Source organism: Emys orbicularis, chromosome 13 (assembly GCF_028017835.1).
Source record: "Emys orbicularis isolate rEmyOrb1 chromosome 13, rEmyOrb1.hap1, whole genome shotgun sequence".
In the NCBI taxonomy this organism is placed as follows: Eukaryota; Metazoa; Chordata; order Testudines; family Emydidae; genus Emys; species Emys orbicularis.
In genome coordinates, this window is record NC_088695.1 from 8,209,405 (window position 1) to 8,280,979 (window position 71,575).

At 49.7% G+C, this 71,575-nt stretch overlaps 1 protein-coding gene across 1 annotated transcript; it reads right to left on the reverse strand.

The window, feature by feature from the left end:
• Positions 1–37,165: 37,165 nt before the first annotated feature.
• LOC135887367 (butyrophilin subfamily 1 member A1-like) lies at positions 37,166–54,285 on the reverse strand. Its single transcript, XM_065415140.1, has 12 exons — positions 54,210–54,285; positions 53,266–53,382; positions 49,425–49,772; positions 47,039–47,320; positions 45,485–45,589; positions 44,816–44,836; positions 44,009–44,029; positions 42,259–42,279; positions 40,487–40,507; positions 39,997–40,055; positions 39,275–39,386; positions 37,166–37,680 (listed from the first exon to the last, which is right to left on the reverse strand). The coding sequence occupies exons 1-12, from the start codon at positions 54,283–54,285 to the stop codon at positions 37,166–37,168; spliced, it is 1,698 nt and encodes a 565-aa protein (XP_065271212.1).
• Positions 54,286–71,575: the final 17,290 nt, after the last annotated feature.

The window sequence follows — 71,575 nt, forward strand, 5'->3', positions numbered from 1 at the left end:
TTCATTTGATTTTGAACTAGGCTGTCCTGTAGAAAAATTAAACACAATAATTGTAGCCACATGACAAAGAACACAAAACACATTTTCTATTGTGCCAGTAAATTCATGGTATGTTGGATTGCTCTGGCATCAGCTTTCTCTCTTTTTTTGAAAGACAAAAAGAACATATAAATAAAATAATAAATAAAATAAATAAATTAATGGAGATAGCCTATCTCCTAGAACTGGAAGGGACCTTGAAAGGTCATCGAGTCCAGCCCCCTGCCTTCACTAGCAGGACCTAGTCTACCCCTTCACTATGTCTACCCCTTTTGGGGCGATCGGTCATTGCTTAAAATATTTTTTTATACAAATACCCTTGCTGATTGCAGGCAAAACAGAAGAATTACCCCCATATTTTTCTGTGTTTTGTTTTATAGGCAGGCCAGGTTTTAGTGGCTTTTACCTTGATCAATTAGGTAATTTGCATTAACACAAATGTTTTCTGGTTTGCTTTTGGATCCAAAGCCATTCACAACTTAAAACTCTTACTTAAAAGGGACACAATTAACCTTTACCAGAGTTCTGATTTCCTTTTAACTTCTGCTTTCAAAATGCACAGTGATCTGAAAAGGAAAACACCACCTCTTGTATTCCCTTAGAGCCTAATAGGATTTTAATTAAGTAGCACTGTATATTTACTTTCCTTTTTTACAATATACACTGCACATGTTTGGTTTTTTTCTTAACATCCCTTTTATACATTTGGGGTGGTTAAGTTCCAATAAAAACCCCTTATGTTCTTTTAGCTAATTTGACTAAATTGTTTATAGCCAAATGATTTCAATCGCATAGTCTTTTTGCCTGGATTTATTTACAGACATTTCTTTGGAAAAGGGCCCACTTTTCGTTCAGAATGGCTGCAAAGAAACAAAATATTTTTTTTTAGCATTTTACAAAGTTCATCTGCTAAATTTTCTCCAGCGACTAGAGTTAACTTTACTTTTGTTTTTAAATCACTTGCTTATTTCCCAAAACAACAACCAATTATATTTTCCATGCCTGTAATTACTGCTTTCCTTACTTCTATCACATTTTATTTTGTATCTGTTGTCTAACTGCTTGTCTGGGCCCGATCCTGCTTTTCTCACTGAACCGTCTCTTTCCATGGGCACAAGCTTTGTTCCACTATCAGTTTAGCAAGGAGGGTGGGCTTTTCAACTAGCCCCCACCCCTCCTGGTCTCTTTCCTTAAACATTCTCACTCACTATGGCTACCTGAGTCCTCCCCCCATGAGGCTTGCCACCTGGGCAGAACGCACGGCCAATTCGCGTTTTAACTGTTTGATTTCCTTTTTATGGCAGACACACTGCCGTTGCGGTGTATGCTGAGCACACATGGTTAATTTATTTATTTTTTGATAAGTCCCTGAAGGACCAGTATTTGCTTAGCCAGTGCTTCCAGGCAGGTGCGTTCTGCTTTTTTCTGCCTGGAAGTTCTGTCTCAAGGCTTGCAACTTGTCCATTTTTTATCTTAAGGCAAGGCTAAAACAGCATCCCTTGCAGTTTCCCACTTGCACAAGTCCTGCTGTTACAAGTCTTGCGTGGTTAGGGTTAGCCTGACTTTTGTTCTATCTTTAACAAAACTAAGATGGCTGCACTTAAATCTCCTTTTTTCCTTTTTCCTCTTTCACAGATCCTCATATAGAAACTTTGTATTGAACCTTGATATAATGTTATAGCCCCTAAAATAGTATAATTAAGGTAGAAGAAAAATGTCTTTTTGCTAGGAGTAGAATAAAATCTCTCCCCCCCCCCCCCCACTTTGTAATCAATTGCCCTGTTGAATGAACGAGGTGTGAATGAGTAAAGGGTGGAAGGCAGCACCTCCAGACAGCCGCAACCCTTGGAGAGGGGATGGAAGCCAGACCCAAGAACAATAAAACTTGTCAAGTGGGCTCACTAAAAAAGATCAGACATATTGATGGCCTTGGGGGTTAGAAGCCAACACCTTCTTTTGGGAACACCCTCTTTGCAGCATTGGGACAACACCCAGAGAGAAACAGCACAAAGGACCAAGGGACACAGACCCAGATTTTGAATCTGGTATAGATTTGCATGAGAGGGAAGCTACTGTAAATGTGAGGTGTCTTGCAGAGGACCCCAGGTCTCGTCTTGTCAACATCGGAGCATCGATCTGGATCCGCAGAAACCTGGCTCCACCCCTCCCTATCTAACTCACCTGGCCAGTGAAGTTTAAGGGGAGCAACTAGTTGGTAACAACAACAAGACGGAGTGTGCTTGTGTGTATGTGAGTGTGTGAGTGTAATATAGATCATAGGCATTTGATACAGTGTTGATACATGTATTACTAATAAATGTGGTGTTTTGCCTTATTCCCCCTGAAAAGATCCTGTGCAGTACTTTAAGTACAACATCGTCCCCCCACATGCATGAGAACGAGTGAGATCAGAGCTCCTCCCCTTGCTGTAAATACCCATCCTCACCCCGCGGACTGCAAACACACGACTCCCCTTGGTGCTAGCGAGTCGTTGGAGGGGGAGGTGCGTGAAGCCGTTTTCTGTGAAAATGGACTGACTTTATTGCTGTTGGCATCTGGGGGCTTGGTTTGTTTCCTTTCCATTGTTTTATTTTTTTTGTCTCTCCCTGAGACATGGACTGTCCTCCCCTCACCCCACCCCCCCAATGGTGCAGCCTCCCTCTTTTGTTTTGTATATTTTGCATATTAGTAATAAACATGGTGATTAAAAAATGGATCATCTAATTTAACCTTGGTGTCTGCACTGGCTGTGTGGGGAAGGGACCATCTGTGCATCTGTACAGCGTCTGGCATGGCAGGGTCAAGGTCTGTGGCTGGAGCCCGTGGGCACTACCAAGTTAGGTGCCCTGCTGAAGCTTTTGTCTCTGAGGCCTGGTCTACACTAGGAGTTTATGTCGAATTTAGCGCCGTTACATCGAATTAACCCTGCACCCGTCCACACCACGAAGCTATTTAGTTCGACATAGAGCTCTCTTAAATTCGACTTCTGTACTCCTCGAAAACGAGAGGAGTAGCGCTAAATTCGAAATGGCAATATCGAATTAGGCTAGGTGTGGATGGAAATCGACGGTAATAGCTCCGGGAGCTATCCCACAGTGCACCACTCTGTTGACGCTCTGGACAGCACTTCGAGCTCGGATGCTCTGACCAGCCACACAGGAAAAGCCCCAGGAAAATTTGAATTCCTTTTCCTGTCTGGGCAGTTTGAATCTCATTTTCTGTTTGGACAGCGTGGAGAGCTCAGCAGCACTGGCAACGATGCAGAGCTCTCCAGCAGAGATGGCCGTGCAATCTAATAGAAAGAGGGCCCCAGCATGGACTGATCGGGAAGTCTTGGATCTCATCGCTGTGTGGGGCGATGAGTCTGTGCTTTCAGAGCTGCGCTCCAAAAGAAGGAATGCAAAGATCTACGAGAAGATCTCTAAAGCCATGACAGAAAGAGGATACAGCCGGGATGCAACGCAGTGCCGCGTGAAAATCAAGGAGCTGAGACAAGGCTACCAAAAAACCAAAGAGGCAAACCGACGCTCCGGATCCCAGCCCCACACATCACGTTTCTACGAGGCACTGCATTCCATCCTAGGTGCGGCCGCCACCACTACCCCACCAGTGACCGTGGACTCTGAGGATGGGATATTGTCCACGGCCGGTTCCTCGTCGGAAATGTTAGCGGACGGGGAAGATGAGGAAGGAGATGAGGAAGACGAGGCAGTCGACAGCGCTTGCACCGCTGATTTCCCCGACAGCCAGGAGCTCTTCATCACCCTTACCGAGATCCCCTACCAACCGTCCACAGCCGTTACCCCGGACACCGAATCAGGGGAAGGATCAAGCAGTGAGTGCTTTAAACATCTAAACATTTAATTTTAACATAACTGGAATATTTATATTGTTAAGAATGGGCTTTTCATTCACTCATTTAAACATAGAAACTTTTATTTATAACAAAACAGGAATATTAACTATATCAGCAATTGGGTGTTCATGATTTCTTTGGCTTAGTCAACTATTTAGTCCCAACTATGTATAAAAAATCAAATAATGTCCGGATTTTCATGATTAGGCCACCACAGGACGCTCCACTCCGTAGTCCCTTCTAGTGCAGTTAAACGAAAAGACGGTCAATATGCCCGGGAATTGACAGAGAGTCCTCCTGGGATAGCTCAGCATAGCTCTCCTGGAGGTACCGCTCAAGCATGCGCATCAGGTTCCGTGGCAGGGCGATCTTGTTCGGTCCACCGTGGTAACACACGTTCCCACGCCATGAGTCTATTAAGTAGTCCGGGATCATGGCACGGCAGAGCATGGCGGCATACGGCCCTGGCCTCTGCATGCTCTCCCGAAGCATCCGTCCCCTCTCGCTCTCCGAGATCCTCATCAGCGTTATGTCGCACATGACGCCCTGCTTTAAATTAGGGAGGGGAATGTTAGTATTGGGACTGCTTTACAGCCACGCGGTGGAGGCGGCAGAGGGGCAGCATACAGGGATCTTTCCCTGGGACAGCCGCGAGGTGGTGGGACAGGGGCAGAGCTCATGCTTCCCTGATTGCTGCCAGCAGAGAGTGGCCTTGCTTTCAGTGCGAAAGGAGCCCAGTGCTACTATTACATTTTTAAGCTGCCACAAGTCTACGGCTTACCATGTTTTCCTGCAACAAAAGTAGAGGTGTCCTGCCACGCTTCTCTGATCGCAACTGCAAGACCCCAGGCACTGAAGGCGAGGGCCGAAAATTCGACCTTGTCCTGAGTGCGCATGTGAAAGGTGCAGTGCATGGTGTTGTTCACAGAGAAAGACTATGTTCTTTGTTAGCAACTTCATTTATCTGTCTCAGGAATTCACTCCCTTTTTCCCATTCCCACAGACACATCTGCGACTGTCTCCCAACCCAGCCTGGCATCACACTCCCAGAGGCTAGCGCAGATTAGGAGAAGGAAGAAGAAGACGCGTGAGGACATGTTTTATGAACTTATGGACTGCTCACGAGAGCAGGCAGCCCAGACGACACAGTGGAGGGAGAACTTGTCACAAATGCACAGAGCAGTCATGGAACGGGAGGAGAGGTGGCGCCAGGAGGACCAGCAGGCTACTCAAACCCTGCTTGGACTAATGAGGGAGCAAACGGAGACGCTCCGGCGCCTAGTGGATGTTCTGCAAGACCGGAGGCAGGAGGACAGAGCCCTGCTGCTGTCTATCTCTAACCGCCCTCCCCCGCCACCAAGTCCCACACCCCCCTCACCAAAAGTCCAAAGAAGGAGGGGCGGCAAGGGCCGTTAAAACTTTCAGTCAGCCCCTGCACAGTGCTGCAGCAATAGAAGGCTCTCGTTCCACAAAGTTTGAAAAGTCCTTTCCTACCCATCTCACACAAGCCCCCGTCCAAGTTTCCTCCCCCCCCTTTTCATGTGCGGTTCATAATAAAACATCTGTTTCTGTTAAGTACTGTTTCCGAGAGTGTCTTTTAGAGGGGATTCTGTCTGAAGGGGGGGAAGGGGTTTGTTACTTGGACAGGACAGTCACCTTACGAGGCTACAGAGGCGGGGGCAGGTCCAGCATCAGGACACATACACAGTGCAGTCAACAGTTACCCTGGTCAGTCTGGGAGGCGGTTTTCATGTTCTGGGGTGCGGGGGGGTTGATCTGTGACTTTGTGGCGGGGGAGGGCAGTTAGAGATCTTATGCCGCGGTCCTTATCCTGGATCACAGAGCCACGCAGCAGGGGGTCTGTAACCCTCCGCCCCCTGCCAGAAAGTCACTTGGCCGACACATACACGCAGTCCCGCCCAGGACTGCTGGCAGGCTCCGTTGAAACAACCAATCCAGCACTGCGGAGCCTGTCATTCCAGGAGTTTAGAAGCATCATTTGCATCAAAACACTAAACCCGCCCCCCGCCACAGTCTGCGTCCCCGGTTTAAAACATTCCCGCGAAAACAGTAAGAAAGAGAACCTTGTTCATTAACAAAACGGAACAGATTTTATTTGTTGGGAAGGTGGGGAAGGGGGTATGTAACTTGGAAGGATAGTCAACAGTAACTGGGTAAAGAAACGGGGGCAGGTTCAGCATCTGTGTCCACAAACTAAACAGTCACTGGAGACCCTGCTCAGTCAGGAACCTGGCTTTCAAAGCCTCCCTGATGCATAGCGCGTCCCGCTGGGCTCTTCTCATAGACTCATAGACTTTAAGGTCAGAAGGGACCAATATGGTCATCTAGTCTGACCTCCCGCATGATGCAGGCCACAAAAGCTGACCCACCCACAACAGAATCTTCCAGCCTGCGACTCCTGCCCTATGCTGCGGAGGAAGGCGAAAAACCTCCAGGGCCTCTGGCTGGGTTTTTCTAATCGCCCGGCTGTCTGGCTGGGCGTAATCAGAAGCCAGGCTATTTGCCTCAACCTCCCACCCCGCCATAAAGGTCTCCCCCTTGCTCTCACACAGATTGTGGAGCACACAGCAAGCAGCTATCACAATGGGGATATTGGTTTCGCTGAGATCACAGCGAGTGAGTAAGCTTCTCCATCTCCCCTTGAGACGGCCAAAAGCACACTCCACCACCATTCTGCACTTGCTGAGCCGGTAGTTGAAGAGTTCTTTCCCTGAGTCCAGTGCGCCAGTGTAGGGCTTCATGAGCCAGGGCATTAGCGGGTATGCAGGGTCCCCGAGGATCACTGTAGGCATCTCCACATCCCCAACAGTTACTTTGTGGTCCGGGAAGTAAAGACCTACCTGCAGCCGTCTAAACAGACCAGAGTTCCTGAAAACCCGAGCGTCATGAACCTTGCCAGGCCATCCAACGTTGATATTTGTAAAACGTCCCCGATGGTCCACCAGTGCTTGCAGCACCATGGAAAAGTATCCCTTTCTGTTTATGTACTGGCTGGCCTGGTGGTCCGGTCCCAGGATAGGGATGTGAGTCCCATCTATAGCCCCACCGCAGTTTGGGAATCCCATCTCGGCAAAGCCATCTATGATGAGCTCCACGTTTCCCAGGGTCACTACCTTTGATAGCAGTACCTTGACGATTGCCTTGGCTACTTGCATGACAGCAACCCCCACGGTAGACTTGCCCACACCAAAGTGGTTAGCGACTGACCGGTAGCTGTCTGGCGTTGCAAGCTTCCAGAGGGCTATGGCCACTCGCTTCTCGACAGTCAGGGCTGCTCGCATCCGGGTGTCCTTTCGCTTCAGGGCAGGGGACAGCAACTCACACAGTTCGAGGAAAGTCCCCTTCCGCATGCGAAAGTTGCGCAGCCACTGGGATTCATCCCAGACCTGCAGCACTATGCGGTCCCACCAGTCCGTGCTTGTTTCCAGGGCCCAGAATCGCCGTTCCACAGTATCCACAAGACCCAGTGACACCGAGATGTCCTGGGCGCTGGGTCTCATGTTTTCTGAGAGGTCGGAGCTAGTGTCCGACTTCATGCCGTCACGGTGGTGCCGTAGCCTCCTCTCCTGATTTCTCTGCAGCTGCCTCTGGTAAAGGTGGATGAGAAGCTGCGAGGCGTTGAGAACTGCCACAACTGCAGCGATGGTCACAGCGTGATCCATGCTCGCACTGCTGTGGCGTCCGCGCTGTCAGTAATCAGAAAAGTGCGCGAACTGATTTCCCGCCTGCGCTTTCAGGGAGGGAGGGAGGACGGGAGTGACGGACGGATGACGACAGGCACCCAAAAGCACCCTCGACACATTTTTTTACCCAGAAGGCATTTGGGGCTCGACCCAGAATTCCAATGGGCAGCGGGGACTGCGGGAACTGTGGGATAGCTGCCCACAGTGCACCGCTTCCAATGTCGACGCTTGCCCCGTTAGTGTGGACTTACAAAGTCTCACAAAGTCGAATTACTGTCCTTAGTGTGGACACACACGTTCGACTTTGTAATATCAATTCCACATAGTCGAATTAACTAAAATCGAAGTACTCTCGTAGTGTAGACATACCCTGATTGTTTCATTTTGCCACTGAAATAGGAATGAGCTGGATGCACAGGGGAGACATTTCCTCGTTCTTAAAGTCCTGCTGGTGGCTGGGATGCAGCAGGGTCCTGGGAGTTGGACTCTGATTCCCACTGGCTGGGATCCCTCAATGCACTCTGACTTGGTACAGTGCTTGGAATGCTGGGATACCTACCCAGGGTGCAATGCAAGCAAAACTGGTAAAGTTGCCCAACGCTTCCCTTTACAAGCCTTGTGTTCAGTTGCTTATAACTTTGCCGCGCATCATCCATTTGGGCTGAAACTTTCCATGTTGCGTGTCTGCCTCGGATTGAATATTTGGGAGAAATTTCAGCCAAAACAGTTCAGCCAATTCCAAAAAATGAGGCTAAGGGTAAGCACCTTATTTTGCTCAAGTTAAAAATGTTATGACCCTTTCTTTGAGAAGCTCTAGTCTCCCCATATTTCAGAGCAGGGACTCAAAACTGGGCGAGGGCATAGTCTGTGTGTCAAGGCTAATGTGCTTTTAGCCAGCCCCGGGAAAAGTTTGCCTAAATTTGGCCACATCATAAGCCTTTGAAAAATTGTGGTCTGCACACGCTCAATGGAGATGCTTTAGATTTTAGCTGCTAAGTTCTCCAAACATCCTGTGTGTGCGCTCCAGCCTCGGGCTGAGCTACGCTTCCCCTGTGCTTGCAGCTCTGGGCAGCCTGTGCTGGGCTCAGACCTGGGAGTGGAGAGCAGGCAGCCTCTCTCCTGTGCTCTCAGTGCCTCTCCGCTGGGCCCAGGCTGTGTGAAGAGAAACCTGCCTGATTCACATGTGGATGGACCCTGGGGCTGAGAACCAGTCTGAAGGAGGAGGGCAGATGGGTGCTTATGTGTGGAGAGGGAGAAAGGGACAGGCATGAGGGTGGAGGGCATGCTGACTGGAGGCCAGGGTGAGGGGAGGAGACAGGGACAATAGAAGAAGGGGCAGAAGGTGTCATGCTGAGGGATTGCTGGCGGTGGGGTGAGGAGGGTGAGAATATGCAACGGAGTCTGTGCCTGCTAAGACACTTCCCTCCAGGCCTGGAATGGGGCCAAGATCCTGAGTCCTACTATACAGTCAGCAGCTAGCTTTGAAACCCACCTGCAAAGCATCTCCTGGCCCTCCGGTGCTAGGCTATAGAGACGATGACAACCTCCTACTGCAGTCAGTTACTCTGGTAAGCTCAAGTGGCAGAGGGCTGGGTGGTGGAGCTAAAGGCTCCAACCTTGCTGAGTGTTAGTATGATGCCACAGCATGGAATTTGTTTTTTTCAGTTTGCTTTTTAAAAAGGGGCCCTGTGAAGCAATTGCTGTGAGGGGAGGGGTGGTGAGCACCTCCTGCTGCATTGGTTGCTCTAAGAAATGGGGGAGGGAAGTGTCAGAGTCTGAGGTTTAATCCCCTCCCTCCTGGGCAGCAGGATTCTGTGTAGCTGCTTCCCCACACCAACCTAGAGGCCAGGGTAGAGGGGCTGGCATTAAGTGATCAGAACCAGCACCACACCATGTTGGTGGAATAGTGCACCTGATTGTCCCCTGCCACTCCTTTTATGGCTGCAGAGAAGCTTCCAGAGGTGCCTTGAGCCACAACAGCTGCTTGTACAATGGCCAACAGCCTCACGCTGTGGTGTCCCCCTCTCCAATCATCTCAGTGATGTGTTAACTCTGAAACCTACTGATGGCTGTTGGACATTCACAGGTGGTCTAAGTAGGACAGCTGCACAGTGCTCAATGAGCCAATCTACTATACTGGCCATTCAACTTTCCAGCCGTTAACTCTGAAACCTACTGTTGAGAGTGCAAGTGGTAAACAGGACTTGGGCCGCAGGGGGCTGTAAGATGAACAGCTCAACCTCCTCACCTTGTTTACATCACGGGAGGGGGAGGGGTTTGAGTCTGAAACTGACCAATGATGACTTGGCCATCATTAACTACTTCACACTGAATCACGTTCACTGACACGGCCTCGATTGTGTCAAGGGGAAACAGACCCAAATACAAGGTCACTTCCAGCCTTGACTCACCCTTGCCATATCTAGCACCTACAGGCCCTGCTGCAGTCACCTTCAGCTCAGTTTTTCCCCACCCCTACTGCCGTTGCTGATTCATGGAGCATTTAACAGCTAATGCTGAGCCCCACCCCATGCAGCATCAGCTCAATGGGGTGTATTAGAATCAAGTGCCCACCACAGCCCCAAAGGGCCATGGCCCAGCCTGTGCTAAAGGAGAGCAGCTGAAGGAACAGACACGCTCCCAACAAACAGAAGTATGCATAAAGGGAGGGCTGAATAGGCCTGGCAGAGCTGAACACGGGGGCTATGGCTCCGAGGGCACCAGGCTAATGTGCTGGCAGGGGGAAGCAGCTGAGGGACAAGGGGGGTGTCTACACTTGTCCCAGCCTGGGCTCAGCTCCCAGGGACTGGTTCGCTTAAGGCAGTGGTTCTCAACCAGGGGGACACCCCCCCCCCTTTGGGTACACACACGTCTTCCAGGAGGTACATCAACTCATCTAGACATTGACCTAGTTTTACAACAGGCTACATCGAAATGCACTAGCCAAGTCAGTACAAACTAACATTTCATACAATGACTTGTTTATACTGCTCTATATACTGATATGTAAGAACAATATTTATATTCCAGTCAGTTATTTTATAATTATATGGCAAAAATGAGAAAGCAATTTTTCAGTACTAGTGGCTGTAACACGTCTGATTTTGTGAGCAAGTCATTTTTAAGTGAGATGAAACTTAGGGTACACAAAACAAATCAGCCTCCTGCAAGGGGTACAGGAGCCTGGAAAGGTGGAGAGACACTGATTTAGGGAGAAAGACACAGGGGCCTTTCCACACTGCTAGGCTGGGCTCCGATCCAGCCAGTTGTGAGAATTGAGCCTTTGACTTTACCCTAATTGAGGCTGTCAGGGTTCCCTCCCCACTCTGAAGTCTAGGGTACAGACATGGTAACCCGCATGAAAGACCCCCCCCCCAAGCCTATTTCTACCAGCTTAGGTTAAAAACTCCCCAAGGCACAAATTCTTCCTTGTACCTTGGATTAGGTAACGCTGCCACCACCAAGTGATTAGACAAAACTCAGGGAAAGGACCACTTGAAGTTCCTACTCCTCCCTAATATCTCCCCAAGCCCTACACCCCTTTTCCTGGGGAGGCTTGAGAATAAACAAGATGAGCTCAGACCAACCTTGGTTTTTTTTAGGGCACTAAAAAAAACCAATCAGATTCTTAAAAAAACAGAACTTTATTAGAAAGAAAAAAGGGAAAAGAAGTGCCTCTGTGAAATTAGAATGGAAGATAATCTCACAGGGCAATCAGATTCAAAACACAGAGGGTTTCCCTCTGGGCAAAACTTTAAAGTTACAAAAAGAAAACCAGGAATACACCTCCCTCTCAGCACAGAGAAAATCACAAGCCAAAATAAAAGTAAGCTAACGCATTCCCTTGCTAGTACTTACAAATTCTAATGGAGTTGGATTGCTTGCTTTCTTGATCAATCACTGGCAAGCACACAGAACAGACAACAGACAAAAAAAAAAAAAAAAAGGCCTCTCCCCCCCCCCCCCCATTTGAAAGTATCTTGTCCCCTTATTGGTCCTTTTGGTCAGGTGACAGCTAGGTTACCTGAGCTTCTTAACCCTTTACAGGTAAAAGAATTTTGTGCTTCTGGCCAGGAGGGATTTTATAGTACTGTATACAGGAAGGTTGTTACCCTTCCCTTTATATTTATGACAGAGCCCCCTGTGAGTAACAAGTTCATTAGTTGACACCATACCAACCCTGTGGACTGGAAAAGGTCTGAAAAGGTGAGAACCCCCCCGGCTTAGCCCAAACACACAGGCCTGGTATTCTAGTAGGAGGCCTGGGCTAAGCTCAGGTCTGGTTAGAAACAGCATCAAGCCAGAGCTCCATGACCTCATAACAGTGTGTCAGAAACTAGGCCAAAGGGGGGGGGGTACAAAATGAGGGGGATGGGCTAGCCTCCCCCTCCCCCCACATTCCTTTTGAGGGTTCTTAAAGAGACTCAAGGGAGAAAAATTGGCAACTGGAGTGGAATTGGCTACTGTCTGGCAGCCTCTCCCAGTGGTTTCTGGGACCCCGGGCCCACTTTCAGCTGAATGGACAGAGATGGCCTGAGCAGGGTGGGTCAAAGAGGGACCCAGAGACCCCACTGCTTGCTGCAGTGAAATCCCAACCCCCACCTGGGACATGACTTTATCCCCCGCCCCTCATGTGTCCTTTTCCTTCTTCAACTCTGCTGTGAGCCTACCACCAGAGAGGTGGTCTGAACCGCCCGCGGCTGGCACACAGGTCATGGAGCAGTTGATCAGCCCCCCCAGGCTGGGCTCATGCTTCTCCATTGCAAGCGCGCCAGAGAGAAGCTGCATTGTCCCTCAGTGCTGTGCTTTCATGTCCCCTCTGGTGAGCGGTCAGCTCGGCCTGTCTCCCAGCAAACGGGATGGGAGCTCAGCTAAACTCCTCCAGCCTTGCTCCCATCTCAAGGCCCACTCTCTCCTGCTCAAGGGAAAGGGACGCCGTTCACACGACAGCCTTAGTGGAAGTGTAAAGAGTCAAGGTTTTGCCTGGTTTTCCTCCTCCGCTGTGTCTTTAGTCAAAAGGCTGGTGAATGGTGCGAGTGCCAAACCCTGCACCCTGTTCGACATGGTTTAGCCTTTCCCTCTCCATGGCAGTAACACAGATGGGTCCATCCCATGGTCAACCATTGGCCCCATGTGTGTCACAAGTTGTGGGGGCTCAGCCCAGACTCCCAACGCCCCCTCCCCACCGGCCATGTTGGCAGAAATGGCCCCAGCTCCCCTCTGCCCCCTTGAAGGAGTGAGTGGGCTGGACAGACACCCTCTGCTCCCAACCTCGCCGGCCATGATGAATCCACCCCCCCCCCCCGCACAATCAAAGCCACCACCAGCCACTTTTTCCCTTCCTGTTTTAATTGAATCCTGTCAAACAGAAGCAGAACGAGGCTCGATGCATCCTCAGAGCAGCTGGGGGTGGTGGTGAGAAAAGTCCAGCAATGGGGCACAGGCCCCTCCCCACCTGGCCCAGAATAGACCATTCTAATACAAACTCACAAACACACACACGCCCTTCCTATAAATAACCGGTGGCCCTTCCCAGAAAGGAAGCAGGTGGCAAAAAAACCACCCCACCTTCACAGGTTTAGCCCCACCCCATCATTATAGCCACGCCTCCTCCGCTATCCCGCTGCACAAAAGTCCTGCTGCAAAGGTGCAGGTGGGTGAATGCGGAGTCCATGATGGGGGGAGCTTTGGGAGGTCCCGCCCCTGCCTCACTCGCAGGGCCGGTTGATGATGACCTCGCCCAGGGCCTCCAGCACCTCGCGCTTGTAGTCATCGAAGTCGCCGTCAATCTGCTCGACACTCTGCTCCTCCACCACCCACAGCTGGCAATTGGTCTCCGTGATCAGCCAGGTCTCCTAGCTCACAATGATGACGGCTGCAGGGAGGGAGAGGGGGTTAGAGGAGCAGGAGGAGCCCCCATTCCAACAGACCCTTCTGGGCCAGAATTCCCTCCCCCAACCCTTGGATCAGACCAATGGGCCATTCCAACCTGGAATTCTCCCCTCCCCCCGCCCCAGCAGCAATGGGCCCTTCCAGCCCAGAATTCCCCCCACCCTCCCATCCCAATGGGCAATTCCAACATGGAATGCCCTCCCCCCGACCTGGACCAAACTAATGGGCCAATCCAGCCTGGTCTAAGTGCCCCCTGGCATCACTCACCCCCTTTGTACTCATTGATGGCATCAGCCAGGGCATCGATTGACTTGATGTCCAAGTTATTGGTAGGTTCATCCTGGGGAAGAGACAAGGGGCTGAGATGCCAAAGGGGCAGATCCCAGAGAGAACCCAGGAGTCCTGACTCCCAGCTCCCCTTTGCTCTAACCCACTGGACCCACCCACCGCTCTAACCCACCAGGCCTGGTGCTCACCAGGGCCCTGTCCCACCTCTCGCCCCAAGACACTCACCAGAATGAGGACATTGGGCTGCCTGCAGGCCAGCTCGGCAAACACCACGCAAGCCTTCTGGCCCCCTGGGGGGAAGGGAGAAGTGGGGCGGGGTGAGGGATGAGACAGGGGAGCCCCCTCCCCACTTGTCTGCATCATCCCCCACCCACCCCTGACAGCCAAGTCCTTCCCACCTCCAACTTAAGCTGCTGGGTGCCCTCCCCCATCCCGTGCCCCCAACCTCTTCTGGTTGCCCAGACCCCGACCCTCTCCCCTCCCCCAACATAAGCCCCACCCCCAACCCCCACCTCCCCTGGGTGCCCCCCACTTCTCCAGACCCTGCTGCTTACTCTGTATACTCAACCCCAAGCCTTCCCTAGAGCCCCTTCCAAGGCCCCACCCCCTGAGGCTCCGCCCCCAGTACCGGAGAGCTTGCAGATCTGGATGGTGTGAGCATGGCTCTCGAGGCTATCCCAACCCTGGGCTCCCCCTCCCTCCACTCAGCTTGCCAGTGCCCCCAATCCCAACCTGCAGCCCCCCTGTTATCCCACCCTGTGCTGCCCCCCAGTTCTGCAGGTGCCCCCCTATCCTGACCCATAGTGCCATTAATCCAGCCCTGGGCAGCCCCCCAGCTCTGCCAGTGCCCCCCTGGACCAGACCGGCTTACTTTCACCTCTCCCAGTGGTCTAAACTATTTTGCCACCCCCACATCTGCTCTCTTTCCTTTTCCTTCTCTCTCAACCCTACAAATCTGGCCCAGCCAGCTGAGACAACCAGATGTTTTGCACCAGTGCCGATAGCCTGTGACCAGAGAGCAGGGCCGGCTCCAGGGTTTTTTCGACAATTCGGCGGGAGGTCCTTCGCTCCGAGTGGGAGTGAGGGACCGTCCGCCGAATTGCCGCCAAATAGCTGGACATGCCGCCCCTCTCCAGAGTGGCTGCCCCAAGCACCTGCTTGGCAAGCTGGTGCCTGGAGCCGGCCCTGCCAGAGAGGCAGGTTAGAGCAAGGCCTTAGCCAGCCCGATGTGGAGAGAAGTTTGCCACAGACAGGCTGATCAGCCAGCGGCCCTAGCCCGAGTTTGTCCTGCAGGGAGCTGCAAGCGAGACTAAATGCTGACAGGAGAAGGTTCTACAGAGCACTGGGAGAAGCTGCCTGAGCCCAAGGATGGTGGGGTTTCACGGAGTGTGGGGGGACACAAGGCCCTGCACCCCCGGCTTCCTGCAATTCACCATGACTCTCAGCCAGCCAGTAAAGCAGAAGGTTTATTTAGAAGACAGGAATACAGTCCAAGACAAGTCTTGCAGGTACAGCCAACAGGACCCCCCACAAGTTAGGTCCATCTTGGGGTCCCAGGGGCACCACAGCCCAGTTGGGGGGTCAGAGCCCCGTCCGGGCTCCTCTCCATTACCAGCCAGCTCCTGAAACGCTAACTCCCTCCGGCGTCTCTCATCCAGCCTCCCCCGGCTCCTCCCCCAGCCTTTGTCCAGTTTTCTGGGCAGAGGTGTCACCTGGCCTCCAACCCCCCCTCCTGGGTTCTCACGTTACATGCTCAGGTATCTTCCCTCAAGGCCAGTCTCCCATCCGCCAATGCAGACCGTCCCAGCCAACCTCCCCACTCAGCATTCAAAGACCACATTAAGAACAGTCCAAGTTGGTCACAGGGGTCCCCAGGGGGGCGGGGTCTGGGGCAGGGGGGCTGCAGCACGATGGGTTTATCGCTAGGACCCAGGAGCAGCTGGGATGCGGCTGGGAGCGAGCGCTGGGGTCAGTCCCGGTGTAGTGTATTAAACTGCTCTGCGTAGCAATGTGCTACTAGTAGTGGTTACTGGATTGTAAGAAACTGCTATTGTAGTAAACTGCTACCTGATGTAGCAAATGCCTACAGGTAGCAGTTTCTTGCACTATAGTGTATGTGAAATTGCTACGTGTAGAAATGTGCTATCTGTAGCCGTTATTTATACTTATAGATTGTAAGAAAGAGCTTTTGTAAAAAGATGCTACTTCCCTCATAGGTCATGTTTTCTAGACCTTAAAGTTTTTTTTCTCTTCTCTGGACTCTCTCCAATTTGTCCACATCTTTCCTGAAATGTGGTGCCCAGAACTGGACACAATACTCCAGTTGAGGCCTAATCAGCACAGAGTAGAGCGGATATCCCAGAGTGATGTTCTGGTTTTTTGCATAGATCCCTTTCCAGAGTACTCGTATTCAGCTTGTGGTCCAGATCCCTTTCTGCAGTACTCCTTCCTAGGCAGTTATTTCCCATTTTGTACGTGTGCAGCTTGTTATCATTCACAAACTTTATAATTGTGCTCTGTATGCCATTAGCTCAATCACTGATTAACATTTGGAATAGAAACTTATCGAGAACTGATCCCTGGAGAATCCCACTTGTTCTGCCCTTTCAGCCTGACTCAGCCCTTTCAGCCTGTGAAGCACTGATAACTACTGTCGGAACTATTTTCTAACTAGTTTTGCACCCGTCTTATTTTAGCTCCATCTAGGTTGCATTTCCATAGTTTGTTTATGAGAAGGTCATGGGAGACAGTATCAGAAGCCTTACTAAAGGCAAGATAGACTGATCCCACAGATAGCATTTTCACACACACACATGTATAAGAAATTGCAATCTGTAGGGCTGTGCTACCTGTAACACTGCAATTGGATGAAGCTAATTCCTACAGATAGCAGTTTCTCACACCATAGGGATGTGAGACTGCTCTCTGCTTGAATTAGCTACATCAGATGGCCTTTTTTAGAAAAGTAGGACCAGGGCCGGATTAACTTTTTGTGGGCCCGGCGCCAAACATATTTGTGGGCTCCCCTGGGGAATAATTGTAAAAGGGGCCGGGGGTAAAAGCACAGTGGGGCAGAAGCTAGGGTTGGTCTCTGGAGCAAGGGAGGGGTCAGGGGTAATCTGCAAGCGCAGCATGGCTGGGGAGGGGGTAAACAGGATCCCCCCCGCCCCTGCCCACATAGAGCAGGTATAGGGTGACCAGATGTCCCAATTTTATCGTGAGAGTCCCGATTTTAGGGGACTTGTCCCGCGTCCCGACCTTACATTGGTCGGGACGCACTTTGTCCTGATATCGGGGGGACCGCGGCAAGCTGGTGCCGCCGGTGCCATCACCTCTCCTCCTGGGGGGCCCTGGGGCAGCGCAGCTGAGCTCCCGGTGCGGCGGCTCCAGCCCGCCGACAGGCAGGAACCTGCAGAATACAGCCCTGCCCCAGGCACACAGAGGTGGCAAGGAGGTCTCCGCTCCGCTGCGTGCTGCAGCGGGGCGGGGCTTGTAGACGCCGGCAGCGGGCACCGGGCAGAGAGCCCCCCCGCCCCTGCCCCCCTCGACCCGACCCGCATGAGCGACGCGACAAGACCCTAGGAGCCAGAGGGAGGGACCTGCCTTCTGGATGCTTCCTGGGAGCCGCTCCAGCAGGTAAGCACTGCTGGGACTCATCTGGCCCCCTGGCAGGTCCCTCTGGGGGGGTTCCTGGCCAAGCAGGTGTGAAACCTGGTGGCCAAAGGCGGGGACTCCCAGCGAGGGTTCGGGGCGAAGCGGCGGAGAAGGGAGCAAGGCGGGCTCGGGGAGGGGAGACCAGCACCAAGCCACTTGCCTTTCTCCCTGTCTGCACTGCAACAGATTTGGGTTTATCTTTATATTAAGGGGTGAATTCACATGCAAAATTCTCATTGAATTCAATGTGTCTTCCATGCATATAATGACGCCTGGAGATGGCCCATAATTTACACACTGACAGAGGCAGACATGAGGCTTTATTACACTGCTGAAGAAGAAAGTTTATCTAATATTTGTGCATATCTCAGACACTTGAATGTGTGCCCATGTTTGTTGCAATAGATGACAATCTAGATAGGTTGTAATCTCTGCTCCTTTGTTTTCTTTCAGTTTATTTCAACTATAACACTTTATTGTGCTCACACCTGGAAAAAATATTGTAAATTTGATTTACAGCCTTATTAATGCTCCCTGTTGGAATTTGGTAAGCTGTTGTTGCCGGCACAGAGTGCCCGAGGACAGCAACAGCGGGGTTCGTTGCCCGGCGTGCTTCGCGCCAATAAACACACCAGGGGTGGAGAAACAAACAAAGTTTATTTGGGATCCCAAAGTGGTGCTAGGAGACAGGCACGTCTCAGATCAAGCACACTAACAGAAACAGTTTTTCTTCTTTTATACATTTTGCAGTTAAGCTTCACCCCCCCCCCTTCCCCTCCCTTCCTCCCCCTCTACCCCTCCCTTCCCTGGTAACAGTTACTAAGCAAATAACGATTACATTTAAGCAGTTAAGTCATTCTTGGCAGCTATAAGCCTAGCTTGTTAGTAACTTCTTTAAACCGTTATCTTGTCCTTTTCCCCTTCAGCCAGAAACATGCAGGCCTCATTATTACCGCTTGATACCGGTGTGAGCAGGAGGTTGCACACAGATAACTGGTTGCTTACATATTCCAAATTGCACCTGGCTTTTGAGGTTGATTAGAGTTTAAACATGGAAGAAGTTTGGTTAATATAGGCCTAGTGCAGGAAGGGTTCATTGACACTTAGTGGCCTTCCACCCTCCCGAGTTACCTAGGGTGATGCCTAGTGATGTCAACACTGTCATGGGTATTTTTAGGACCGTCATTACTGTGGTATCTGTGCACCTCACAATCATAGAATCATAGAACTGGAAGGGACCTCGAGAGGTCATCTAGTCCAGTCGCCTGAACTCAAGGCAGGACTAAGTATTATCTAGACCATCCCTGACAGGTGTTTGTCCAACCTGCTCTTAAAAATTCCCAGTGATGGAGATTCCACAACCTCCCTGGGCAATTTATTCCAGTGCTTAACCACTCTGACAGTTAGGAAGTTTTTCCTAATGTCCAACCTAAACCGCCCTGGTTGCAATTTAAGCCCGTTGCTTCTTGTCCTCTCCTCAGAGGTTAAGAAGAACAATTCTTCTCCCTCCTCCTTGTAACAATGTTTTATGTACTTGAAAACTGTTATCATGTCCCCTCTCAGTCTTCTCTTCTCCAGACTAAACAAGCCCATTGTTTTCAATCTTCCCTCATAGGTCATGTTTTCTAGACCTTTAATCATTTTTTTGCTCTTCTCTGGACTTTCTCCACAATCTTTAACATATTTATCCTCACAACTCCCCTCTGAGGCAGGGAAGTGCTAATATCCCCATTTTACAGATAGCCTCTGTCAAGGCTGTATCCCCACTTTGAACTTTAGGGTACAAATGTAGGGGCCTGCATGAAAACTTCTAAGCTTATCTACCAGCTTAGCTCTGGTCCGCTGCCACCATCTTAAGAATTCCCTCCCTGGGAAGCCTTGAGAGACCTTCACCAATTCCCTGGTGAATACAGATCCAAACTCCTTGGATCTTAAATAAGGAGAAATTGACCCTTCCCCCCCACAATGGCGTAGCATTCCTTTTCGCTGATTGACCAGTGGCTTTCCCTCTCAGACAGTTTCTTGCTGAGAAACACGACAGGATGGAATTCTTGATCCGGTCCTTCCTGCATTAAAACTGCTCCCACGCCTCGCTCGGACGCATCTGTGGTTACTAGGAACGGTTTGTCAAAGTCTGGGGCCCTTAGCACAGGGTCAGACATGAGTGTTGCCTTAAGCTGGTTAAAGGCCTTTTGACACTTATCAGTCCACTGAACTGCATTTGGCTGTTTCTTTCTGGTTAGGTCTGTTAGCGGGGCGGCGATTTGGCTGTAGTGTGGTACAAATCGCCTATAATATCCAGCCAAGCCTAAGAAGGATTGGACCTGTTTCTTTGACTTTGGAACCGGCCACTTTTGGATAGCATCCACTTTGGCCTGTAGGGGATTTATAGTTCCTTGACCCACCTGGTGTCCCAGGTACGCCACTCTGTTTTGGCCTATTTGACACTTTTTAGCCTTAACAGTTAGTCCTGCCTGCCGGATGCGCTCGAAGACTTTTTTCAGGTGCTCCAGGTGTTCTGTCCATGAATCAGAAAAAATGGCCACATCATCGAGATAGGCAACGGCAGATTCTCCCAATCCCGCTAAGAGACCATCTACAAGTCTTTGGAAGGTGGCGGGTGCATTTCGCAACCCGAAAGGGAGTACATTGAATTCATACACCCCTGCCTGGGTGACGAAGGCTGACCTTTCCTTAGCGGGTTCATCTAGTGGTACTTGCCAGTACCCTTTGGTTAAGTCTAAAGTAGAGATGAATTGGGCATGTCCCAATTTTTCCAATAGCTCATCTGTGCGTGGCATTGGATAGTTGTCAGGACGAGTTACAGCATTTAGCTTACGGTAGTCCACGCAAAAGCGTATTTCCCCATCTGGTTTGGGAACTAGAACCACTGGAGATGCCCATGCACTGGTAGAGGGGCGGATTATACCCATCTGTAGCATGTCCTGGATCTCCCTTTGTATAGCAGCTTGGGCATGAGGTGACTCCCGGTAGGGTGGGGTTCTAATTGGGTGAGCATTACCTGTGTCAATGGAGTGGTATGCCCGTTCGGTCCGTCTTGGAGTGGCTTGTGCACAGCTCCTTGATCTGCTGTCGCTGCAGACATCCCAGGGTCGTGGAGAGGTTCACCTCTTCCACGCCACCATTCCTTTTTCCTTCGTAGTAGACACCTGCAGGCCACTCCGCGTCATCAGTTTCCTGGGCTGTAAACTGGCAAACGTTTAATTCTCTAGAATAAAAGGGCTTAAGAGAATTAACATGGTATACCTTAGGCTTTATGTTGGAGGTGGGGGAGGCTATGAGATAGTTAACAGCTCCTAGGCGCTCCTGGACCGTGAATGGTCCTTCCCACGACGCTTCCATTTTATGGGCCTGGAGCGCCTTTAAGACCATGACTTGGTCTCCTACTTTGAAGGACCGTTCTCTGGAATGTTTATCATACCAGGCCTTTTGCTCTTCCTGAGCATCCTTTAGGTTTTCTTTAGCAAGGGCTAAAGAGTGTCGGAGGGTGTTTTGTAGGTTGCTTACAAAGTCTAGAATGTTAGTTCCTGGAGAAGGCGTAAACCCCTCCCATTGCTGCTTCACCAACTGTAATGGCCCCTTAACCTCGCGGCCATACACAAGTTCAAATGGTGAAAACCCTAAACTGGGATGTGGTACAGCCCTCTAGGCAAAAAGCAACTGCTGCAACACTAGGTCCCAATCATTGGAGTGTTCCTTTACGAATTTACGTATCATGGCCCCCAAAGTTCCATTAAACCTCTCCACCAGACCATTGGTTTGATGGTGATGAGGGGTGGCAACCAAGTGATTCACCCCATGAGCTTCCCACAGGTTTTTCATGTTCCCTGCCAGGAAATTAGTTCCCGAATCTGTAAGGATGTCGGAGGGCCAACCTACCCTGGCAAAAATGTCTGCTAATGCCTGGCACACACTTTTAGCCTTGGTGTTGCTTAAGGGTACAGCTTCCGGCCATCAGGTAGCAAAATCCATGAAAGTCAGTACGTACTGCTTTCCTCTGGGTGTCTTCTTTGGGAAAGGACCCAGAATATCCACAGCTACTTGCTGAAATGGGACCTCAATTATGGGTAGTGGCTGGAGAGGGGCTTTAACCTGGTCTTGGGGCTTTCCCACTCGTTGGCACACCTCACAAGACCGGACATAATTAGCAACGTCCTTGCCCATTCCCTCCCAGTGGAAGGACTTCCCCAACCGGTCTTTGGTTCTGTTCACCCCAGAATGGCCACTGGGATGATCATGGGCTAAGCTCAAGAGCTTTACCCGATACTTAGTGGGAACTACCAACTGTCTTTGAGGATGCCAGTCTTCCTGGTGCCCACCAGAAAGAGTCTCCTTGTATAAAAGTCCTTTTTCTACAACAAACCGGGATCGGTTAGAAGAGCTGAGAGGCGGTGGGGTGCTCCGTGCCGCTGCCCAAGCTTTTTGAAGGCTGTCATCTGCTTCCTGCTCGGCCTGGAACTGTTCCCTTGATGCTGGAGACATCAGTTCCTCCTTGGACTGTGGACTGGGGCTTGGTCCCTCTGGAAGCGATGCAGGTGCTGGGGCTTTTTCCATTGACTGTGAACCGCTGTCCGCTGGTGCACTATGTGGTATTTCAGGCTCTGGCTGAGCCTCTTGGGTAGGGTTATCTGCTGCTTCCGCCAGTTTAGGCTCGCTGGTGCCCTCTGGCATTGGAGTTGTAGACGGGGTTGCAAGCGCTGGACTCAGTGCTGGCAATGGTTCTGGTGCTGGTTGCGTTGCCAGTTCCGGTTCTGGGACTGGCTTTGGCTGGGTCTCTGGGATTGGATCCACTACGGCTGTTGCAGTCGTTGGCAGGGGATCCGGTTCCACCACCTGTGTTTGGGTCTCCGGTAACACAGACGGGGCCCTGGTGGACTTAGCCTGGCTGCGGGTGACTATTCCCACCCTCTTGGCTAGCTTCACATGGTTGGCCAAGTCTTCCCCCAGCAGCATGGGAATGGGATAATTGTCATAGACTGCAAAAGTCCACATTCCTGACCAGCCCTTGTACTGGACATGCAACTGGGCTGTAGGCAAGGTTACAGACTGTGACACGAAGGGTTGAATTGTCACTGTAGCCTCCGGGTTGATGAGTTTGGGGTCCACTAGGGATTGGTGAATAGTTGACACTTGTGCCCCAGTGTCCCTCCAAGCGATAACCTTCTTTCCGCCCACTCTCAAGGTTTCCCTTCGCTCCGAGGGTATGAGAGAGGCATCTGGGTCTGGGGTTCTTTGGTGTGATTGGGGTGTAATGAACTGTAATCGGTTGGGGTTCTTGGGGCAGTGAGCCTTTATATGCCCCAGTTCATTACATTTAAAACATCGCCCTGCTAAGGTATCACCGGGGCGATGTTGGTTGATGGAGACTGGTGTGGTGGGGTGAGAAGGCGTCTGGGGTTTCCCTTGGGATGTGGGTGGGGCCTTGGGTTGTCCCCGGTGATAAGGTTTTGTTTCGGCTTGCCCCTTCTGATATTCACTCCAACTGCTACTAGTTTTTTTCTTTTCTGTCACCTCCACCCATTTGGCTCCAATCTCCCCCGCCTCGGTTACAGTTTTGGGCTTCCCATCTAGGATGTACCTTTCTATTTCCTCAGGAACACCCTCTAAAAACTGCTCCATTTTTACTAGGGAAAGCAGATCTTCCAGAGATTTAACATTTGCTCCTGATACCCAGGCATCACAATTTTTGTCAATGTGGTAGGCATGTCGGGTAAATGACACATCAGGTTTCCACCTTAGGGCTCTGAACCGCCGACGGGCATGCTCAGGTGTTAGCCCCATTCTGATTCTGGCCTTGTTTTTAAAAAGTTCATAACTGTTCATGTGTTCCTTAGGCATTTCAGCCGCCACCTCTGCTAAGGGTCCACTGAGCTGCGGCCTCAGCTCTACCATGTACTGGGTTGGAGGGATGTCGTATCCAAGGCAGGCCCTTTCAAAATTTTCTAAGAAGGCCTCAGTATCATCGCCTGCCTTGTAGGTGGGGAATTTCCTGGGATGGGAAGTGGTACCTGGAGAGGAGTTGTTAGGATGGTCTGATGCACCCTGCCTAGTCCTTGCTGCTTCCAGTTCCATCTCTCTTTTATGGGCCTCCTGTTTGGCTTTTTCCTCTCTTTCATGGGCCTCCTGTTTGGCTTTTTCCTCGAGTTTTTTAATTTCAAGCAGTCTTTGATGTTTTCTTTCATTTTCTTCTGCTTCTAGTTTGGCCAGTTCTATTTTGTTAGCTGCTTCTTTGGTAGTCATTTTCCTGTTTTCTTGTGCTGGGTCACACCCTCTGCAGTTGACTGAAACTGGGATGTATTTAGCTCAGGCTCCTGCTGAGTGCTGCTGAGTTAACAGAGACTTTCTAACTAGCTACTTCCGAGGATGTAAAAAGAAAAAAAAACAATTCAGATTGTAAATTACCTTTACCAGATCAAAGTTTGCTCACTTATTGAACCGTTCTCTTAACAAAGGACCTTGTTAAAAAAACTTAACACCTCTGCCTTCAGGCAAGGAGAGATAAGATATGCATCTACCTTCAGCTCTGCTCTCCAAGCAGCTAGAAGGAAAAAAAAATCTCTTACTGGCTTTTGGGTTTAAAACGATCCCACCGCTGTGCCACCATGTCAAGGCTGTATCCCCACTTTGAACTTTAGGGTACAAATGTAGGGGCCTGCATGAAAACTTCTAAGCTTATCTACCAGCTTAGCTCTGGTCCGCTGCCACCATCTTAAGAATTCCCTCCCTGGGAAGCCTTGAGAGACCTTCACCAATTCCCTGGTGAATACAGATCCAAACTCCTTGGATCTTAAATAAGGAGAAATTGACCCTTCCCCCCTCCTTCCTTTCACCAACTCCTGGTGAATACAGATCCAAACCCCTTTTGGATCTTAAAACAGGGAGAAATTGACCCTTCCCCCCTCTTTCCTTTCACCAACTCCTGGTGAATACAGATCCAAACCCCCTTTGGATCTTAAAACAAGGAGAGATCAATCAGGTTCTTAAAAAGAAGGCTTTTAATTAAAGAAAAAGGTAAAAATCATCTCTGTAAAATCAGTATGGAAAATAACTTTACAGGGTAATCAAACTTAAAGAGCTCAGAGGACCCCCCTCTTCTGTCTTAGGTTCAAAGTACAGCAAACAAAAATAAACACTCTGGTAAAAGGTACATTTACAAGTTGAGAAAACAAAGTAAATCTAAGACGCCTTGCCTGGCTTTTACTTACAATTTTGAAATAAGAGAGACTTGTTTAGAAAGATGGGGAGAACCTGGATTGATGTCTGGTCCCTCTCAGTCCCAAGAGCGAACAACCCCTTAAACAAAGGACACACACAAAAGCCTTCCCCCCCCCCCAAGATTTGAAAGTATCTTGTCCCCTTATTGGTCCTTGGGGTCAGGTGTCAGCCAGGTTACCCAAGCTTCTTAACCCTTTACAGGTAAAAGGATTTGGAGTCTCTGGCTAGGAGGGATTCCATAGCACTGTACACAGAAGAGCTGTCACCCTTCCCTTTATAGTTATGACAGCCTCTCTGTGCATCAGTTCCCTAAGGCCCAGATCCTCAAAGGTATTTAGGCACTTAACTCCCACCTGTTCTATTCATTCCCTCTGAAGCACCTGGCATTGGCCACTGTTGGAAGACAGGATACTGGGCTAGATGGACCTTTGGTCTGACCCAGTATGGTCATTCTTATGTTCTTTTCTCTGGCATAGCCCTGGTCTACATTTAAAATTTAGTTCAACTTAGATCTCTTAGAGGTGTGAATTTTTCACACCACATAGCGCTGTAATTAAACCAACCTAGATCCTGGTGTAATCACGGCTAGGTGGACAGAAGAATGTTTCCAGTAACCTAGCTGCCACCACACTGGGAGGTGGTTTACTAGAGTGATGGAAAGCCCCCTTCCATTGATGGAGAAAGTGTCTACACTATGGTGCCGCAGCAGCAGAGCAGCAGCTATGTAGCTGTAGCACCACTCCCGGCAGCGCTTACTTGAGGTGGCTCCCACGAAGCGGCTGGCAGGTCCCTGAGGTAAGTGTCAGAGGCTGCATCCTCCTCCCCAGCAGAGTGTGTGCAGACTGGTCCACCTTGCTCATGGCAGAGCCAAGGAAAGGAGGCACCTGCCTCTGCACATGCTGATTCTATGCGGGGCAGCCTGGGGCTGAGCACTGCTAGGCTGCTGCCCAGTTCACTTACCCACATTAGCAAGCAGGGATTGCACCTGGCAGCGTACATCTGCTTAATGTACAATCGGGCACCATTGTCCCGATATTCAGGTAAAATTTTGCATTTGGTAGCTTCCTAGGGCCCCCTCTCGCAGCTTCCCAGGGCCCGCTCTCATGGCTCTGTGCACCTGTGTCTGTCGTCGTCTCTCCTCCCCCCCACCCCGCTCGCCCAATGTGTCCTGATATTTCACTCTTGTGATCTGGTCACCCTAAGCGGGTACCTACCTGGTTCTAGCCCATTCTCTTTGTCTCTCTCTGCACTGAGTTGCCCCTCCTCCCGCAGCAGCAGGACAGGTTCTCTTCCAACCCTCTGGGGTGGGTGTTGGGAGTGGGAGGAGCGGAGGCTAATGTGGTTACTCCTATAACCGGACATTTAGTTTCCAGTCAGCACTGCTAACCGGACACTCAGGTCTCATTTTCTACAGGAGTTTCCAATCTACAACTGGATACCTGGCAACAGGGCTGCCAGAAAAGCCTGAGGGGGGGGGGGGGGAGAGGGGCAAGCAATCATTTTTTAAAAGTAAGAGGGCTAAGCCTTAAGGGGGAGGCAAGTGGTGGGTTGGCTAGGGATTGGAGAGGAGCTAGTGGGCAGGGCCATGTCTGCTGTACTGCCCAGGTAGGTTGGAGACTGGGGATCAGCTGACACAGTATCCAGGGCAGGTGCAAGGATATTTTGCACCCTAGGCGAAACTTCCACCTTGCGCCCCCCCTCCCCTCCGGAGCATCGCTTATTATAAATGTTCAAAAATGAATACAGTGGAGTCACATCTTACGCGGGGATTAGGTTCTAAGGTCAGCGCATAAGAGGAAAATTGCATATAGTGAAAATTACCATAAAGTACAGTATACACTAGAACAGGGGTCCTCAACCTACGGCACACGTGCCAAAGGTGGCACGCGAGCTGATTTTTTTTTTTAATGGCAGCCTGCTGGTCCCAGCCACCGCTGAGCCTGCTGCCGGCCTGGGGTTCCGTTCACTCAGCTGCCAGCCGGGGTCCCAGCCGGCGACTCCACTCAGCCTCCTGCCGTTCACCCAGGCCTGCAGGAAGCTGAGCAGGGCCGGTGGCCAAGACCCTGGCTGGCTAGGGGCCGGCAGCTGGAACCCCAGATCATCAGCGGGCTGAGCAGGGCCAGCAGCCGGCACCCCAGACTGGCAGTGGGCTGAGCTGCTCAGCCCGCTGCCGGTCTGGGGTTCCATCCACTGGCTCCTGCCAGCCGGGGTCCCAGCCACCGGCCCCACTCAGCCTGCTGCCAGCCGGGGTCCTGGCTACCGGATCCGTTCAGCCTCCTGGCAGCTGGAACCTCAGACTGACAGCGGCCTGAGCAGGGCTGGCGGCTGGGACCCTGGCTGGCAGGAGCCGGCCCACTGCTGGCCCTGCTCAGCCTGCTGCCAGCTGAGTGAACAGAACCCCAGGTCGGCAGCAGGCTCAGCAGCAGCCAGGACCCGCATCCTGCCATTAAAAAAAATCAGCTCGCGTGTCACTTTTGGCACGTGTGCCGTAGGCTGAGGACCCCTGTTCTAGTGTATACTGTACTTTATGGTAATTTTCACTATACGCAATTTTTCTCTTACGCGATGACTTTAGAACCTAACCCCCATGTAAGATGTGACTCCACTGTAGTGTAAAAAAAAGTTTTGGGCACCGCTTTTTGGCACCCCCAAATCTTGGCACCCTAAGCGGTCGCCTAGTTCGCCTAGTGGTTACCTGACAGTATCCCCAGCCCAGGTGACGTGACAGCCAGTGGTGGATTTAGAGTTAGAGGGGCTCCCCAGCCGTGTGCTCAGCTTCATTTTTGGGGCTCCTCCTTGGGACCCAGTCAAGAAAAAGAACATTCTCTCTTATCTCCCCCTGCTCACGTTTTTCATTCTTTTTTTCTTCATCCTTCTCCCACAAGTAATAGCAAGTAAATGAAATAAAGTGAGGTACCTTGATTGTTTTTGTAGTCTAACTTATTTTTCCACAGACCACTTGAAAATCATAGAGAATCTCAATGGACCACTTAATGATCTTTCCAAATATTGTAAAAAAATGTTCGGGTGCGGGGTCTGGCCAGGAGCTAGGACGAGGGAGGGGGCTCAGGGTTGGGGCAGGAGGTTGGGGTGTGGAGCGCTTACCTGGGGCAGCTCCTGTTTGGTTCTCAGGATGGGGGTGGGGATGTGCCTGGGTGTCTGTGAGGGGGGTGCAGGTTTCAGGGCAAGGGCTGGGGGGCGTGAGGGAGGTGTAGGGGTGCAGGGGTCAGGGCTGGGGGTGTGTGAGGGGGTGAGAGGGGGTGCAGGGGGCTGGGGAGGTGTGAGGGGGATGCAGGAGTCAGGGCAGGGGGCTCGGGAGGTGTGCGGGGTGCAAGGGTCAGGGAAGGGGGCTGGGTGTGTGTGAGGGGGTGCTGAGGAGGTGTGAGGGCAGTGTAGAGTCAGGACAGGGTCAGGACAGGGCCAGGGGCTCAGGGGGCTGGGGGGGTGCAGGGGTTAGGGTGGGCAGGGGGCTGGGGGGTGGGCTGGGGTCATGGTGGTGCTCACGCAGGGGGCTGGAGGGGGTATGCCTCAATTCCAGCCCCTTCCCCAAGGCCTCACCCCGCCTCGTCTTCTCCTCCTCCCCGGAGTGGCGTGCTGCGGCTCACTCCTCCTTGCCCCCCTCCTGCCTGCAAGGCTGATCAAACTGACCAGCCGGTGGCAGGGGGGGGGGACGGGACATAGCACGCTGGGGAAAGAGGCAGGGGGAGGCCTCATCCCCGCCTCTTCTTCTCCTCCTTCCCCCAGAGCAGCGTGCTGTGGCTCCCTCCTCCCCCCTCCTCCCTCCTAGCAGCTGATCCAGTGATCGGCAGCGGCGGCGGTGGTGGGGAGTGAACGTAGCACGCTGGGGAAAGGGGCTGGGCAGGAGCCAGGCTGCGGGCAGAGGCTGCCATGGAGCCGCAGCAGCCCACAGCGTCAAGCTCTGACCCCACAGGAGAGAGCGGGGTGGGTGGAGAAGAGCGCACCGGGGCCCCTTTCAACCGTGGGCCCGGCGCCATGGCACCACTGGCACCATTATAATCTGGTATTGAGTAGGACCTGTCGCTGCTGCAGGTAGCACGGTCCTACAGATTGCAGTTTCTGTGTTAGAAACTGCAATCTGTAAGGATGTGCTACCTGTAACACTGCTATATATGTGATGAAGCGAATTCCTACAGATAGCAGTTTCGCACACCATAGGTATGTGAGACGGCTATCTGTAGCAATTTGCAACCTGTAGCAGAGAGATAGTGAATTCTTACCATTAGCAGTTCCTGAGAGCTGCGAAGGGCCGTACCTGTGGACGCTCCGGTAAACATTGTCTCGTGACGAGCTAGTGGCTTTCCCTTACAAGCCGCAACGCATAGTTTGAAAACCCCTGATCTAGCACAATAAGCAAACCTACCCTGCTATTTTCATTAAGAGCAAAAGAAACTAATGCTGAATACTGCAGCTGACAGAATCTGATGTAAACAAGCATCACACAGATCTCTCTCTTGTTAGAAGAGCTTTCGGCTAAACTCTGCACATGCCCAGCCCAATCACACTCCCTACCTTCATCTGGCTTCTCTCACTCAGCACAAAATGAAATACACACAAGCTGACATTTGGAAAGATGAGAGTTTCAGCTGATTAACCTGCCAGATAATAGCTGCTGCTGCTGGAAATATAGCGGGGGGAATATACCAGAGAGATTACACTGATCAGACCTTTTGAGAATTTACCAGGGGAAATCCAGAAATCGTATAATTCGGGATTCTGAAGAAAAGTCCAGGGAAATGAGAGCCAGGATTTCCACTGACTTGCTGTGTAACCTTTGGCAAGTTACATCACCTTGTGTGCCTCCAGTTTGTCCTCTCAACTTTCCCCTGCCCTGTTAACTCAAGAGTAAATAGGCCAGCTACAATTCTGATTTCAGCAGCAGATCTTTTCACCCCTCTGGATCTATCACCAGGTGTTAGATAGAAGTTGGTGTGCCTCCCACCTCTCTTGTGTGGTGTAGTGTACAAAAGAGATAGAGAAATGATTTTTGCAAACAAACATTCCATTCCTACATGGAAACTATTGACATGCTTGATAAATGGAAGTGTGTCAACAAATTCTTTAAAAACAACTGTGTGGTAAGCAACACCTTTGAGAAAACATTCTCTGTCTTCATCAGCCTCCGTAACCATGTCATCAAAATCACCTGGATGACTGTTTGAAACTCTTGACACTACACACTCCTCCTTTTCCGTGTGTGTGACCTCCACTTGGCTGTTGTGAGGCTTGTTAGATACATTGCCTCTCATTTCTCCTACCTCTGAGGTTTTCACAGTGTCATCCACAGCAGTTTCCTTTTCCATGTTTCTCTGTGATATGTTTTCCTCACCTAATTTTGGAGGCTTTTTAAATACTTTTAGTTGGGAGATACTGTACAACTTTGCTAAACCTTTCCCTAACTTGTTTTCTAATTTTACTCTTTTGCCCTCTACAGCGGCAGTTTTGTATGGTCCAACATAGGTAGGTTGTACCTGCCCTCCCTTTCTTGTTTTCCTTCTCGTATTCAGTAACATGATGGTGTCACCAACCTTGAATGTTATTTCCCCATGTTTACGAGTCTTAGTTTTGGCATATTGTATTTGTTGATTTTCTTATGCTTTTGAAATATTACTAATAGCCAGTTTAGTTTCAGCACCACGTCTAGCTTCAATTTTCATGATGTACTCTTTGTAGTATTGGAGTACTTGTGGCACCTTAGAGACTAACCCCAAGTACTCCTGTTCTTTTTGCGGATTCAGACTAACACGGCTACTACTCTGAAACCTGTCTTTGTAGTTTTCTTCATCAGATTCCTCAAAATCTGTTGGCTTTGGAAACAAATGGAGAAGGAGTTGTGTTTGTAAAAAGAACAATCGCAGAATAACATATGCACCTGAAAGCTGAAGGACACTTACCATGTAGTTGTCTGAGACTTGGTCTGGGAATCTTGCCTCAAAGCCATACAGTAGTCAATAGGGTGACAATTTGGTTGTCATGTTTGGTTTTGTTCTCAAAGAAAATACGTCACCAAGAAATTCATCCCAATTAGTCGCACTGTCATCAACCAACGTGTGCAATGCTCTGTAAAAAATGGGGATGGATTATTTGTGGGGGAAGGGGAAAGGACTGTCTTTACTGAAAGAAATTGTATGCAATCGAAAAGGCGTAAAGAGGCCATCCTAGTGCAGTGGGATAATTCCTTTTACTTGAAATAAAAGACAAGTTGAGTTTCAATGTACTAAACATTTGAAGCAATTTGTAGCTTCTGTCATAGTGCATTCTCCTTTCTATTAATACTGTAATTTCCCCTGCCCTAAAATTACCTTTTGATGGATTTGTTTGTGTTTTCAGTTAGTCCATTTGTTTGTGGATGGTATGGGTTGATGAAGCTAAGTTGTAGCCCCAGTTTTTTGCACATCTCTAGGTTAAGCTGAAAGGAACAAAGGTATGCCAAAAACTTTCCTTTGGACAGGTTTGGTGTGTAACCCTAACCCTCTCCCCTGATACCTTACATGGCATGCTTTATATGTAAGATCACAATTATATGAAAATGAGGAACATGGGGTACATTCCCCCAAGGTATAGAATGTCACACATTCATTTTCTGATATAGCTGTAAAACTACTCTTAAAAGTTTTCTAAATACAGTAAATCACTGTTTAAAAATGTATAGTATGCACCTTCTAGAAATGAAACTTATATCTAACTCTGAGTTGTGAAGAATATGTATTGAGGCTATAACAACCAACAAGAATGCACTTTTATCTAGAAAACCATGATTAAATAGAGTCTTCCTGACTAATGATTTAAATTATGATTTAAATCAATTTGATTTAAATCAAATCCCCCATGATTTAGGGCCCCTATCACAGCCTTATGTACATGTTTATTACTCAAGAAATCTTAACTTACACTTTTGCTGTATGACAAGATGCTTAGTCGCCATCCTCAAAATACACATTAGACAAACACTAGATGATAAACTCATTTTTGGAGAAGAGAGAACCAACCCCACATTCCTGTATTTTCAGGACTGTTTAAAAAACATTTTGCGAGTGGAATTTCATGGCTATTGCATGAAAAACCTTAATGAAAGTCTGAACATTTAAAAAGAAATCGTTATTAGTCCCTTTCCACTGCATAGTAGGTCATACAGTCTATTAATAAAAAAAAATGAATGCACACAAAACATTAAGAGTAGTGAAAAACATTATAAGTAGTATGTGAAATAATTAATTCCTTTGGAAAGCAAGTTCATAGGCAGAAAATCTACCATTGTGCTTTATACAGACTTCCACTTCTGTCACTGTTACACACACATAAGAAGCAAAGAGGTATCACCACAAAAATTACACTCAGAAGTGTGGTACTCACATGTCACCTCATTGCGCGCTCATTTAATTTTTGAGACATTTTCTTTAGCCTTTGTCTTCACTGTTAAAACTTAACTTGTCTTGTGTCTAGACAAGCCTAGAGCCGGCCCTGACCTCCCGCCATCGCTCCTTCGCTGCACCCCTTCCCCATGTACCCTCCCTTCACCCGCACCTCTCCCCTTGTACCCTCCCCCAGCACCTCCCCCTTCCCCTGCACCTCTTCTCTCGCAACCCTCCTGATACCCCCTCTCCTCCTCCACCCTCCTCCACGAGTACATCACACCCCACTTCTCTGCCAGTGCAAAGCCCCCAAGAGCCCCCACACCCGCTCCTCTGCCTGAGGCCTCTTAACTAGATCCCCATCCCTTTCCAGGTACCAGGTTTGAGGGTTAGTCCCTATGTCTTCCATGTGCATTTGGAGCACTAAAGATGGGGTTGCGGGGCCGGGGGGTGAGATTTATACTAAAGTGAAATAAAAATAGGAGAAACGGTTTGATCCCCACTGCAAGTGTAAGCGGGGATTGCTGTGGTGAACGAGGAGGTCACGTTCGGGGGGGAGCCCCAGCCCCCCCGTCCCGCTCGGGTCCTGCAGGGGAACGAACGCTGGGCTGCCGATGCCTCCGCCCCGGGCTGCCGCGGGATAGCACCAGCTGGGCAGCAGCCCAGACGCGACTGGCCAGGGGCTGGGCGCAGCGTGTGCGCTGCTGGGTCCCCGCAACAGGCCCGGGCTTGGGGGGTTTGGGCCCGGGCGCCAGAGCCACAGCCGCCGAGCGCCATGGCTGCTTCCTCCCCCCACGGCAGTGGGAGCTGCAGCAGCGGCTGCTCCCGCGTCCCGCTGCCCAGGGGGGAGAACAGCCACTGCCTGGCCCCGCGGGCGGCCCCCCTCCTCTCCCTACCGCCGGACTGAGTCCTGCCTGCTCGGGGCCAGGCCGGACTCTCACTCACCCTGGCCCTGCATTCCCCCTGCATCTCCCGGGCCTCCCTCCAGCACTTGTGGAGGGAGGAGAAATGGTGAGCCTGGGGAAGAGGTGGGGATTCGGGGAGGGAGCCAATGGGGGGAGGAGGGGGCGGAGTCGGGGCGGGGGGGTGCGAGCACTTCCGGGCTCCGGAGCATTTCCTTGTTTGTCCAGTGTCCCGACCGCACATCGGTCGGGACGCGGGACAAACAAGGAAATATCGTGACAGTCCCGATAAAATTGGGACGTCTGGTCACCCTAGGTGGGGGGCAGCCAAAAATGTTTTTGCTTGGGGCGGCAAAATACCTAGCGCCGGCCCTGCCCATACCAGTCAATTTCCGCCCCCTGCTCAGACCCTGGCCACCCCCCTCCTCTGATTCGCCCCATTTGCCCCTTTCTGACCCCTGTAAATAGCAGTCAGCAGAATCTTATGGCTAATAAGGGCAGGGTGAAGGGCAGTGGCTTCGGTAGAGGTTACTGAGCATGCTCAGTTTGTGTGACTCTACAAAAAAGCCACTTTGCTCAAATAAAAAAGCCTCTTGCCCCCCTCCCCCAACAAACTATTTTGCAAAGCACGGGTGTCTCAGTGCCAATGGAGTAATTGCTACCCCGTGCCCCTGCTTGTGCCAGGGTTTTGCCCTCTGACACTCTCTGCCAGCGCCTCACTCCTGGGCTTAACTCCGCCTTCTCCCCCCATTCCTGATTTTTCCCTTTAGCCCCTCTCCTACTGCTGCCTCCAGCTGCTTGACCCCCCAGACCAGTAAATTTTCACCCCCTGCTCAGACCCTGGCCACCCCCCTGCTCTGATTCACCCCCTTTGCCACTTTTGCCCCCTTTGCCACTGTCAAAAGCAGTCAGCAGAATCTTCTGGCTAATAAGGGCAGGGTGAAGGGTAATGGCTTCAGCAGATGTACTGAGCATGCTCAGATGAACTGACTACCCGGTATAAGCAAAATCTCATTCACTTTCCTCCCCTAAATGCTGAGCACTTTAAGAGAAAAAAAGAAGCGAGGTCTGCAGTCTGCTTGATCCTTCATTTTACACCAGCCTAGGAAACAACCACCAGACCCGATGGGTGTCACTACAGCAGCCTTGGTTGGACTGTTCTTTTGAAAGATCGTTAATGGGTCTTTTAAGATGCTGATTTTCAATGAAATCTTTTTGTTCTGGGGGGGCAGAGAACACAACAGGGACTAGCTCTGTTTTGTCAACTCCTAGTCATTCAAAAGTTGAAAGGCTTTAGATTCAATTTGTTTAATGTTTGTACAGTGATTTTGAAGCGATAACATAGTATGACTGCAACAAGGAGTCCAGTGGCACCTTAAAGACTAACAGATTGGGATGCCATGCATCTGAAGAAGTGGGTTTTTTACCCACGAAAGCTTATGCCCAAATAAATCTGTTAGTCTTTAAGGTGCCACCGGACTCCTTGTTGTTTTTGTGGATACAGACTAACATGGCTACCCCCTGATACTTGATAGCATGACTGGGCAATGGGCAACCATCTAAAGATCTGTGTCACTGCTAGCTGTTACCTTTTTCTTACACAATAAAAGCTGGCTGCCTCCCGGACTGCAGTCAGAGTGAGGTAGGGTATGTGGTGTAGAGTCCATAGCTTGGGGGAAACACCTGCAGCAGGGCTGGGCTTTGCACTGGGCCATGTGGAGAGCTGAGGGTAGAAGCGCAAGGTTGAAAGAAGTGAGCAGGATGGGGAATGTTGCAGAGGTGTTTCCCCCTCCCCCACAGCCTCAGCTCGCCGCGCTGCCAGAAAATGCCCTGGGCGGCAGGGCTGCGAGCTCCTGCCAGGCGGCATGGTGCAGAGCTACCAGCCTGCCCCGGTGCTCTGGGCTGTGTGGCATGGCTGGCTCTGGCTGGACAGCACACTAATGGGAAAGGGAGCAGGGGGGTTGGATAGAGGGCAGGGAGCTCTGGGGGGGCAGTCAGTGGGTGGGGGTGTGGATATGGGTCGGGGCGGTCAGTGGGCTGGGAACAGGGTGTTGCATAGGGGGCAGTGGTCTGGGGGGGCAGTTAGGGGACTGGGAGCAGGGGTGGTTGGATGGGGCAGGGGTACAGGGGGGCAGGAAGCAGGGGGGATCGGATAGCGGGCGAGGGCCTGGCCCCAACCGGCCCTCCATACCATTTCCTACATACCAAAAGCTTTGCCCACCCCTGACCTCGGAGGAAGGAGGCCTAAGAGAAAGACAGCGGAGCATCCCTCATGCCACCTCTTACTCAGAAGTGTCTGTTTGAAGGATTGAGTGTAGTCAGAGTAGAATAAACTTATTAATTTTACATAAATAAGTAATATGTAAATATGTATTTAGATAAATGTTTGATGACATGATTTGTTTGCAATATGTAATTCCTACTTAGGCCCTTCCCTCGCATTAGCCTTAGGTCCCTCATAACCTTAATCCAGCTCTGTCTCTAGTACCTGCCCCCGCTCTGCTGCTGGGAATGTGGCAGCCCCGGCAGGGGGAGCAGGGAGATGCAGCAGGGGAGGAGGCAGAAAAGCAGCGAGATAGACCGGAGAACCCAAGGGGACTGTCTGTGACTCCATGTTCAGGCTGTTCTAGTGCTTGAGTGTTCTCACTTGATACCTAGTAGGTGAAATCTACATACAGGACACACAAGCAGTGGGAGGTCTGTGCCCTGGTTTATAACTGTTTGCCTGAGGTTGGTACTCACGTTCGTGAGCTGCTGTACACAGCTTGATGGGAGAACTGAACGTGGGTCTCCCATGGGCCAGCTGAGTGCTCTTACCATGGGGCTAAATGTTATAAGGCAGGTGATAGCACTAAAACCACCTCCTGCTTCTCTCCCCCACTCCTGTGGAGCAAGGCAGGTGCCTACTTCATTCCAGCAAGAAACGCCTTAGGCGCCTGAGCCACCTGACATCAGGCGCTGGGTTCCCGTCTGTGGGTGGCTAAGCAGACATAGACGCCCCTCTGCAGCCCCGATTTAGGCACCTGTCTGTGAGAGGGGGCAGGGCTTAGGACACCCCTCCCCCCTTGTCGCCTCTCCCATTGGCTGGCTTAGATGGTTTCCCGCCTAGTGAGCTGGCTTTTGTGAATTGCACTGTAAGGGGCCGGTGATGCCCATGCATTGTCTAGGGAGTTTAGGCACCTCATTCAGCTTTGCAGAGTTGCAGACGATGATTTTCTAGTTGCCTACAAATTAAGCCCTGTGATGCTCAGCATTGCAACACCAAGTTATGGATTGCCCCCTGTGCAACCGTTACCAGTCTCCTCTCCGCAGAGCACAGCTGAGCAATTCCTGATTGACATGGGTGTGTACAGGACAGAGACAGAGCCTGGAGTGTGACACATCACAGTAAAACCCAAACTCTCCTCCTAGGGACGCAAGATTTTTGGTGGAGGCTGGGGGGACACAACCAAGTCACAAAGGAAATCCCAGGACTCTGCCCCCACCACCTGCAGCTGGGACATTAAAGTGGAACAAACACAAAGAATTGTTTGTAATGTTTTATTTACAGAAAGTAACTAGAGGTGCTAAGTAAACAGAGCCGAGAAGGAGCCTTAATAACCACAGCATGGCAAGGAGATTCCCCAGCTACTGAGAACAGTTTTCTTAATGGCACTAAAATAGCACCAATGGCCAGGAATTAATATAGAGAATTAATGAGATACAGTCTCACTTTCAGTAACACGGTTTTTCCATCAATCTGCACCTCTTACCCATCCCCCATCCTGTGTGTGTGTGTAACCATTACAGTGTTACCAGTTGTCCTGAAGTGACTTTGGCCCCTGCAGCAGGAGCTCTGGCTGGGAGACCCCAGTGAGATCTAATCCCACAGATCTGTACAAAACGCTCCCAGCTGCTGTTTCTCCCCAACCCCCCAAACTCTGATTGATTCATTCTGTGTCCCTGCTACACCCACGTCCGCCTGTCCCCAGCCCGGCTGTTAGTTCTGCCCCCTGCCCCAGCCCCCACCTCTGCCCCTCAGGGCCCCTCTGCTCCTCCTGCAGCCCCAGGGGTTCTTCCCCCTCCCCCTCCCATCCCTGGGGCTGAAGGGAAGGGGAGGGGCTTCCACAGGTGATAGAGATGAGGAGCCAGGGGCTGGGTTGACGGGAGTCCTCCAAGGTCATAGAGACTGGGGTGTGTGAGGCTAGAGAGGCTGATTTCTGGTTCCCCCCTCTGCTGCGTGTCTCAGGGACACAGTCTGAGCCAGGATCCCAGCCACACCCAGAGCCAGGGTCGGATTCTCTCCCCAGGGACGGAGCCCGGCGGGAAAGTGAAGATCGGGGCCTCGTCACCAGCATCGATAAGTGTCACCTGCCCCCGGTCACAGTCCAGACAAACCCGGATCCTGCTGGGGGCCCGGCTCAGGGGCAGGGGGGTCTCAGGGGAGGTGAGAGCCCAGAACCGACCCCCCCACCACCCGACAGCCCAGATCCCCCCCTCAGGGCTAAGGCTGATCCATCCCTTCCTCCCCACAGACTCTCTGGCCACCCCCACAGCCCAGCCTTCCCCATCCCCCACCTCCACCTCCCAGCAATGTCTCCCCGAGGTGAATCCCTCACAGCCCAGCACACAGTGTGCAGTGTCAAATCTCTCAGGATTGTCAGGCAGATACTGCTCTGTGTTTTCCCGTCTCACAGTTTTCTGATCCTCAGACAGGACGAGGTTGGGATGAGCCGTGTCTGGATCCAGAGTCACAGTCACTGGGGAGAGAGAATCAGAGCGTGAAGGGCAGAGCTCGGCCCTGGGGGAGGGTTTGATGGTGACAGTGACAGAATCTGCCCCAGCTGGAGAGTGACTCAGAGAATCTCCTTCCTCCAGGATTTACCCATCAGCTCTGAGATCTCAGCACAGAGCTGGGGAGAGTCACTCCCCTGGCAGAGATGGGTCAGTGACAGGGTGAAAGTATCAGGTGGGCCAGGCCTGAGACTCAGAATCTTTCCTCTCCTGCCCCCACCTCTCCCCGGGGAGGGGACTAGAGACTCTGGGAGCCCCAGCAGATGGTAAAACTCAGTGAACATTGACAGAGCTCCCCTCCCCCTCCCACCTTAAATCTCTCTGTGTCCCAGCTGCCCCTGTGCTGGACTTTGCTATGGGGCCTCCCCACCACACCTGGTCTGCTCTGAAATGTCACAGATTGGACAGCAACAGGCCAAATGGTACCAGGATTGAACCTGCCCAGAATTTCACTGCTGAGCAGCAGTCGCAGCACAAAAGTACATTATCCTGGGGCAGGGACTGAGGGGCTAAACAAAGGAAGCGGGTTCATGGTGGAAGCTATGAGTGTGAGGGGAGCCAGGACAGATTAAGGTTTTGTGGGGCCATGGGCCACAGCAAGTGAGGGCCCCTCCCCACCCCTTCTGCCTGCAGACCCCCCCCTCCCCACACTCCTGCTGGGGAATTACCCCGCACCCTGATGCCATTCCATGGCTGGAGTTCTGGGCGGATGGGGGAGTGGGGCAAGCCCCCGAGCCCTGACCCCACTCTCTGGCAGGAGCACTGGGCAGGCAGAGCAGGTTGGGGCACAGAGATGCCCATTTTTCCGGAGCCCCTGGGCACAGGCCCCATTGTCCCAGTGGCAAATCTGCCAATAGGTACAGAAGGTGGTTGGTGGAAAGAGGGAGAGGGTCATGCTAGTGATGGGGAGACTAAAGTGACGTCCTGTTTACCAGAGACAAGACTATGCTGGGGTCATGGTGGATGGAGAGAGGAGAAAACAGACAAGCTCACAGTGCTAATCACAGGAGCTTCCCAGATATGTATAATGGAGCCAGGGGAGCCCCTGTCTGTGATCAAGGCTCTGTTCCTCTGCTTGAGACTGGAGCAAGGGTCTCACACAGACACAGTCCCTGATCACCCCGTCAGTGTGGGGTGACTGCAGAGCTCCTGGCTTTCTTCACAGGGGAAAAGATGAAGGAAGAAATAAAGGGACGCTGGAGATCGGACATCAGCACAGGGAGATAGAACAAACTCCCCCTGGAGAAGTGGCTGTGGAGGTGCATGTCCCACTGGTGCTGTGCATTGGGTGGCAGCTGCTATCACCCATCTCTGCAGGGTGCAGTGCACATGCGGGCCGTGAAGAGGCAGGAAGAGTAGATGCAATATGCTATAGATTCATTACGGTGTGGTAGGACATAGGCACAAACCCCACCTCACCTTGTGATGCGCCGTGGAATGAAGGGTGCTGGGGAGGTCTGCCCTGAACTATCTCCTCTACTCCCAAATACAAAGTAAAAGAGGCACACTGCCTCATCGGAACAAATATTTGGACATTGATAAAATATGATCTTTAATTACCTTCTTCTATAGGTGCCACAGATCTTCTCCACCCTAAAACCAGCCACATAATTAGAGAGGAGAGCAGATCTGAACATGTATTGCATGATTCAATATTGTACAAACTAATACACTGAGGGAAAAAGAAAGTTATGAGTTCATCACAACCTCCACTGGACTGCATGAGTGTTTCTCTCCCAGGGTGGATCTTCACTGCAGAGTTAGCTCAGGATCTTATCTGGCTGTTGCCCCAACCTGTTTAATGCGCAAGCACAAAAAATCTGACTCAAGTTTGGTGGTGCTTTGCACCCAGGTTAGCTGGCAAGACTTTGGGTATAGGCTATAGCCCAGGTACCACTTTAATTCAGGTTGGTTACATGCCCACTTTGCAGTGTGGAGGGAAGATAATCATCTCAGGTGCTGATAGTCCACCAGTGCCTTCGCACAATTCCTCCTGGGCCATATTTTTTTGGCCACTACCTACTCTACTACTGTATTGCTTATCAATTTTTCAAATGAGCTTTTAGTGTGAAATTCATCCAGTTTAGTCTTTCCCCACATTTTATAAAGTTACATTAACAAACAAACCCCCAAAGAATGATGATGATGATGATAATAATAATAAAAAAGCAAACAAACTAACTACAAATGTTTCCTATTGCAACAATTTTAAAATTTAAATTTAAAAGCAAACAACCCCACCACAATTAAACAAACAGCCACATGAGACTCCAAACTGGTACAAAAAGTTTCTTTTCAGAGGAAGAATAATGATACTTACTTATCTCGTTATCTCGTTTCTCTGAAAATGAAAGAGAAATAAATGGTATTTTTTAGGCATTTCCCTTTTCTTATGTTTTATTTCTCTTGATCATCAATATGATAGAAAAGGCTGAGAGAAATCAACATCTTCTTCAGGACATCAGACAAGAGGATCCAGTGGTCCCTTCTGATCTTAAACTCTGTGACTCTATTGCATATCAGTTTTTCAAATTAGCTTTTGGTATGAAATCTCTCCACTTTAGTGTTTCCCCACATTTTATACAAGTACACTAACCCTTCCACAAAAGAATAATAATAAAAAGCAAGTAAACAAAAAAAGAGGTTTCATATTACAACAAAATTGTAGAAGTTAAATTTTACAGCGAACTCCACAATATTTAAACAAACTGCCACATGAAGATCCAATTACAAAAAAAAAATCCTTTTCAGAGGATGGAGAATGACACTTACCAATTTCTATATCTCGTTTGCCTAAAAATTCAAACAGGCAGACACAAAATGTATGTTAGGTGTTTTGCTTTTCTTAAGTTTTATTTCTCTTTATCATCACTATGACAGTTAAGACAGATTACTTCTATTCTTCAGGAAATCAGACAAGACCAGTGGTGCCCAAACTTTTCCGATCACTCCCCTCTTGAGTAATGGAATCTGTCTGTGCCCCCCTCCCCCCCATTACTGCACAGTTGGCTCAGCAGTGGATCTTGGGCTGAAGGCAGAGCTGGGTGCAGAACTGGGGATGGGGGAGGAGCTGGGGCTAGAGGCAGAGCTGGCCTGGGGGAGGAGAGGGAATTTGGTAGGAACTGGCCTGGGGTCAGAGCAAGGGGAGGACTGGAACTGTGGCAGGAGCCACAGTTTGATGGGGGGTTAGGGGGCGGAGCACAGCTGCAGATGGGATTGGATCTGGGCTGGGGGCAGAGCGGGGCTGGGTGGGGCTCCCTCCCCTCTCCCCATGGGGGCTGGCAGGGACCCTGCCTTGCACCTGCTCAGGGCCGGATTAACAAAGGGGCTTTAGGGGCTGCAGCCCAGGGCCCCAGGCAAACGGGGGCCCCCACAAAAAGATCTCCAGACCACCAAAAGTGCAGATATTTTTGTGAGGCCCCCTTAGCCCGGGGCCATGGGCTTCAGCCACTAAAGTCCCTGCATTCTAGCCCAGCCTGGCATTGGCAGGGAGGTGGATCTGCGCGCTGGCATGCCATTCTCCACTTCCACGCTGGGCTGGAGCTGCAAGTGCCGGGAAGCTCAGTCCGCATGCTTCCTTCACTTGCAGGCGCCGCCCCCACAGCTTGCATTGGCCAGAAATCACAGCCAATGGGAGCTGTGGGGGGCAGTGCCTGCATGCGAGCACAGGACAGCGCACAGAGCTATCTGCACCCCCTCCCTGGGGCCTGTGCCACCAAAAGGGAGCTGTCCCAGGTAAGCGCCCCAAACCACAGCCCCCTGTCCCAGCCCTGAGCCCCCTCCCACACCCTAATTCCCTCCCAGACCCCACCCCCCACCCCAACCCTCAGCCCCCTCCCATACCCTAACTCCCTCCATGACCCCACACCCCCAACCTCCTGCCCTGAGCCCTCTCCCACACTCCAATCCCCTTGGCACCAGCCTGGAGCCCCCTCCTGCATCCGAAAGCACTCATCCCCATCCATACCCCAGAGCCTACACCCCCAGTCGGAGCCCTCACCCTCTTCCACACCCACCCTCTGCCCCAATCCAGCGCCACCTCCAGCACTCTGAATCACACATTTTTGGCTCTACCCCGGAGCCTAGGGGGCCCCACAAACTCTAATAGTCCTGGGCCCCCAGAAGAGTTAATCCGGCCCTGCGCCCGCTTGAACATTCCTCCACATGCCCCAGGGGCCTGCCCCACAGTCTGCAGACCTCTGGACTAGAGGATCCAGTCATCCCTTCTGGTCTTAAACACTATGACTCTATAACTGTATTGCTTATCAATTTTTCAAATTAGCTTTTAGTGTGAAATTCATCCAGTTTAGTCTTTCTCCACAATTCATGAAGTTTCATTAAAAAACCCTACACACACTATGAAAAGAATGATAATAACTATAATAAAAAGCATGAAGCAAACAAATGAAAAAGGTTCTCTATTGCAACATTTTTAAAACTTAAATTTAAAAGCAAACACATCCACCACAATTAAACAAGCTCCCACATGAGGATTCAATCTGGTATTAAAATTTTCTTGTCAGAGGAAGGATAATGACACTTACCAATTTTGGTATCTCTTTTGCCTAAAAATTAAACAGAAATACAAATATTGTTTGTTAGGAGTTTCCTTTGTCTTATGTTTCATTTCCCTTTATCATCAATACAATTTCACCGGAGAGAGTATTATTTCTATTCAACCCCCTCTTAAGGATGTCACACTAGATGATCCAGTCATCCCTTCTGGTCTTAAACTCTGTGAATCTATGACTCTATTGCTATCAATTTTTCACATTAGCTTTTGCTGTGAAATGCATCCATTTTAATCTTTCCCCATGTTTTATAAAGTTACATTACAAAACAAACCCCTATAAACTCTAACAAGAATTATAGTAATAATAAAAAAGAAGTAAACAAACGTAAAAGATTTCATATTGCAACAATTTTGAAAGTTACATTTGAAAACAAACAACTCCACCACAATTAAACTCCCACATGAGGATCCAAATTAGTACACAAATTTCTTATCAGAGGAAGGACAATGACACTTAATGTTTTTAGAGAAACGAGATAAAGAAATAAGTAAGAGAAATAAATATATATTTTTGTTAGGCATTTACATTTTCTTATGTTTTATTTCTCTTTATCATCAATATGACAGTAAAGGGTGAGAGAAATCAACCTCCTCTTCTGGACATCAGACAAGAGGATCAGTGGGCCCTTCTGGTCTTAAACTCTGTGACTCTATTGCTTATCAGTTTTTCAAATTAAATTTTGGTCTGTAATCTATCCAATTTAGTGCTTGCCCACATTTTATCACGTTACTGTAATCCCCCAACCAAAAAGAAACAATAATTAAAAAAACAAACATGCAAACAAACAAAATTTCCTCTTAAGGATGTCAGACTAGATGATCTGGTCATCCCTTCTGGTCTTAAACTCTGTGATTCTATTAGACTCATAGAATCATTAGACTGAAAGTCTAATCCTCCACACTTGTGGCAGGACTAAGTATTATCTATTCTAGACTACCCTGACAGGTGTTTGTGTATCCTGCTCTTAAAAAACTCCAATGAAGGAGATTCTACATCCTCCTCTATTCCATTTCATTTATTACCTATTCTGCTGTGATTAATGTGCTAATCTCCTGGGGTGCCCTGAGCCCTGTGGGGGCCCACAAAGCCAGGGCAGCTGCCCGTTTTGCTGCTCCCCTCCATCAGCTGACGGGGGGAGGGGCGAAAGTCAGCTGTGTGCGGTCTGGTCCGACAGCCGTCTCTTACCAGAGCGCCACACTGGCCCACATCGGCCCACTTTCACCTCTGTCTCCATTGATATGGGGACTAAGGCCCAGACAGCTAAGCAACACCCATACTTATGTCGCCTAGCCTGCCCAGAGAGCAAACAGTCCTTTTCCCCCCATTGGGTAACAATGCCCATATAGCAGAAACTGAGGTACACACAGGTTTCATAAAAATATTGCAGAAAATTCCCACTTCATCATACCTTCCTGAACAAGCCAGACTTCTGTAGATTCTTTTGAAAGACTCTGAGACTGAGGGCTTATCTGTGCTAAAAACTTACACCCCTCAGACATGTAGCTATGTAAATCCAACCCCCTATTAGGAAGGACTTTTAAGGGGAATGGGTCTCTGGAAACATCCAAACAGGCCCTAAAATGGTCCAACCTATTACACACACATCAACCCGACAAACACAGAGAAGTAAAAATAAATCAGAGAAAACAACAAATCTATATACAGTTGTGTGACTGTGGTCAAAAATTGTATTTGTGGAAAAAGGGAAATTGAAACTTACCAACTTCTTCAGTAAGTTTCCCTTAAAAATACAGAAATAAATATAAATTATTTTCCTCTCCGTGCTTCATGAAACAGTGTTAAAAAACTACATCCTATAGGTACAAAATTCATTAGGAGCATGAAGGGACAAGTCCAATTTATTTGGAAATTGGGCAGATATTCTTTATGGATAAAGTGAACCCGGAGCATGGACAGCTGTGTCTGAGTTATGTGACAGTTGATATGATTTTTTTTCCTAACTGAAGAAGAAATGTGTTTATTTACTGATTTATTACTGGGGCATTTCTATTGGTCCTATCACTGTAACGTTGAGGTGCAAGACATTTTTTTTAGCAAAAAAGAGTATAAATATGAGACACTAGGCTTTGCAGAACCTTGTCTCAAGTGGAACCAGAGACAGAGAGCAATAACCCCCTGAGAACTGGGAAGAGAGGGAGATGAACAGGGCCGGCTCCAGCATTTCTGCTGCCCCAAGCAAAAAAAAAAAGCCGCGATTGGCGGTGGCAATTTGGCGGCAGGTCCTTCGTTCCTAGAGGGAATGAGGGACCTGCTGCCGCCGAATTGCTGCACATGCCACTCCTCTCCCTTGGCCGCCCCAAGCCCCTGCTTGTTAAGCTGGTGCCTGGAGCCAGCCCTGGAGATGAAGGACCAAGCAGAACACAGATGTATCTGCTATGCTCTGATTCTCTGGTTCAGTTCTATTGTCCGAGACTCTCCTCCCTTCTATCTCTCCAAGAAGCCCATATACAATTGTGTAGCCATGGTCAAAAATTGTATTTGTGGAAAAAGGGAAATTGAAACTTACCAACTTCTTCAGTAAGTTTCTCTGAAAAGTACAGAAATAAATATAAATTATTCTCATTGCCCTGCTTCATGAAACAGAGTTAAAAGGCTACATCCTATAGGTACAAAACTCATTAGGAGCATGGAGAGAAAAGTCCAATTTATTTGGAAATTGGGCTGGTATTTTTTATGGATGAAGTTCAGCAGGGCATGGACAGCTGTGTCTGAGTTATATGATCATGGGTATGGTTTTTACTGATTTACGACAGGGGCATGTCTATACGGCCTATCACTGTAATGTCGAGGTGCATTACACTTTATTAGCAAAAAAAGAAAAGAGAGAGAGCGAGAGAGATGAGGTGAAATATGAGAGGCTAGGCTTTGCAGAACCTTCTCTCAAGTGGGACCAGAGACAGAAAGCAATAGCTGTCTGAGAACTGGGAAGAGAGGGAGATGGAGGACCAAGCAGAACAGAGATGTATCTGCGATGATCCGATTCAGTTCTATTGTCTCAGACTCTCCTCTGCACCTCTGCCCCCACCCTCTATCAATACATTCACATCCATTCTTCTTTATTTAAGACCAGATCAGCAGATCACACATTCTTTTCATGTTAAATCCCTAAATTGCCCTTATTTATTTATTAGAAAAAAAACTTTATTTACAGTATATGTCTCCCTCTGATATTTACCTTTCATTTTAAAGAGATAAACAGTGAGGCCAATGAAACCAAACAAAAGCACCAGGATCACACTCAGAGCCACCATCCAGGGATTCACCCTTGGGAAAAAGGAATCTGAAAAAAAAAAAAAAACACCCAGGGCTTGCCTTAGTTTGGAAGTGGTGACTAAAAGCAGATTTTTTTCCCATACAAATACATAAATAGTGCCCAGCAGGATTTGTGTGAGCTAAGAGTGAAAGAATGGCCATGTCTGCACTACTCAAAAGACCAGAAACTGTTTTTAAATACGGCTCCAATCAGCACAGCTTTACCACTGATTTATCCTTGAGAACACAGCCCTGATTTGATTAATTGCTATTCAGAGGGCCACAGAGATCAGAGACAAATTCTCTGCTCATAAAACCCCATTGACTCTAACAGGGTTATACCAGAAAAGAATTTGGCCCTTAGCAGTAAGCAATATTCAGAAACTGCCAGATTAATTAGCATATTTTTGAAAAATCCACAGTTACCCCCTAATATTGGGAAAAACCATAATCACAATTTGTCCGCACACTTGTGCAGCAAATTAACTAATTTCCATTTGCTGTTCTTGTGTTCACAGTGATTCGGTCATCTAAACAGGATGGAATTTTCAAATGTGCCTAAGGTCTTTTCCGCACATGGTATGTGCTCTGATTTAGTGAACCTGGGGCAACCCTCTTATGGGGTCATTCTTAAATTGGTTCAAGAGTTGACAATGTAGGAGTGTTGCACCAATTTAAATAAATTGATGAACAAAACCTTAAACCATAAATCAGTTTCACAGTGCTCTATCTCCATTTAGCTGAAGTCGATAAGGAATTGATTGAAACTAAATCTATTTAGGGCACTCTGAAACTTATACAAGAAATGTTCACACAAGCGGGTGTCATCCATTAACTAGTTAATCAGTACATCCTTTGTGTGTAGACAAGGGGTAAAATGAGTCCTTTTGTGGATCTGGCCAAAAGTAAATTAAGGAGCGCAAGTCCCATTGAATGTCAGTAAAAACAACATCACATGACTTAGGTGACATTTCACAAAAGTAATGAAGTTGGTGAAGTGAACAGATCACTAGAGCCCTGTGTGGATACAAAATTGGTATCTGCATCCAATCTGCAATCCCCCAAAATGAGGATATCTGTGGATATAAAGCAGATATCTGTGGGTTTACAGGGCTCAACAGATCACAGTCAAGCCAGTGTACAAAATTTACCACATTCAAAAAAATCATTAAGGTGAAAGTTCCCTCTCAAAAAGGTTGGAAGGGGTGTGTGTGTGTGTGTGCGCGCGCGCGCACTAGAATATCAGGAAAGTCGAACTTACAATTAAATTTACATGAAATTCAAAATGTTGATAGTCTGAATACTCACAATTAAGGGAATAAAATTGCTTAAAATGTAATCCTGTAAAGACACTATCTTCTGTGTTTGTGCATGGATTATGAAATATCCAACACAGATGTTTCAGTTCTTTTCTTCCTATGTTTTGTTTCGTTTCTAGTGGTGGTGAGTTCAGTGTGGGATTTGGATGGTAACTGACCTGCTATATAAACTGCTGATTCCTTTTCTTGATTGAGAACGGTGTTCCTGAGGCAACAAGACAAGTTTTGGTTTGAATGTTCTTTTACAATGAGAGCAGTTTCTGTTTCAAACAGGCCGTTATCCCCTTGGGATGTTGTTTCAGAGAGTGATGGTAAATGTTGCCCATTGAGATCTTTCCACAGCATTTCAGGCTCTGGGTACCAACCAGCTGATTGACAAATCACCCGAATCCCTCCATCTTGGTGACCCTCCACAGAGATAAGAGGAGCAGAGCCCAGACCTAAGGGGAAATACATAAAGGTGTCAATTCCATATATTAATAAAGCAGAAGGGACAGTTTGTGGATCCCTTACTCACACTAGACAGCACTAATTCATGCGGGTAGTCAGTAGAAGGGATAAATGAATACTGGAATGTCTGAAATCCCAATACTCATGGACACACACAAATTTGAACAAATATTTAAAATAGTTTCACTGAGTCAGTGGGAGATATTGTCATCTCAACACAGGAGCAACTGAGTGCTGACACCTTTGGAGATATTACAATGTAGATAACTGAATAGGATCTGAACTTTCGAAAATCTGATCATTACGGAATTGGATAGATATATTTATTTTTAAAAAATCTAATTGGTTCATGGTGAAAGTGTTAAAGCAGCAGGGGAAAAATGCTCAGTCTTGTCTAAGAGTGATAAATGCATAATTTCCCCTCCCCACTAGGACACTCTGCACTCCATATCCACCATAGTAATATGATTGTGGTATGATTATGATAAATTATGTTGCATCTTGTACAACATGTGTCAAGTAAGGTGTCAATGTAAAAGTTATGATTGGCTGAATGATTATCGTATTTGTATGCATGTATCATTTTTGTATCTGGAGTTATTAATATTGACTATGCATCTGTATTTCAAATGTGCTTGTTCTGGGTAACACACACAACTAGCCTTTAAGGTACAACAGTGAAGAAGCTAGACAGTGCTAATGGCCCATCAGCGAAAACAATGGGCCATGGAAAAGTCTTGTCCTCACTGGGGGACACTTCAGACAGCCTATGGATAATGGCTGCCATGACTCATCAATCATTCAGGGGCATGAGACTAGACCCATGATACTGAATTCCATTTTGATACCTGTATTTTCCCACAAACTGGGCTGGGAACTTGGCTTGGAACAAAGGGGTTCCCGCCGTATAAAAGAAACTGTAAAAGGGGGAAGTGACATCACCAATGGGCCTCACTTGCCCCACAACTCAACACCTGGATATACCTCTGGAAAAGCACAGACTTTGAACTGGGGAAGTGATGGTCCCAGGTCAGAAAGATGGAAACCCTGCCTGTGTATGAAACATCTATAAACTGCTTGTACTATCTAACAGGGTGAGACACTTTTTGATTCCAATCCCTTGTGGTATATTAAGCTTAGATTGGGTTTTTGCTTATTTGCTTAATAATCAACTTTGATCTCTTTGCTATCACTTATAATCACTTAAAATCTATCTTTCTGTAGTTAATAAATCTATTTTATATATTTTTTACCTAAAATAGTGTGGTTTGAGTGAAGTCTCAGCTCAGTTAACAAAGGTTTTTGTGTATATTCCTCTCCAAATCGAGGAAGGGGCGAAGAGGGTAATTGTAATAATCTTCACTGGTCAGGCTTTTGACCAGGGAAGGATGGTACAGCTCCAGGGTCCTAGGTTGGGGAGCAGGGGGGTGTTTTGGCTGAAGCCTCGCTATTGTTGGTTCATGAGTGCCTGGCCAGATGCATTCATGCACAAAGATGGGTGTGGTCCCTGCCTGTGGATGTTGGTGTGAGTGCAAGTGTGGAGGGCTTTGCAGCTTGTCACAACATCATAGTGCAAGAGGGAACCCAGATTGGTGAGACAGAGGGATCAGCTGTACACCAGTTCCAAATGGTACCCCGGGGGAAGCCATCACACCCACCACCACCATCATACAGTCTCAATAAATAAGAACACTGCATTTGATTTTAACTACACCCATGAGTAACAACCAACAGTGAACCAATGAGAAAGCCATAAAAGTCTGTCAGTCCCACCTTAGCCACACATCCTAGAAATGAGTGCAGAGCAACTGGAAGGCCATATTTGTCCAGAAGTCTTTTCCTTCTTAACTAAAGAACGCTTTGGGGTCAGTCAAGATTGGGCAAGAAAGTGCCTTGGCCATCCTAAAAATGTTTTTAATAACATGTTGGGAAAGTTTCCAGCATATTTTCCTGGTATGAAAGTGGCTGTTTGCTGAAAGTTAGATACACTGTGTTATCGTGAAATATTTCACAAGCAGGGAGTCACAGTTGTTGTAATAGGAAAGAATAAAGCCTGCAGACCACACACAGCTAAAACTGTTACAAGCTACTGACCTGCTACCCGCAGTTCCAATGCAGTTTCTCCATAAATAGTATCGTCTTGAACAAAACAGAGGTATAGTCCTTCATCAGCACGTCTGATATTGAGAATCCTCAAGGGAACATTTCCATCTGTGAGTCCAGCTTTCAAAAGCTCTGTCCTTCCCTGATACTCTGGCATCTGCCCTTCATATTGATCCATCCCATCACGATACAGGTGCACAAAGGATAGAAACTCTGAGCGGAACCATCTCACCTCCATGTTTGCAGCGCTCATGCTGGGGGACAGGTGACAGGGTAACACAGTTTCCTGACCCAGGATGGCAGTGACAGGGTCACGGGGTCCAATCACTGCGAACTTTGCTGGAAAATGCACCAGGACAACAACAATGAAAAGCAGCTCAGAGGAAAGAGGGAATTTGATATGAAGGACACATCCAACAGGTTCCATTTCAGACAAACTTTCCAAAAAGTTCAGCCAGAGACAGACACCCGGCATGGAGAATTTCAGCCTGAATGTTTGAGAGCAGCACTCATGGGCAGCAGGACGTGGGCTCTGTTATAAGAACACTCAGCCTCAGTGTATGGCACAGACACACAGCACTGAGCTGGGGTGTGAAGCTGATAACAGGCAAACTTGGCACATGACCCAGACACAGATCATGGGACAGAGAGTGGGGAGTTAAGAATTGGTAGGTTCAGTGCATGACAGAGGCACACAGTGCTGACATGGGATGGGAAGCTGAAGACAGGTGTGTTCAGTCCATGTCACAATCACACAGCAGAGAAACTGAGGCAGAGAAATGGTAATGGAGATTTTTGGTATATAGAATATCAGGGTTGTAAGGGACCTCAGGAGGTCATCTAGTCCAACCCCCTGCTCAAAGAAGGACCAATCCCCAAACAGATTTTTGCCCCAGCTCCCTAAATGGCCCCCTCAAGGATTGAACTCCCAACCCTGGGTTTACCAGGCCAATGCTCAAACCACTGAGCTATCCCTCCCCCCCTAAATGGATTAGCAGTCCATCTCCTTAACCACTTGGCCACCTCATCTGGGCTGTCGGGTAAGGGACAAGCTTACTATTTAACAGCCCATTTTTCTGAGTGATCTCAAACTGACACGCTTACTGACATTGCCATGAAATTAGCTGGGCCTCAGCAGGAATAAGGGTAGGGTTGATGGACCATATTTGGTGTTCTTTCACCAAGGTGCTCCTAAGACATAGCCCTATTGCTAGAGCTAATTTTTGGACAAGTATGGTTTAATACTTCACATGTTCAAGAGACCAAATAACTAAACTTAGTGAACATTATTGCCCAAAGACAAAACAGTACACTACATAAAGGAGACATATAAATCCTCCTCCCAGGAAGCAATTCTTATCTTGCAGCATACTCACCTTACACAGAAGGTGTGCTAGAAAAATACACCCCAAACCCACTTATACCATGGCTGTTTACAAGTGAAAAAGCACTTGAATCATCACGTAAGATCCAACCCACCAGTTTCTTAACTTCTTGTTCTGTACCTTCGTTAACCCATTTTTGGATACCACATTCCAAACCAGGTGGGTGTAGAGCAGTGGTTCCCAACCTTTTCTGGGTGGCGGGCGCCGGACAACGAGCCACCAAGGACCGTGGCTGGCGGACAAACATCCGCCAAAATGCCACCGAGAAGCGGCAACGTCAAGAGTCATTGCCACCGAAATGCCGCTGAGAAGCAGCGTCATGAAGAGGCATCACCACCGAAATGCCATTGAAAATCTTGACGTTGCCGCTTTTCGGCGGCATTTCGGTGGATGCTTGTCCGCCGGCCAGTACGCGGGCACACATAGATGCCCCGGCAGGCGCCATGGCGCCCGCGGGCACCGCGTTGGGGACCCCTGGTGTAGAGGTACAGCCCAACCAGTGCTAGGACACACCTTTCATGGCTTTGATAGGCTTCCCGTTTTCTATTGTGAACACTAACTTCAGATTTGTAAAGTGTTGTGGGATATTAGATATTGGTGAACGGAATTGTGGGAAGAGCATAATACAGTCAGTTAACTTCTCAACACTCTCTCTCTCTCTCTCTAATGTATATTATAGGACTACAGTGCACATAATGCCTAATAATACAGTGTATACTACACCTAACATATATGTATTAGCTAACAGGCCCAATTGAAAAAGTCACATGAGATCAATATATTCTGGTTCATCTTATGTTTTTGTGCACATTAGTCTCAAACTATGGCTCTGATCTTTTTTACATCTGAAACCCACTGTTATTTAATTTTATTTATTATTGTTATTATTAAACACTTCAGTAAGTGTCCACCCAATGCTTTGGGCATCTTTGACAATCTTTTAAAAATACTTGGGTGAAGAAACAGACCTGTGCAGTTAGGGTGACCAGACGTCCCGATTTTATTGAGACTGTCCCGATATTTGCTTGTTTGTCCCGCGTCCCGACTGATGTTCGGCCGGGACACTGGACAAACAAGCAATTTTGCCCTCCGCTCCGGCGCTCAACCTCCCCGACTCTTCCGCCTCCTCCTTCCCTCCCCAAATCCCTGCCCTGACCCCGCCTCTTCCCCAAGCACTCTCTGGGCACACTGCAGCCAGCCCAGTCTGCTCCCCTGGCCGCAGCTGGCTCAGCGTGTGGGGCGGGTGACTGAGGAGGGACTGGAAGCTGGAGCTTGGCCGCTGGCACACAGAGCCTCTTCCTCAGTGGGTGGGGGAGCCGGTCCCCTGCCCGTCCCACCGCAGGGATGAGGCGCGCTGGGCTGGGTAGTAAGCGGGGAGCGGCGGCGGCGGGAGGGGCCCGGCCTGGGCTGGGGCAAGCGAGACGTGTTTGCAGCCGCCGCGCTGGGGGTTCCCGAGGCGAGGCAGGAGCTCAGCCCCTCCACAGCCGCGTGTCTTTCCGGGACCTCACCTGCCTCTCGAGCCGGCCCAGGACCCCTCCGCCGGCAGCCGAGCCCAGCCCAGGCCCACAAACGCCGCGTCATAGCGCCTCTCTCCGCGCCCAGTGCTGCCCGGCCCCCTCCAGCCCAGCCCTGCACGCCGGCAGCTGGAGCAGCCCCCGGCCTGGGAAGGGGTTTCTCAAACCTGCCCCCGTGGGCCGACCAGGCCGAGACACCTTCCACGCTGGGCTGCGCTGCCCTCCGGTTCTGCAGTCCCAGCCACCGCGGGAAGCTGGCCCAGGGCGCTGCTTGCTGGATGTGTTGGACTCGAATCTGGCCTGGGGGCAAGTCCCAGACAGTCCAGTGGCCCCGGGCAGCCGGAAAGGAGGACTGGCTTTCCTCACGGGGTGCACGGGGGGGTCGGGGGTTGGGGAGCTTTGGTCTGGGGACACCAGAGCTGCTAGCTGAGAAAGGGGCTGGTCTAGTGACTAGTGGAGCTGTGCAGGGCTCTGTGTGTGTGCATGGGGCGGGGTGACCGGTGTCTGTGCAGGGGTGTGTGGGTGTGTGTTTGGGGGGGGGCAAGCCGGGCGGGCACGGGCCCACGGCGGCCGAGCTGCGGCAGAGTGTCTCCGAGATGGAGCGGAGGCAAGCTGGTGGGGGGGCAGGGCGTGGAGCTCCGGCAGCTGGTTTTTTTTTTTTTTTGGCCCCCCTCTTCCCCCCCGTGTCCCGATATTTCAGCTGGGTGATCTGGTCACCCTATGTGCAGTATCCCAGGAGCAAATAAAATAACCCAGCAGCATCAACACAATCAGGGCAAAGATTGAATAATGAAGGTGCTGATCATGCCGTTTGATTAAATTCACACACTGTGAGTAGTTCCAGTGACTTTGACTGGAGCATGTTGTTGTTAAGACATTTCAGGGGCCTAAATAAATCCTTTAAGGAACAGCAGACACAGGGCGGATTCCTACCTGATTCCAACCTGTGAACATAACAAGTAAGGAAGAAAATAATAAACCCAGGGAGAGTGGAGCTGGCTCGGGAGCTGTTGCAGAATGAAAGAACCTTCATCTTCACCGTAACTTGATCTAGACAACAGGAAGAAGGAGGAAAAAAACTCATCATCGTGAACATAACACTGACTAACATTAATTCATTGAAGTCAAACATTAAAGAGGACACAGTAAATAAAAAGGAATAAATACATTGTTAAGTGAACTCTTTCATATTATGAAGTTAGAACAGCCATTCAATTAAAGTTGAAAATGTGATTCCTAAACAAGTCTGATTTTTTCCCATCCCTACAAAAGCCATGTTAAAAAAAGAAGTCAGATCGGTGTAAAAGTTGCTAGAAATTCTACCAATGGAGAAAAAAGATTTAAGGAATTAGAAAGCGTGCGTGTCAGAAAGAGAGATTCTCATTTGTTTTTTTTTATCCATTTCTTTTCTTTCAACATATCAGAGTCAAAATGATTCAGTCCCATAAACAAAGTTATTAAGTAACATGGAGCACAGAAGAGACGCTTCATAAAATTAGATTTGCAAGAGCTTGTAACTTACTTTACAAAACAGAAATATACAATTAGTTAACTCATAGCAAATCTCCCTTTGAAGGCATTGAGAGCAGGATCAGGTCCCGTTTTCTTGAGTAAAACATAGGAGCAAAGAAATAGATTCTTAAATCAAATAACCAGAATAGTCTGGCATCACATTACAATGAAAGGAGAGGGGAAAATAGCTCATGTATCATTTTGAATATATAATTCAAATGCAAAGTTTGTATTCAGAGTCAGACACATCTATCCTGGGATTATTAGATCATTTTGCAGTTAATAATTCACGCAGGGAATAAATATCTACTAGGAGATATCAAAGAACAAGGGAGATAGTATTCAAGTGACAGAAGCTCACCTACCTGATACATCCTGGAAATAATCATTGGAACAGTTTTGAGCTCTCTCTGGTGTTCCCAGGTTTTCTAAAATCCTCATCCATTCTCCTCTAGTTAGTTTACATTGTCAGTGACTATTTCAGTGATGAAACTGAAAAATTAATTCTTACTAAGAAATTACGGTGACAAAGAGTTGAATCCTTGTCTTTCCTTCCGTATTTCTGCCAAAATGGTGCCTATTTTTTGTTGGACACTGAATGTGTCTCTCTTGGTATCTTCCAAAAGCGAAAGTAGAAAAGGAACTGGAAAGCTATGGTGATTTCAGTCCCTATCACACCCTCGTTCCAGTTTGGAGATAAAGAGCCTCTCCCAAAGAAGTCCTCCTAGCATGCCAGTGTTGGTGGCAGCAGAGTCAAATATCCAAGTGCCCCCAATCTGGCTGAAGGCAATGAGAATTTCAAAGAGGCTCAGCTTCTTACTCTTCAAGAACTGCTAAATTCTGTCATAATAAGCATTATATTTTTCATCTCATGCTCCAAATGGAAACTCTCCTTTTGATTACTTCAGTAATAAACAACCTTTGTACTGCTACACTGGAGTTTATGGTGAAGTGAGTGTCTTTATTGCTATAAGGTTGAAGGTTAAAGCCCAACCCATCTCTGTTCTCAGATAGGAGTTAAACAGGGTTCAAACTGTGTTAGTTGATTCTAAGTTCTGATTGGTCAGCAGATATGGTGCTCTCTTTGTGACAGGATCCCCAGGGCACAATCTGGAACTGGGGTACTACTGTGCCCCCTTAACTCTCCAGCCTAGCGTGTGTCTCACAATGCTTTGCTAGTGACAAGAAACAACCCCCTTCAAAGTACTTGTGGCACCTTAGAGACTAACAAATTTATTAGAGCATAAGCTTTCGTGGGCTCTAATAAATTTGTTAGTCTCTAAGGTGCCACAAGTACTCCTGTTCTTTTTGCAGATACAGACTGACACGGCTGCTACTCTGAAACCCCCTTCAGGTGCTGTTATCACTCAGCAGAACAGCAGGGGGAGCCTCACACCCAGCTAGATTGCCTGAATGCTCCCAGAGCCACTCATGAATCACACAGAGAAAGGAACCAGCCAATTCACCCCAGGACCCAGCCTTACTCCTCAGAGCTGTACCATCTTGCCCTGGCCAGAAGCCTGACCAGTGTACATTTATTACCCAGTCCACCCCCCTTCAATGTGAAGAGGACATGCATCAGCTTTTGTAAACTGAGCTGAGATTTCCCAGGCACTTCAGTCAAAACACACTGTTTTTGGTAAAATATAAAATAGATTTATTATCTACAGAAAGATTGATTTTAAGTGGTTATAAGTGCTAGGCATAAAAGGTCGGAGATTTTTACCAAAGAAAATAAAAGATAAACGTACACTCTAAATCCTAAACCTTATTACACATGCATCCGACGAAGTGGGCATTCACCCACGAAAGCTCATGCTCCAATACATCTGTTAGTCTATAAGGTGCCACAGGACTCTCTGCTGCTTTTACAGATCCAGACCAACACGGCTACCCCTCTGATACGTATTACACTAGGCAGTATTTAGATCAAGCAATTTTCTCACCCCACTGGATGTTACAGTTCTTCTTTGAGTGTTTGTTCATGTCCATTCCAATCAGGTGTGTGAGCACGCATGTGCATAGTACCTGGAAGATTTTCCCCCTAGTAGGTAGCCATAGGGTCGGCTAACCCTAACCCTAACCCTAACCTTTATGGTGCCCAATATAGAGCCCTGCCGACCCGCTACCCCCTCAGTTCCTTCTTACCTCCAGTGATGGTAGCTGGAACTTCCCCTTGCTCTTCTCTTGCTTTGGCAAGTGGATTATCAGTGCTTTAGCAGTCTTTGTATATAGTTAGCCTATAGTAGTAAAGTATAGTTAGTTGTTAGCAGGTCTAAAAATGTTTCCGCGGGGGGTCCCCCCATTTACCCCTTCAGTTACTGGGGCATGCCTCATTCCCCAGGCTTCAATACCTGCCAGTCGTGTATGAAGCACATGCCGAAAAGTGAGCCTCACTCCTCCTGCTTATATTGCCTGGGTGAGAGTCATCAAAGAGACTACTGCAAAATTTGTTGGGAACTCCAACCAAGGACTATGAAGGAGATAGAGCAGTGGCTCAAGATTCTTCTTATGGAGGCAGTCCTCCAGCCTCAATTAGACCCTGGCACTGGGGACCCTGCCCCCAACACATCCTCCTCCACAAGGAGTGCCCCAGTGTCAGCATAGAAGGATGCGGCACCAAAGAAGAAATCTGGCAGGGAACGGCACTGGCATGCAGCCTCTTGGTGGCATTCTAGCCTTTGGCACTGGTCTCAATCACCAGCGTGCACACACACACACACAAAAAAGCCAGACGGGGGCTGATCCCTCCTGGCAAGACTCAGGGACCAGCCACCAGTGGCACCTCAGATGGGCCACGACTCTGAGAATCAGATGGAAGCCATGTTGACTCCTGCCCAAGCGAGGCCAGGCCAGCCTCAGTCACTGCACCCATTGGAGCAGTTACCATTACCGTCCACCCTGGAGGCTTTCCACGTGGTGCAGGACCTATTATGGCTCCCAGCAACATTCTCGCTGCTGAGACAAGAGAGCATCCCGGCACCACAGGCTCCATTCCTGCCCCCCACCCCCCTGCCGCCCGTGCAGTCTAAGGGGAAGCTGGTGATGATGGCGTGCCAATCACCATCTCCTCGGCACCAGCATATGATGGAGCCACCACCCAGAGAGCACAGTCAGTCCCCTGCTTCTCTAAAATCCACCTTGAGAGGAGCGGCCCCACCATGGTCCTCCCACTCGGAGTCAGAGTCAGACTCATACCGCTCTGACTACAGCAGGAGCAGGAGATCATCCTCTCGACACCATAAGTGGCCCCGATCGATGCAGTGGGCCCCTCAGTGGCAGAATGCTCCTCAGTGGCCCTTTCGGACTCCTTGGGCTTTTCATCAAACCCAGGACAGAAGCCAAGGGTCTCACTCAGGGGTGGCATCAGTGTTCATCCCATCATAATCAGCTGAGCAGTTGCCTCACACATTGACTCTGGCACCATCGATGGCACTGACACTGAACGCATCGGCACTGGAGGCACCAGCAGCCCCAATCCCAGCTTTGGGGCCCGACGCACCGACCACACTGACAACGGGCCCTGCACCAACATAGGTACCAATAGCAGCACCAGCACCAATGGCAACGGCACCTATGGCACCTCAGCAAGCACCGGCACCGATGTCGGCATGGAAACCCATGCCATTCCTGGCACCAGGACCAGCCCAGCCCCCAGTTTTCCCCTCGGGCTCAAAGGATCCCTCGGGTGGGGATGAGAGAGAGCAACTACCTCCTCTGGTGGCCTCCTGCTCTTCTTCCTCAGCAGATGAGGCCCTGTTGGGCACCTCAGTAGCCCCAGCCCTGGAGGATTCAAGAGCGTTGCAGAAGCTGCTGTGCCGGGGTGCCCAAGGGTTGGGCATTAAGGCAGAGGAAGTAGTCGATGATGCCGCCCCAGTGGTGGACATTCTGGCTCCCTCTGTCCCTTCCCGGATCGCTTTGCCACTCATAAAGATGATCACGGACTTGAGCAAAACACTTTGGCAAATCCCGGCCTCACTGCAACCTACAGCCAAGCGCAACAAACGCCGGTATTTTGTGCCCTCCAAGGGCTATGAGCATTTATACTCGCATCCCCAGCCTGACTCTCTGGTGTTGGATGCTGCTAACCAGAGAGATCGAGAGAAGGATTTCAGGGACCTTTGCCCAAGAATAGAGATGCCAAAAAATTAGACCTGTTAGGGCGAAAAGTCTACTCTACTGGGGGACTACAACTGAGGATATCAAACCAACAGGCCATTGTCAGTAGGTACTCCTACAACACCTGCTTGGCAATGGCCAAATTTACTGAATTGCTCCCCGCGGACTCCTGCACTGAATGTCTAGCTTTGGTTGAGGAGGGGAGACTGATCTCCAGGGCATCCCTTCAGGTGGCACTTGATGCAGCCACCAGGATTATAGCTATGGGAGTGGCCATGCTCCAGGTTTCTGGCCTCCCCTAGGAGGTACAGAGAACCATTAAGGACCTTCCCTTCAAGGGTGAGACTCTCTTCTCAGAGAAAACTGACAAAAGGCTAAACAGCCTTAAAGACTCTAGAGCCACCCTTAGTTCATTGGGCCTCTACACTCCGTCAGCTCAGAGGAGACACTTCTGCCCGCAGCCCCAGCAGCGGTTTGGTCAGCAGAGCCATCAGGATGGCTCGAGAAGGAAAAATCATAGCAGCAGGAGGAGGCCGCAGCAACCTTCTGGCCATGGCTCGGGTCACCCTAAGCCGTCTTTGGGGGCCAAACCAGTCTTTTGAAGGCAGTCGAGGACAGTGTCTCACACCACAGTCTGGATCCACCCCACCTTACCTTCTTGTCCCAACTATCCCCTTTCTGCCATGCATGGTCCCATATCACTTTGGACCGTTGGGTACTCTGCACGGTAGAGAGGGGATACTCCATCCAATTCTGTGCCTTCCTGCCCTTCCACCCTCCTTCCCTGTCCCTCTTCAGGGACCTTTCTCCCAAGCAACTCCTTATCCAGGAGGTGCAGTCAGTCCTATCTCTAGGAGCAGTGGAGGAAGTTCCTCAGGAGCACAGGGGTGAGGGCTTTTATTCCCGGTATTTCCAAATTCCAAAAGCCAAAGGTGGCCTCAGGCCCATCTTGGACCTGTGAGAACTCAACAATTTCCTGAAGAAACTCAAGTTCCACATGGTCTCTTTGGCCTCCATCATTCCCTTACTGGATCCAGCAGACTGGTGTGCTGCCCTCGACTTGAAGGACATGAACTTTCATATTGCAATCATTCAACCCCACAGGAAGTACCTCAGTTTCATAGTGGGCAACACCCACTACCAATTCGCAGTCCTCCCATTTGGCATGTCAGCGGCACCTCGGGTTTTCACCAAGTGCATGGCAGTTGTCACTGCATTCCTGTGCAGACACCAAATACAGGTGTTTCCATACTTCGATGAGTGGCTGATCAAAGGCCGCTTCAGGACTCAGGTGGAAGCTCAAGTCAAATTCATCAGAGCCACCTTCGACAACCTGGGTCTCCTTATAAATGAGATCAAATCCACTCTGTCCCCCATCCAGAGGATAGAGTTTATAGGGGCAGTATTGGACTTGACCCAGGCCAGGGCATACCTGCCAGCAGTACGGTTTCAGGTCCTGACCGATATCATTCAAGACCTCAGACAGTTTCCCACCACCACAGTGAGAAATTGTCTGAAGCTCCTGGGACACATGGCTGCCTGTACCTATGTGGTGCAGCATGCTAGGCTCAGGCTCAGACATCTTCAGTTGTAGCTGGACTCAGTGTATTGACCAGCCCGGGACAGCTTGGACCGGATTGGGACCCTGCCTTGCCCGGTCCTCGACTTCCTCCTGTGGTGGTGTGACGGGGCAGCTCCGCCCCACACTAGTAGGGTGACCAGATCACCCAAGTCAAATATCGGGACGCGGGGGGGGGGGGGGAGGGGGCAGGCCAAAAAAGAAAAAACCACACCCCCCTTCCTCCACAAGCACTGGAGGGAGGCCCAGGAGATGCAGGGGAAGCACGGGGCCGGGGTGAGTGAGAGTCCGGCCTGGCCCCGAGCAGGCAGGACTCAGTCGGTCTGTAGGGAGAGTAGGGGGGTGGCCCGCAGGGCCAGGCGGCGGCTGTTCTCCCCCCCCTGGGCAGCGGGACTCGGGAGCAGCCGCTGCTGCAGCTCCCACTGCTGTGGGGGGAGGAAGCAGCCGATGGCCAAGCTCGGCGGCTGCGGCTCCGGCGCCCAGGCCCGAACCCCCCCGAGCCTGGGCCTGCTGCGGGGACCCAGCAGCGCGCACGCTGCGCCCAGCCCCTGGCCAGTTGCGTCTGGGCTGCTGCCCAGCTGGTGCTATCCCGCGGCGGCCCCGGAGTGGGGGCAGCAGGCCCCCAGCCCCCCCATCCCGCTCGGGTCCCGCAGGGGAACGAACGGGGCTGGGCTGCCGATGCCTCCGCCCCGGGGCCGCCGCGGGATTGCACCAGCTGGGCAGCAGCCCAGACGTGACTGGCCAGGGGCTGGGCTCAGCGTGCGCGCTGCTGGGTCCCCACAACAGGCCCAGGCTCGGGGGGTTCGGGGGCGCCAGAGCCGCAGCCGCCGAGCTTGGCCAACAGCCGCTTCCTCCACCCGCGGCAGTGGGAGCTGCAGCAGCGGCTGCTCCCGAGTCCCGCTGCCCGCGGGGGAGAACAGCCACCGCCTGGCCCCGCGGGCCGCCCCCCTACTCTCCCTCCAGTACCGCCCAACTGAGTCCTGCCTGCGCTCGGGGCCAGGCCGGACTCTCACTCACCCTGGCCCCGCACTTCCCCTGCGTCTCCCGGGCCTCCCTCCACAAGCGCCGGAGGGAGGAGGAATGGCGAGCCTGGGGAAGAGGCGGGGATTCGGGGAGGGAGCCAATGGGTGAAGGAGGGGGCGGAGTCGGGGCGGGGGGGGGGGCGCGAGCACTTCTGGGCTCTGGAGCATTTCCTTGTTTGTCCAGTGTCCCGACCTAACATTGGTCGGGACGCGGGACAAACAAGGAAATATCGGGACAGTCCCGATAAAATCGGGACGTCTGGTCACCCTACGCACTAGCCCCAGCGGCGTCAGACCAGTAGCTCTGATGGAGGAAGTCCCGCCCCGTTCGTACTGGGCATGCTCCAAATGCTCAGGGAGTATAAAAGGAGGGAACTTGGCTCAGTCTGGGTGGGTGGCCGCAGTGGAAGGACCTAACCGGGAAGCTCCTGCAGACAACCAGCCAACACTCTTGAAGCTGCTGAGAACAGAGTCTTCTATGGACTGGCGTGAACCCCTACTGCGGGAGGAACCAGGGGAGGCGACAGACCCGGAGACCCCCGGAGACCCCTGGGACTCGTGGGAGACCCCAACTTCTAAACCGGTAGGAAGCGACCCGGGGGGGGTGACACACTGGTACCTTGCCCCTGGTAAGCCTCAGCGTGTTTCGGTAGGACCCCCTCACTGAGCCAATAGTAAGGTCCTACAGCCCTGTAATGAGGGCTTATCCTATGGACTCTGGCCACTAGGCTGTGCTGCCTTGCAACGAGGGCTACTTCTGTGGACTCTGGCCACTAGGCTGTGCTGCCCTGTAACCAGGGGCAACTCTGTGAACTCTGGCCACTAGGCCACACTGCCCTGTAATGAGGGCTTATCCTATGGACTACGGCCATTAGGCCGTGCTGCCCTGCAACTAGGGGCAATTCAGTGAACTCTGGCCACTAGGCCGGGCTGCCCTGTAACAAGGGGCGTAAACCCTCACAGGTGGGTCACCCTCAGGAGGTTTGCTATGGGGTCCCTGTCGCTGCTCCACAGCCATCTCTGTCACTAGTGATGGATGCACCAGACTTGGGATCGGGGGCTCATCTGGGGGACCTCAGGACTCAAGGTCTCTGGTCTCAGGCTGACCTGGCTCTCCACATCAATGTCAGAGAGCTGAGAGCGGTATGACTAGCATGCCCGACCTTCTGGGCACACCTAATGGGTCATTGTGTATCAGTTATGATGGACAATACAGCAGCAATTTTCTATATCAACAAACCGGGGTAAACAATCCTCTCCCCTGTGCCGAGAAGCCCTAATGCTGTGGGACTTCTGGGTAGAACATTCAATACACCTACAAGCTTCGTACCTCCCTGGGGTACAGGACGAGCTGGTGGACCACCTCAGCAGGTTGTTCCATGGCCAAGAGTGGTCCCTTCACCCAGACATCACAAATTCAATTTTCCAGGGGTGGGGTTATCCCCAGATAGACCTATTCGGTACACGAAACAATAGGAAGTGCCAGCAGTTCTGCTCCTTCCAGAATCACATCCCGGCTCCACCATGGACGCATTCCTTCTGCATTGGGGAGGTTCCCTCCTGTACACATTACTATCCATACTGCTAGTTCACAAGGTACTCCTCAAAATCGGGAGGAAACGAGCTCAGGTCATATTGATAGCACCAGCCTGGGCCTGTTAGCACTGGTACATATCTCTCCTAGACATGTCAATGGAGGCACCGGTCACCCTGTCACTTTTCCCAGACCTTCTCATGCAAGATCACGGTCGGCTTTAGCACCCGAACCTTGAGACCCTTCACCTCACAGCATGGAAGCTCCATGGTTGAACCCGATGGAACTTTCCTGCTCAGAGCAGGACAGCACCATTCATCCCTGACTCTAACCTCAGTGCCATTTATTCTGGACTACCTCCTACATCTGAAGCAGCAGGGGTTTTCCTTATCATCATTAAGGGTCCACTTAGCCGCCATATCAGCCTTCTACCCAGGTGCGGAGGGCCTTGCTGTTTACTAACACGATGGTCAGCCAGTTTTTGAAGGGTCTCGACAGACTGTACCCTCATGTCCATCAGCCAGTTCCTGCCTGGGATCTCAATTTGGTCCTCTCCAGGCTCATGGAGCCGCCATTCAAACCATTGGCAACATGCTCCCTGCTCTACCTCTTACAAGGTGGCGTTCCTGGTAGCAATAACCTTGGCTAGGAGGGTGTCCAAACTCAAGGCCCTAATGTCAGAGCCTCCGTACACTGTGGCCTGGTCTACACTATGAGTGTAATTCGAATTTAGCAGCATTAAATCAAATTAACCCTGCACCCGTCCATACAACAAAGCCTTTTATTTCGATATAAAGAGCTCTTAATATCAATATCTGTACTCCTCCCCGACAAGGGGAGTAGCGCTGAAATCGATATTGCCATTTCAAATTAGGGTTAGTGTGGCCGCAATTCGAAGGTATTGGACTCCGGGAGCTATCGCACAGTGCACCATTGTGACCGCTCTGGACAGCAATCTGAACTTAGATGCACTGGTCAGGTAGACAGGAAAAGCCCTGCGAACTTTTGAATTTCATTTCCTGTTTGCCCAGCGTGGAGAGCACAGGTGACCACGCAGAGCTCATCAGCACAGGTAACCATGCAGTCCAAGAATCGAAAAAGAGCACCACCATGGACCGTATGGGAGGTACTGGATCTGATCGCTATATGGGGAGAGGATTCAGTGCTAGCAGAACTACGTTCCAAAAGACGAAATGCCAAAACTTTGGAAAAAATCTCCAAGGGGATGATGGAGAGAGGCCACAACAGGGACTCATATCAGTGCCGTATGAAAGTTAAGGAGCTCAGACAAGCCTATCAAAAAACAAAGGAGGCAAACGGTCGCTCCGGGTCAGAGCCACAGACATGCCGCTTCTACGCTGAGCTGCATGAAATTCTAGGGGGGGCCACCACCACTGCCCCACCTCTGATCGTGGATTCTGAGGCGGGGGTAATCTCAGCCACACCTGAGGATTCTGCGGATGGGGAAGAGGAGGAGGAGGACGAGCTTGCGGAGAGCACACAGCACTCCGTTCTCCCCAACAGCCAGGATCTTTTTCTCAGCCTGACTGAAGTACCCTCCCAAGGCAGTATCCAAGACCATGACCCCATGGACGGGACCTCAGGTGAGTTTACCTTTTAAAATATAAAACATGGTTTAAAAGCAAGCATTTTTTAATGATTACTTTGCCCTGAGTACTTGGGATGTGTTCACGGCCAGTACAGCTACTGTAAAAGTCTGTTAACGTGTCTGGGGATGGAGTGGAAATCCTCCAGGGACATCTCCATGAAGCTCTCCTGGAGGTACTCCAAAAGCCTTGCCACAAGGTTTCTGGGCAGTGCAGCCTTATTCCGTCCTCCATGGTAGGACACTTGACCACACCATGCTAGTAGCAAGTAATCTGGTATCATTGCATGACAAAGCCTGGCAGCATATGGTCCTGGTGTTTGCTGGCATTCAAGCAACATCCGTTCTTTATCTCGCTGTGTAATCCTCAGGAGAGTGATATCGCTCATGGTAACCTGATTGAAATACGGGAATTTAATTAAGGGGACAGAGGTGGCCATTCCTACTGGGCTGTTTGCCTGTGGCTGAAAAGAAATCCTTCCCTGTAGTTAGCCAAGCTGGGGTGGGGGTGGTAATTGGCGCTGAGCTTTTCATGTTTGGCTAGCAGGGATCTTCCCTGATACCAGCCACGTGGTGGGGGGAGGGATAAAGCAATCATCCCAGAGAATTGGATGGGGGGGGGGTTAGTTTGTTTTCTGCTGCTGCAGGTTAACAGGAAAACTGCAGCACTCAACGGGCTTTGCTTGGTATGTGGGAAAGGAGGGCGCAGAAGCTGAAAGACAGTGGCTTACCATGGCCGCATGCAAGCCGAATTCTGTTGCCCGGACCTGCGTCTGTGATCTCTAACACTAAAGCCACAGGCACTCAATATTAAGATGCAAAATGCAACCTTGCACTGAAATAACATGTGCTATGTAATGTGAATAGTGTTGTTCACTGTGAAAGAGTATAAGCATTGTTCTGTAAAATGTATCTTTTAAAATACTTCTCTCCCTTTTTTTCCCTCCCTCCAGCAGCTGCAAATTTTTCAAGCCTCCCTCCTCCGTCCCGAAGACTATCTCAGATAAGGCGGAGAAAAAAAAGGACGCGAGACGACATGTTCTCGGAAATCATGGAATCGACCCGCAATGAAAGAGCTCATCTGAATGAGTGGAAGAACACGGTATGAAAGTACAGGAAAGATGCCAGTGAACATGAGGACATGAGGGACCAACGTGAGGACAGAAGGGACCAGCGTGAGGAGAGGAGAGACACTCGAGATGAAAGGTGGCGGCAGGAAGATCAGAGGAGGCAGGATGCAATGCTGGGGGTGCTGCGTGAGCAAACAGACATGCTCCGGCGTCTGGTGGAGCTTCAGGAACAGCAGCAGTATCACAGAGTACCGCTACAGCCCCTGTATAATCACCCTCCACCCTCACCATGTTCCATAGCCTCCTCACCCAGATGCGTAAGAACATGGGGGGGGGGGGGGAGAGGCTCCGTGCACCCTCCCATTCCACCCCAGTGGACAGCCCCAGCAAAAGGCTGTCATTACTTTAACTTTTTTTAGTGGCCTTTTCCTTCCCTCCGATCCTCCTCCAAAACCACACCCGGGCTACCTTGTCAGTTCTCTCCCGCTTTTTATAATCAATTAATAAAGAATAAATGATTTTTAAATGATAGTGACTTTATTTCCTTTGAAAACAAGCTGTGATCGAAGGGGGAGGGTGGGTTGCTTACAGAGAATGAGTCAATAAAGGGGGTGGGTTTTCATCAAGGAGAAACAAACGGAAATTTCACACGGTAGCCTGGCCAGTCATGAAACTGGTTTTCAAAGCTTCTCTGATGCGCAGCGCTTCCTGGTGTGCTCTTCTAATTGCCCTGGTGTCTGGCTGCGCGTAATCAGCAGCCAGGCGATTTGCCTCAGCCTCCCACCCTGCCATAAAGGTCTCCCCCTTACTTTCACAGAGATTGTGGAGCACACAGCAAGCAGCAATAACAATGGGAATATTGGTTTGGCTGAGGTCTGAGCGAGTCAGTAATGTGCGCCAGCGACCTTTTAAACGTCCAAATGCACATTCTACCACCATTCTGCACTTGCTCAGCCTGTAGTTGAACAGCTCCTGACTTCTGGCCAGGCTGCCTGTGTATGGCTTCATGAGCCATGGCATTAAGGGGTAGGCTGGGTCCTCAAGGATAACTATAGGCATTTCAACATCCCCAACGGTTATTTACTGGTCCAGGAAGTAAGTCCCTTGCTGCAGCCGTTTAAACAGAGTAGTGTTCCTGAAGACGCGAACGTCATGAACCCTTCCCGGCCAGCCCACGTTGATGTTGGTGAAATGTCCCTTGTGATCCACCAGTGCTTGCAGCAGCATTGAAAAGTACCCCTTGCGGTTTATGTACTGGGTACCCTGTTGCTCCGGTGCCAAGATAGGGATATGGGTTCCATCTATCACCCCACAACAGTTAGGGAATCCCATTGCAGCAAAGCCATCCACTATGACCTGCACATTTCCCAGAGTCACTACCTTTGGTAGCAGCAGCTCAGTGATTGCTTTGGCTACTTGCATCACAGCAGCCCCCACAGTAGATTTGCCCACTCCAAATTGATTCCCGACTGACCAGTGGATGTCTGGCGTTGCAAGCTTCCACAGGGCTATCGCCACTTGCTTCTCAACTGTGAGGGCTGCTCTCATCTTGGTATTCTGGCGCATCAGGGCAGAGGAAAGCAAGTCACAAAGTTCCATGAAAGTGCCCTTACGCATGCGAAAGTTTTGCAGCCACTGGGAATCGTCCCACACCTGCAACACTATGCGGTCCCACCAGTCTGTGCTTGTTTCCCGGGCTCAGAATCGCCGTTCCACGGCTAGAACCTGCCCCATTAACAACATGATCTCCAAAGCGCCGGGGCCCACGGTTTGAGAGAATTCTGTGTCCGTGTCCATGTCCTCATCACTCTCGTTGCCGCGCTGCCGTCGCCACCTCCTCCTCACCTGGTTTTTCTGGTCCTGGTTCAGCATAAATTGCACGAGAATGCGCGAGGTGTTTACAATGTTCATGACTGCTGTCTTGAGCTGAGCGGGCTCCATGCTTGCCGTGGTAAGGCGTCTGCAGTGTTCACCCAGGAAAAAAGGCGTGAAGCGGTTGTCTGCTGTTGCTTTCATGGAGGGAGGGGTGAGGCTGTACCCAGAACCACCTGCAACAACGTTTTTGCCCCATCAGGCACTGGGATCTCAACCCAGAATTCCAATGGGCGGGGGAGACTGCGGGAACTATGGGATAGCTATGGGATAACTACCCACAGTGCAACGCTCCGGAAATCGACGCTAGCCCCAGTACATGGACACACACCGCCAAATTAATGTGCTTAGTGTGGCCGCATACATTCAACTTTATACAATCTGTTTCCAAAATTCGAATTCTGTAAATTCGGATTAATCCCATAGTGTAGACATACCTTGTGTTCCATAAGGACAAGGTGCAGCTCAGGCCTCATCCTGCTTTCCTCTCAAAGATTGTATCGCAGTTTAACATCAACCAGGACATCTTCCTCCTGGTGTTCTATCCTACACCGGATTCTAGTGGCAGGGAGCAGAGACACCTAAGTTTTTTCAGGGTAAAAGTTCCGTCCGTTCCTATGTTTCTGCCTCTAGGCATGTGGTGCCTCTCTCTAGGTATCCTGGTGCCTAAACTCCAGAGCAGTTTACAAACCAATCACGTGACTGAGGTGCAAGGCCTGATCCAACAGGCATGCTCAGATATCACCTGTTGGATCACGTCCCATCCAAAATTCAGCCAGAAGCGTGTGCAGGCTGGGGGTGCCCACCTTATAACTTTTAGTCCACTGGTTAGAGCACTTGTCCAGCTTTGCCCACCAGAGGATGGTTCCTCCCTGTCAGTTCTGGAGGGAGGCCACAGACTACAGGCTCCCTCTATCTCTTCTGTTGAAGCTGTTCCACTGTGGATAAATAATAGTGACTGGGACAGGGGGAATGGACTTGGAGTCTCCTACCTCCTAGGTGGGTACTCTAACCACTGGACTACAGAGCATCCTCCTCTTCCCCTTCCCCTGCCCCCCAGTGATGATTTAACTATTTATCCAGTGTGGATAAAATTATTTATCACTGGGCGAGAAAGAGAGAGAACAAGTTTTTACTTCCAATCCCAGGTCATCTGCAAGTGCTTTCTGGGAAACTCCAGATGTCACCTTTTGAGAAGTTTCTTGCTCTTCTTTTAGGCCTTGTTGAAATTTATTTTGTGCAGCATAGATTACCTCTGGGCAGATTTAATGTCGGCAGACACTTGCATTATTTGTTCCATCTCTGTTCAACAGCAATACCTACTTGCCATTTCACTCTTGCTTCTGACATCAGTTTTGGCCTGAGTGGTTAGCTGTATTTGGGGTCTTTCAGTGTTTCCATTAGGAAACTGGTGACATTGAGTGGATTTTTGGTGTCCTCTTCTTTATTTACAAAAATATACACAAATTGTTCCAATGGCCGCATCGATAATGACATTGGATCTGTCTGTTCAGAATGATTGCTGGAGTGGGGCTAAACAAGTAGTTAATCCCAAAAGTCTTGCATGTGAGGATGCTGGTTGATTTGCATGCTGTTCTATTCTCAATAGGTACTTCTACTGCACTCCTTTAGTGTCTAAGCACCTTCCAGTAATGCATTAAGCAACATGACTTTGGGCTCATCTGCACTTGAAACTCTATACAAGTCCTACCTCGCTGGTCCGGCACCCTCGGGACCTGACCGGTCCCGAACCAGGGAATTTGACGGACCAGGGGAGGTCAGGTCAATGCCAGCCCCTCTGCTGCCACCGGCCACGGGTCTGTGCTCCGTAGGGCATTGTAGGAAGGCTCCTAAAAGCTGGTAGCAGTTGATATAAGCAACACAGTGTCTACAATGACACTGCGTTGACCTAACTACATCGACCTTGACTCTACTCCGCGTGTGGAGGCGGAGTTAAGTCATCATAGCGGGGCAGATACGTCTGCAGGAGCAAAATTTAAGTGTAATACTTCCATAGTTAGGTTGACATAAGCTGCCTTGCATTGGCCTAACTCTGTAATGTAGACCAGGCCTATGTCCAACGGGAATATCCACAGGGCCCCAAAATTTGACTAGCTGATGAGGTTGAAAAGGGCCAACAATCTATTGAAATGTTTCCCCAGGCCTTCAGGATTAATAACTATTCACTCACTGTCACACTGTCTGTAGTGGCTCACAACCAGGAGGGCCTTCCTCGGGGCAGACTGTTAAATCAGGCCGAAGCTGGTGGTGTGTTCTATAATTAGATTTCACCAAGCCAGTAACAAATGTGAACTCCTGGATCACTGCACCAGTCTTACTACAGAGCCACAGACAGTCCCCTTAGACTCCCCAGTCTATCTTGTCACCCAGACAAACTGGACTTAGCGATAAATGATTAAAGGTCTAGAAAACATGACCTATGAGGAAAGATTGAAAGAACTGGGTTTGTTTAGTCTGGAGAAGAGAAGATTGAGATGGGACATGATAACAGCCTTTAACAACCTGAAAGGTTGTTACAAAGAGGAAGGAGAAACATTATTCTCCTTAACCTCTGATGATAGGACAAGAAGCAATGGGCTTAAACTGTAGCAAGGGAGGTTTAGGTTGGATATTAGGAAAAAATTCCTAACTGTCAGGGGGGTTAAGCACTGGAATAAATCGCCTAGGGAGGTTGTAGAATACATACATACAATCCAACAAGATATTAATGTTCAACAGATCAAGACTTTTAGAATGGTATCTTACAAGACATACTTTGTACAAAACTTATCATAATTATATGACAGTGGTGAATATGGGGATATGGAGTGTCACACCCTCCAATACTGTATAGACTGAAGAATAATCAGACCAATCTAGTTACTTTACTTCTCTACCAGAAATGATGCGGGAATTGACCTGTCTGAAGAATGTGTTATGTTCCATTTGCTTTCTTTGATTTAGGAGATTTTGAATCGCTCACTCTAATCCTTTAACTGTATTTGAGTGAACAGTAAAAGGAAGGCACAGTAGACAAACAGCCAGACATCCTCCCCACTCTTCCATAGATGTGTGATTATTAGATAATCCTTTGATCATTTTGGGCTGAGGGAACAGCACTTAACTCTGTTGCAAGGCTCACCCCCCATGCAAATCCTTGGCCCACTGAAGTCAATGGCAAAACTTTTATTGAGTTCAGTGGGACCAAAATATCACCACCACCACCACCCATCGTTTCTTAAATCCTTGACTGCAAATAGTGATGATCACAGCTCACCACCTGCCTAGCCATTCTCAGGTTGCATCGTTGCGGAGATGACTTTTGCGGAGAGACTGAAAGCAGGACAAGATATTGGATTTGTAGATTTTGACTGGAGTTTTCCCCACTCTTAAGGGGCGGTTTGTGTGAAAGCACAAAATACCTTGTTGAAGAAGTAGAGAATTGGAAGTTGGCATCACTGGTGAAGTAAACAGGGAATCAACCTGGTGATGATATACTGGGTTGGGTAGGTGGGATGGGCTAAATTGGAGAGCTTCGTAAGTGAGGACAAGAAGTTTGTGTCCAATGCTTTGGAAGAGAGGAGCCAATGGAGGGATTTAAAGAGGCCGATAATATAGTCAGAGTGATGACATCTTAGCAGAGGTATTTTGTATCAGTTTGATTTGGAGGGGAGCACTGAGGCCCGGGATGAGGAGATCACAGCAGTGAAGATGTGGGATGATCAAGGTTTAGACCAGAGTTTGGGAAGTGTGGGAAGAGAGAAAAGGTCAGACCTGGGAGACATTGTATAGGAAGAAGGGTGAGATTTAGACCTGAGGTTTAAATAGGAGGATCACAGTGGTTTCCTGCACAATAAGTTTGGATGAATTGTGATTATGATTCATTGAAAGATTTGGGGGGAGATAGTGGATTGACAAGCAATTTTTCAGACAACCTGGCAATTTCTGTGTTCTTTAACATTGATAGCCTTGCTCTCCCCTGGCATAACACCACTCTGATCAACGACTTTAACCCTGCAGCACTCTGACTCATGGTCGCTACTATTCCTAGCAGCAGTATTACGTTAGATGCCTCATGTGAGATTGTAGCCCTGCTGTGCTGAGCACTGCACAAAAAATAGAGTGAGAGTCAGTTCCTGCTACAAAGAAAAAGTGTCTAAATAATCAAGACACAAAAAAGACTGGAGAGGAAATGGAGCCACAGAGAGGAAAGGACTTGTCCAAGGTCACACAGCAGGTCACCAGCAAGTCTGGGACCAGAACTCAGGTCACACAAATCCCATCCCACTGCCCAAGGGACTGGAGAATGTTACCTCTCATTGCAAATCAAACCAGGTTCACTTATACACTGATGTACAAATTTGATGGCTGTCTTGGTTGGAGTCATTTTTAACATCAGTTTCCGGTGTTTTATGCAGTGGCTTTGTTTTAGGCAAGTCCCATGGGGTTGGCATTATATGAAATGGAGTCATTTGATTTTTGTCCCTGCTTACAGAGTAATATGAGTCCCTCTGGGATATTGTTTTTCAGATCCTTTTTCCCCAAAGGTGAATCCCTGGATGGTGGCTCTGGGTGTGATCCTGGTGGTTTTGCTTGGTTCCTTTGCCCTTAGTGCTTATCTCTTCAAGATCAAAGGTAACTTGAGGAGCAGGAAATACAGTGTAATTCACAAGAGATTTTCTTCAAAGAAATGAGTACAGTGAAAAAATTGACACTGGTCCAGGCATGATGGGAAGCATCTAACTGCACCACCGCCAGCAGCACAGGGAAGGAAATGTTACTCAGGGCTTGTCTACACTACAAAATTAGGTCGGATTTATAGAAGCCGGTTTTATAGAAACCGGTTTTCTGCAGCCGACTGTGTGTGTCCCCACATAAAATGCTCTAAGTGCATGAAGTCGGCGGACCGCGTCCACAGTACCGAGGCTA

Coding starts and splice junctions, on each gene's coding strand:
- LOC135887367 (XM_065415140.1), bottom strand. CDS start 54,285: ATGAGGATTTTAGAAAACCTGGGAACACCAGAGAGAGCTCAAAACTGT. Junction 45,590..47,038: donor ATCAGCAGTTTATATAGCAG/GTCAGTTACCAT, acceptor TTTTTTTTTCAG/ATTCCTTTTTCCCAAGGGTG. Junction 40,056..40,486: donor CAAACGAGATATAGAAATTG/GTAAGTGTCATT, acceptor TTTCATTTTCAG/AGAAACGAGATAACGAGATA.